Source organism: Zalophus californianus, chromosome 2 (genome assembly GCF_009762305.2).
Source record: "Zalophus californianus isolate mZalCal1 chromosome 2, mZalCal1.pri.v2, whole genome shotgun sequence".
NCBI lineage: Eukaryota > Metazoa > Chordata > Mammalia > Carnivora > Otariidae > Zalophus > Zalophus californianus.
The window spans coordinates 55,812,760-55,884,848 of record NC_045596.1 but is presented as its reverse complement, the minus strand read 5'-3'; the positions used below and the strand labels follow the sequence as shown (position 1 = coordinate 55,884,848).

At 34.8% G+C, this 72,089-nt stretch overlaps 2 protein-coding genes and 1 long non-coding RNA gene across 4 annotated transcripts; all 3 read right to left on the bottom strand.

Annotated features, from left to right (window-relative positions):
* Positions 1-18,451: 18,451 nt before the first annotated feature.
* On the bottom strand, positions 18,452-36,775 carry CSN3 (casein kappa). 2 transcript variants are annotated; one of them, XM_027600186.1, is made up of 5 exons: positions 36,566-36,775; positions 26,229-26,290; positions 22,139-22,174; positions 20,461-20,953; positions 18,452-18,595 (listed from the first exon to the last, which is right to left on the bottom strand). In XM_027600186.1, exons 2-4 carry the CDS (start codon positions 26,283-26,285, stop codon positions 20,492-20,494), a joined length of 555 nt encoding a protein of 184 aa, XP_027455987.1. In that variant the 5' UTR covers positions 26,286-26,290; positions 36,566-36,775; the 3' UTR covers positions 18,452-18,595; positions 20,461-20,491. The 2 variants fall into 2 exon arrangements, with proteins under 2 accessions (XP_027455987.1, XP_027455988.1); XM_027600187.1 differs by having other exon boundaries at positions 22,139-22,171.
* A 1,811-nt stretch (positions 36,776-38,586) lies between these two features.
* On the bottom strand, positions 38,587-44,996 carry LOC113924106. Its single transcript, XR_003520532.1, has 5 exons — positions 44,892-44,996; positions 41,170-41,239; positions 40,728-40,760; positions 39,503-39,710; positions 38,587-38,672 (listed from the first exon to the last, which is right to left on the bottom strand). It is a non-coding gene; the product is annotated as an uncharacterized LOC113924106 (long non-coding RNA).
* Positions 44,997-58,408: 13,412 nt separating this feature from the next.
* On the bottom strand, positions 58,409-67,112 carry ODAM (odontogenic, ameloblast associated). The gene is made up of 11 exons (XM_027600394.1): positions 67,049-67,112; positions 66,921-66,962; positions 66,085-66,132; positions 65,303-65,536; positions 64,384-64,431; positions 62,454-62,558; positions 61,519-61,566; positions 60,653-60,724; positions 60,068-60,229; positions 59,774-59,832; positions 58,409-58,789 (listed from the first exon to the last, which is right to left on the bottom strand). The coding sequence occupies exons 1-10, from the start codon at positions 67,097-67,099 to the stop codon at positions 59,803-59,805; spliced, it is 840 nt and encodes a 279-aa protein (XP_027456195.1). The 5' UTR covers positions 67,100-67,112; the 3' UTR covers positions 58,409-58,789; positions 59,774-59,802.
* Positions 67,113-72,089: the final 4,977 nt, after the last annotated feature.

Sequence of the window (72,089 nt, the reverse complement as noted above, 5' to 3'; positions counted from 1 at the left end):
ACACATAACTATTTGTGAAATGACTCTAGTGATGTTTATCACTGCAGATATGCAGAAACCTTTTTCCGTTTCCTCAAATTTCATTCATCATGCTGAATAATTGAATTTCTTGTGGGTGATCTTTTCAACTACCTCTTCTCTGCTTCTTTCATGGTTTTATATTGCTAACGTTTAAACATGTTGAAAACTTCCCTGTCTCCAACCTACATTCAACCTGTATTTACTATCTTATCTCTCTCTTCTACTTCACTGTCAGTCTCCTTAGAAGACACCAGGCAATCTCAATTTTAACGTCTTCTTCCTTAACTTGCTATATAATCTGCTGTCCCTGAAATTGCTTGTGAGGTTTGAAGTTACTTGTCAAATTTGCTAATAACGTCTTTGTTACCAATACTAATGGATGTTTTTTAGTTTATATTTTAGTTAACCATTTTTCAGTAATTGATACTTTGACCAGATCTCTTCCCCTCTTGTCCTCTGTTGAATTACCCCTTCCTGGCTTTTCTCTTAATCCTCAACTTCCTTCTTTGTTTCATTCCCTTATAGATTGGTGTTGTATGAGATCTCACTGCATTTCTCCTACAGTCTCCTGTAGAATTCCTGCATATAGTCACACATTTCCTTGGTATTAACACCATCTGTATCTGATTCCTTCCAGGTCTTTGTGAAGGATTCAACAGCTTAATGAACTGTTTCTATTATTTTTATCATAGCTCTTCAAACCTACTGTGCACCCTAGTTGACCTCTTAATTTTTCCAGGCCTCTTTTCTTCCCTTGAGGAATTGGTAGAGAAGTTTATAAGGAAATCTGAAACAAGAATGTTCTAAAGCTAGGTTTATCTAACAGGATACCGTGGTAGCTGTGTTTTCCCTGGATCCTGATCAAGAATTGTTCTTTTTCAAACCTAAATAATGTCCCCAAATGTCTTAATGCCTTTAGGTGATTATAGGGGACTGAGTGATTTTTCATTTGATAAAGTAATTCAGATTTTTTCTCATCCCTCTAACTTTTCTGGGGTAGGTGGATCGTACTGTTGAGGATAGAGGACAACAGTTCATGTAGTTGGGATAACTCCAGGTTAATCTTGAAACAACAACAACCATGTAAGTAAATAATTCCTAAAAAGGAGGATTTTCTCTTTGCAATTCTTTCTCAATACCATATGAATCCTTGCATTTGTTTAGCATAGAATGTGATAATTAATGATTTTTCTAAATAGTTTATCTTGGAATTTCTAGGCTATCATTCTTTTTAAAAAAACTTTATCAAAGAAAAACATTTAGTAACTTATTAATTACATAGTAATTAGGATATATTCCTACAGTTTTAGGACTTTAATCAACATTTTTGCATATTTTACTTCCATGTATTTTTAGTAAAGCTGAATAATCAATGTATGAAAGTATTCAAGGAGAAAACTACAATCAAAATTCTTCCAGTTACTTAAAATGTGTTGAAATATTTTCTTAAATAATTTTATTTGGAAAAATATAGAGAACATCTTTCTCATCAATGTGATAGGAAGTGCATATCAGAATTATTTTATTAGTAATTACTTTAGAGCTTTTTGTATATATTTTTAATTATATGAAGTTTACTTTGCCTGGATATTTGTTATTTTATTCTCATTTACCGTTTTTTTCACAGTAAATATATATTAAATCACAAGCCAGGACAGATAGTAAAAAACTCTGTGCCTGAGGAAATGCAGGTGTGAAAATTAATTGGTGTATTTGAAAATTCATTGAAAAAGTAATTATGGTAGTTCTTGGATGGTAAATGAAGTTGTCCTTGGAAGGCGGAGTTCTATATTTAAATCTTGCTGCCACTTAGCAATTTGACCATAGGGAGATCATTTAACCTATCTGTAAAAAAAGGGTAATATTTTCCTAATTTACATTATAAGGTGTTCTTATATTTAAATGAGGATGTTTAGTAATGCATAAAATACATTGTAAAGTTGTTTGTAAATCTGGTTAACAACCCTAACCATTTATATATTGAATTGAATTAACAGCTGTTCACCTTGATTGACTTGAATTTAAAAATATTGATTGTAACTTTAAATCTCATACTTAAAGCATTTTTTATAATAAATCTCATTCATTCATTCAAAAATAGTAAACAGTTTTCTCTTATGCTCTGTGACTGGTACTGAGAATACATCAATAATGATTATGGCACCAATGAAAGATCAAGTGGAAGAGAATAGCCTTCTTCTTTCAAAACGACCACTTTTGGTAGACCCAACATATTTCAACTGGGCAGTTCCTCTACTATTAGAAGAACATGTCTTCTAATTCACCTTTGCTTCAGAAAGCCTCTTGATTTGAATGTCTGCTGGATAATGAGCAATGTAGTAAACGTGTTAGTAACAGAACAATACATAATACTGTCTCTTCATGAGACTTGAGATCATCAGTTCAAACTAGAAAGGTCACATACACTTAAGAGTGTTACACTGATTTGACCCATAATGTGATTTGCTTTCTTTCACTTACTAGTTTTCCATTTGCTTTAGAATACTAGTCACGATATATCCCTTTATGAAATTCGTAATTATAGTTTTGTTATTCAAACATTGTGACATAGCCAAGAGGATTTTTGGGTGAAGAGATTCTTGTCAGACATCAGAAACATAAGTTGTTTTGTTTAATAACTTTCTAAGAGAAAGATCTTGATCTTTGCTTTAGTTCTTCCTTCTGTGTAGCATGCTCTCACTTGGTGTCCACTTGGCTAACAGTATTTGCAGTGGGAAAATATCCCTTGTTAACATTATATGTTTATCTTTGTTTAAATATTTTATTATACCTTCCTTAGTGTTAACACAAGGGATTCAGATATTTAATCAAAGAGAACATATTAAATTTCTTATTAATAAAAACAATTAAAATAATAACTTAGAGTTTATTTAGAAACTCCTTAATATTGAAGTGTCCCAGGGCTTGTTGTTTGACTCTTCCATTTTCTATCTACAGTCACTGCTTTGATGATCTCATCTAGTCTCATGGTTTTAAATGCCATTTCTATGGCATCAACTCCTGACTTCTCTCCTATACTCCAGACTTGAATATCCAACTCTATCCTTGATATCGCTATTTAGATCACTGAGAAACATCTCAAGTTTGATGTTTTCAAAATGGAACTCTTAATCTTCCTTAAACTACAATCAGCACCTGCTATATTTTTAGCCTTCAACATCTTTTCAGCTTTTCAGACCAAAAACTTGGGTCATTGTGACCCTCTCTTTACCTCATACCTCACATCTAGTCAATCAACAAGTCCTTCAAAGAGTATCTAGGATCTTTCTTCTTTTTGACTTCCTCATCCAAGCCACCATCATTGGCTTGGAGAATCTGGCTTATATTAATGGTCTTCTAACTGGGCTTTGCCAGACCAAGGTCTCATAGCAAGGATGTGATAGTTTTAGGTCAAACCATTTCACTGATAACATTTGCCACTGGCCCTTTATGGCTTTCCAAATTCAGCAGTCAGAATATAAAATGTTTGTAAAATCTCTACAGACAAATGTCTGTATATAATGTTGTGTTGCCTTCATTCATTTCATGTCTAGGAATCTATCCCATAGAACTGATTTTGGATCACAGCAATGTGTATCATACAACTGTTTGTAAAAGAAAAAACAAAATATATCTACCTAAAAAGAAAAATTGGTTACATAAATTATGATGCATTAATAATATAAAGGCTTTTATATGATGTTGTTTAATGACATAGAACTTGTCCTTATATGTAGAGAACATATTTTATAGCAGCATGAGATGTACACATTTGGATTAGAAGACCATTTTTCCTCCCTCTGGGTAGAAGGATAATTGTGTTTTGTTTGTTTTTCTATTTCCCCAAATTTCAAAATAAATGATTACTCTTCAAATAATATTTAAAATTAAAATATAAATGACATAAAATACTAATTTTAGTTTCATCCATTTATTTAAAATTCTGGGATGTCTGGGTGGCTGTCAGTTAAGCATCTGCCTTCAGCTCAGGTAGTGATCCCAGGGTCCTGGGGTTGAGTCTCACATCAGGCTCCTTGCTCAGCAGGGACTCTGTTTCTCCCTTTGCCTGCCACTCCCCCTGCTGTGCTCTAGTTCTCCCTCTCTGATAAATAAATAAATAAAATCTTTAAAAAATAGATAAAATTCCTTCACTCAAAGATTAATTTGCTTTCATTAAGTTTTATTGAAGACTAATGAGTACTCTTGAGAAACTTGAAAGTACACTGACAAGATGCAGGGAAAAGTTTTATGGTCCTAAAAATATATCACATTTAAATTGAAGATAGGTGCTACTGAATCTCTGAGAAACATTTATCAAAAACCAAAAGTGCTTGATTGAGTTTGAACAATCACTTGGAAGAAAATATAGAAAGAAATCATTCCTAAATAAACTTAGAACTATTTCTTTATGCCTTTCTATTACGTATGTAGGTTCTTTTAAAGATTGCAATATTGATAATGATATTCTCTTTCTCCCCTCTTGTTATATAATATTAAGATATTTAGATAAAAATGACAAGATCTTTAAATGTGTATATAACTATAGTATGTCTATAAATTAGGAGATACTAATAACTTTTTTTAAAAAGATTTTATTTATTTATCCGACAGAGAGAGACACAGCAAGAGAGGGAACACAAGCATGGGGAGCAGGAGAGGGAGAAGCAGGCTTCCCATGGAGCAGGGAGCCCAATGTGGGGCTCGATCCTAGGACCCCGGGATCATGACCTGAGCCGAAGGCAGATGCTTAATGACTGAGCCACCCAGGCACCCCTCCGACATTAATATAGATTTTTTTACTTCCACTCCTGGAAAACTAAACAATTTAGAGTGTGCATTTCTTTTTATATCTTTTCTTCCTCACTACCATATCTTCTTCTTGTCTGCCTCAAACTAATTTATAGTGTTTTAATATTACCTCAGCAGTTTACAAGTTGAATAACTACAACTTTCTAATGATAATAGATTTTTCTAATGCAGTATCACATCTTTCATTATATTTCCAATATTAGCTACTGTTTTTAATTATTCAGTGTCATTGTTCTTAAAAGCATTCTCTGAGCTCCATGAAAAATCATGGAAAACTCAATGAATTATTTGCCCAGTAAGATAGTTTATGATAAAATTTCACTCAATTAAAAAATACTTACAGATTATAAAATGAAAAGAGTATTGAGAATATCAACTGATACCAGGATATGAATATTTTAAATTGGACATTCAGGTTGAGTGGCTATTCTGGGCAGTGGACAGGCATGGAGCCAGACATACTTGAGTTCCATCCTAGCTGCCCTGCCTGGTAGCAGTGTGATCTTGCACAAACGGCTTACTTCTCCATGCCTTAGTTTTCTCTGTAAAGTGGACATAATGATAATTCTTATTCCATAGGATTGTTGTAAGGATTAAATGAATTAGTGTATGTGAAATATTTACAATAGTGCCTATCCCACAGTAAGCATTGTGGGGATGTTAGCTATTATTATTAGTAATAGTATAACATAGTAGTAACACAAGCAGCAGCAGCTGTATGTTCATGTGTTCTATTAATAGGGGTTTGAAGAACAACAGAACTTTGGAATAATGACTCTCAAAATTGAAAATTATATTGGCAGATGAAGTTGGAGATCAAAGTAGATTTTATTAGGTGCTATAAATCGATACATGCTTCCGTAGAGTCTTCCATGATTATCTCCTCAAGTGATTCATCTGTCACATATCTCTTTTTTTTATTTTTTTATTTTATTTTTTTTAAAGATTTTATTTATTTATTTGAGAGAGAGAGAATGAGAGATAGAGAGCACGAGAGGGAAGAGGGTCAGAGGGAGAAGCAGACTCCCCGCTGAGCAGGGAGCCTGATGCGGGACTTGATCCCGGGACTCCAGGATCATGACCTGAGCCGAAGGCAGTCGCTTAACCAACTGAGCCACCCAGGCGCCCCCACATATCTCTTTTTTTTAATGGGATTGAAGTATTGCTCTGTACAGCAATAGAAAATTACAGTAAATTATTTTGTGTGTCAGTAAATCAATAGAGTTTAAAATGAAAACTTAATTTCTTAATCAACTGCTACAGTGGTTTGGTTCTCTAGCTTTTTTTTTTTAAGATTTTTTAACTTATTTATTTGACAGAGAGAGAGACACAGCGAGAGAGGGAACACAAGCAGGGGGAGTGGGAGAGGGAGAAGCAGGCTTCCCACGGAGCAGGAAGCCCCAGGAAGCCCCAGGAAGCCCCATGCGGGGCTCGATCCCAGGGCCCTGGGATCATGACCTGAGCTGAAGGCAGACGCTTAACGACTGAGACACCCAGGCGCCCCTGGTTCTTGATATATACTCTTGAGCATACCTTTTTACAAACTGTGATTATAGCATTATCCACTGCACATATTATATTAAAATATAATCAACATTGGGATTATCACCATTTGGAGATAGAGCAATTGTTTCTTTTTCGAAAGTGCTGTCAGCTTTGAGGAAAATGTGAAAATCTATATGATCAGCATCACCATTAATGCTGAACTTAATAAAAAATTTTCTTTCAAGTAACCGTTTGAGGTGATGGTTGTGTTAATTAACTTGATTGTGGTAATCATGTCACAATGTAGGAATATATCAAATTAACACTTTGTAAATTTTAAATATATACAATTATGTTTTTCAATTATGCCCCAGTAAAACTGGAAAAAAAGCTCTTTGTCTTTTTATGTTCCCCCTACCCTATTTGGAATTCATTTGCTAATAACTAGGAATATACCTTTTTGATAAATACGATCTTCAAATGGTAATAATGAAACAGCATTTTACCTCTTCATGTAACTTTGATTACATCCCACTAGCTTGATTATTTAGTCTCATTTTTAATGAGACTAAAACTCATTTTAATTCCTTATTGATAATGTTTAGTTAGTTTTTTAAAAATATTTTATTTATTTGACAGAGAGGGACACAGTGAGAGAGGGAACACAAGCAGAGGGAGTGGGAGAGGGAGAAGCAGGCTTCCCACTGAGCAGGGAGCCCGATGCAGGGCTTGATTCCAAGATCCTAGGATCATGACCTGAGCTGAAGGCAGATGCTTAACAACTGAGCCACCCAGGCACCCCTAATTACAGTTTTGTTCCTTTGGAAAAGTAATTGGATATTTTTGGTTAAACTTAAAATTAATTTTTAGTTTTGTTGTGTTCTAGCCAGAGGTCTCCACTTGTAAGATTTCTGTGTTTTTAACATGTGGGGAAGTTATATCTGTGGTCTAACCTATGATCCATTTTTGTAAATGCACCATGGGTACTTGAAATGATGCTATGATCTCAGTTTTTAGGACACAAAGGTTATACAGTCTGGCTCATAGAGCTAGAAGAGAGGGGATAGAGTATCTCAAAGTAAGTTCTTTCTTGCAGATTGACTTTCAGTTTTGGTCTGTGGTATTACCTTCCACCTAGTCATCCAAGCCAGAAAATTATAAGCTGCTTCTTCACCGCTATCTTACCAAAAACACCAAGTATAGTTCTGCTGGTATTTATTACTTAACATCTCTCAAAATTGTTCCTTCAGCTTCCCCATTAGGCCTTTACTAGCTCTCACTAGAGGCCTAAATCACATCTAAGGGAATTCTACTTTACTTTTCAAACATTTTATGTGATTTCATTGTTAAGAGCAAGGATTATAAGTTTAAATGTCTAGAGGACCTAGTTAACAGTGAATCTGTGAAGAAGGCGTGGTGGAGACTGGAGGAAAGCATGCCTCATTGATGAAAGCAAGGAGTAGTCATTTCTTACTTCCAGTTCACTGATACTCAAAGGACAGGTCAGGGGTTAGATGAAGAGCTTGCACCAGAATATATTGCTTTTGTCAGTAAGAAAGTTTTGCTGCTAAATAAATGAATGAAAACATGAATAAATCAATTAATATAAAGGAAGCTGAAAAAAAAAACCTGTGTGCATTAACAACATTGATTTATGTCCTTCACTCTTGACTGGTCTGTAACAGTTTGGGGATTAGCAGCCAGTTTGCACACCACTCTTTGAGTAGCATTGCTGTGGGTGACAGTTGTCATGCAAGACTGCATGGCCACAATACCAGATCTTTCGTGTACTGGAGGAAAATCTGGAGTTTTATGAGTTCTCCTATTTTTTCAAATGTTTTACTTATTGGTAACTAATTCAGTTGTTAAAAGTTTTCTTTAAATCAGAAAAATTGAGAAAGTAAAAATTCAACCTGTTCTTTAACATCCAGTTCAAATAACACCTTTTGCATATACTTTTCCTTTTCTTTTTTTCCCATCATCACTGCCCTGGTCTCTCAGTCCGTAAGAAATCTCTTCCATTTTGGATTGTGCCATCATTAGTTATATAGATATGCTATATGCCTGCCTTTAGTCTCAGCTCCCTTAGAGCATTGTCAATATTCAGGGTCTTTTTGTATTTTCTTATAGTGCTTAGCACAGAGACTTGCTATTTGTAGATGCTCAAAATATGAGGTTGATTGTGTTAATTTAATATATGCAATTATCTGAAATTAAAAGCTGTTTACACAGGAAAGAGCCTTGGACAACATTTTAGATATATAAAAGTTCATAAGTGTCTAAGAATGAGAATATCAGCAGAAATCTTTTAGACATACACATTCACGGAGCTGTGGAACAGATCCAGATTTAAGCCTGTGCTTAGCAAATCCTTACGATATTTCTCACCTACATGTAAACTATCCTCAAAGGCTGTAAAAAGAAGGGACATCTTATCTACTAGTTTGGTTTGCTTTTATAATACCAATCCAGATTATGAAGGTGTTCCCATCCAATATGAGTACGCTGATTTAAAATTTTTCTGTGGGGTAATCTTGAGAAGGAATATGTTAAGATAAAAATTGATAAACCTACAGGGGTGCCTGGGTGGCTCAGATGGTTAAGCATCTGCTTCGGCTCAGGTCATGATCCCAGGATCCTGGGATCAAGTCCCACATCGGGCTCCCTGTTAGGTGGGGAGCCTGCTTCTCCCTCTGCCTCTGCCTCTCTCTCTCTCTCTCTGACTCTCATGAATAAATGAATAAAACTTAAAAAAAATTGATAAACCTAAAATATATCCAGAATGAGGAGAAAAATAACCTTCATTTTTTTTTCAATTCTAAATTACTGTTACATATATGCCATTTGACTCCGCACTGTAGAAAGGAAGAAGGAATTTGTGGTAGGAAATGGAAATAATAAATGTGAGTACAGCCTTTCAGGTGAGCTATAGATTGACAGGCAACTCCTTCCCCCCCATTTCCTTCTCTCTTTCTCTCCTTCTCTCTCACACACACATGCAGGCCCTATAAAAGAAGTTCAAGCCCCTACTTATTTCTCAGAGGATATAGAAGTTTTAATGAAGTGTGACGGTCCTGGAGAAAAAGGACAGTGGCAGGATTTATCAGTTTAGTTCTCCTTGGGTCCCAATCTATGAGTCTATAGTTACAGTGGTGGTGGGGGGAAGAGCTGGTCTCAAAGACGTCAGTGACATTGTCCATGCAAGACAGCATCTTACCGAATCTAAGCTCTTTTTTGGTCTTTCAGTGCTTCATAGCTCAGGAATAATTTAAATAGTCTTTTCTGTATGACGATATATTTACAGACCTCTGGAATCCTCTTGGTATTTAGCAGGGCCAACTTTTCATTTGGGGGAAAAAAGTATGTTTATTTACCAGGTTCTTTGAATAATATCTCTGCTTCCAGTTCTCTAGTATCCTAGAAATCTCATATCCTGCATAAGGGATTCTTATTATTCCATAGGTAACACCTGTAGTGTTCATTTCCTTTCATAAAAGTGAAATTTACCAAGTTAATAAATTATTATTTTGAACTGTAAGAGACAAATTTTAGGGGGATAATATAGTGAAGGTCAGTGAAGGGGAGATTTCATTGCTTAAGAGAGGAATTAAGAGGATTTAGGGATTCTTGTGATGACAGTTCTCAGGGCTCCTGGCTGGCTCAGTGGGTAGAGCATGTGACTCTTGATCTAGGGGTTGTGAGTTGGAGCCCCACGATGGGTGTAGAGATTACTTTAAAAAATATTTTAAAAAAAATGCAATCACAATTCTTAGGGTATTTCAAATATGTGAAATGCTATTGGGCGATAGATGAAGAAAGGCTAAAATGTACAATACAGTATGCTTAAAGAATTGTGGTATTTTCACTGCCCAGGTCTTCAGTATTTCATACCTTTTTTTTTTAAGATTTTATTTATTTATTTGACAGAGAGAGACACAGGGAGAGTGGGAACACAAACAGGAGGAGTGGGGGAGGGAGAAGCAGGCTTCCCGCCGAGCAGGGAGCCCAATGCGGGGCTTGATCCCAAGACCCTGGGATCATGACCTGAGCCGAAGGCAGAGGCTTAACAACTGAGCCACCCAGGCGCCCCTCATACCTTTTTTTAATTTAAATTCAATTAGCCAACATATAGTACATCATTAGTTTTTTTTTAAATTTTTTATTGTTATGTTAATCACCATACATTACATCATTAGTTTTTGATGTCGTGTTCCATGATTCATTAGTTGCATGTAACACCCAGGGCTCATCACATCACGTGCCCTTCTTAATGCTTTGATTATCAGTTGGGCTATTAAGTCAGTCTTCCGGGGCTATGTGCAGTAGCTGTCCCCTGTGAGTTCTTGGTAGTGTTACCAGTTGTAAGTTCTGAAGTCTTTCATTTAGGAGAAGTGGCCGCTGGAGTTGAAGGAGTAATGGGGCCTGTGGCATTCGATTCTGGAATGGCAGTGGGATCTTCGGCAAGCCCAGGGTCATATTCCTAATCTGAGGCTGAATCATAATCTTCAGTGCCATGGGGATACTCTTCAGGGTGGGTGACATCTTCAGGCACAGTGTCAGCAGTTGTCCTGGTAGCAGTGGTGGCATTAGGGGGAGCAGAAGTGATGTTGGTCACAAGCAGAGTGGTGCCAAGGGTGGATGTGTTCGCTCCTGGAGCAGCTGTGGTGGTTTTCGGAACCTCTGCGGTGGCCGCAGTGTCAGTTCCAGTGCCACTGGCACTGTTGGTGCTCACTGTAGTGGCTGTGGGGCTGGTCACGGGAGCAGTCACAGCAGTCTCTTCGGTAGTGGTACTACTACTGGTGGTGGTGGTGTCAACTGCAGAAGTGGTTGCCGTAGCAATAGTGCCAGTTCCATAAGTAGCTGTGTCACCTTCAAGGATAGTGGTCTCTTGTCTCGTGGTGGTGGTATCAGCCAACTGGGTGGTGATTTGAGATGCAGAGCTGGTAGCAGCAGGTGAGAGGGTGGTAGTACGGGCTTTTGCATTAGGTGTAATTTGAGCTATGTTAGTAGTAATATCATTAGGATCTCCAGTGGTGATTGTGGTGATATCTGCAAAGATAGTAGTTGGTGCTGTGTGTGATGCAGGAGCTGCCTCTACAGAATTCTCTGATGGCTGCTTTTTTGGTTGATTTTGAAAAGGCTTATGAGGTTTAGATATAGAGTTTGAAGTTGAGATGGAGGAGATTTTATTAGACAAGATAGTGGTGGATGAGGTTTGTGCACAGGGTGCCTGGGAGCACGTAGGAATGCTGGATCCACTGGAGACTGGTTAACAGAATGCAAAGGTCTCATCTTCCTTGGTTTGTGTTTGGAAGCTAGGCGCTGGCTTTCAGCAGAACTACATCCTTGAGACTTGGCTGTGAACTTAGCAATTCTTTTTGAAACAGACCTGGAGCATGGTAAATTGTTTGGTGGAGACCTCCTGGAAGAAGCTCTCTTTGTTTCACTCTTAGAAACTTCAGAACGTTGGCCATTTAGACTTAGGAACCAGATGGCTCCTCACTGCACCTTGGGAAAATGATGTCTGTTTAAGTGCAAGTGTAGCAGCTGGACCCTTTTGTTTTTCTGTCTTTACAGCTGATTTTCATGTAGTATTGGCACCTGAAGACCTTTTTCCTGTCTGACGGGAAAATGGTGTCTGCTTGAGTAGAGACTTGGTATTTTTGACTTTTTCTGCTTAGGCTTAGTAGTTTTCTTCCTTTTTATAGCAGTTTTGGTGGTAGATGGTTGTTTGGACTCAGACTTGTCAGCTGAAATCAGTTTGTGTGCAGACTTGTGGATTAAGTTCTGTTTTTTTTGAAGTTGATTTTGATTGTGGCTGTTTTTGTGCAATCTTATTAGCTAAGAATTGCTTTTTGGTAAGGGTAGACCTTTTTGCTGCATCTTGGGAAGATAATGAGCTCTTGGATGTAGACTTGGAAGTTGAAGATTTTTCAAATTTAGGTGCCAGGGATTGGTTTGGTAAAACTGATGAAGGTGATTTTGGTTGAGTCTCGTAAGTGAAGCCCGGCTTGATGACTGCTTTGATATCTGGGCTTGGGCCTGTCTTAGTGCAGCCTGGAACATGTGAGAACTTGGGTTTTCTGGTTTTGGAAGGTGATTTGAGCCTCAATAGCTTTTGTCTTGACTGGTCATAAGTTTTAAGACTCTCACTTGTCTGCAAATAAAAAACTATACAAATTTTAAAAAATGTGTGGCACTGGTCACAATCAAGTCACATTGGTTGAATTTAAAAATATTCACTAGTAAAAATAAGAAAGTGACCATTTTTAATTTTTTTCAGGTTTTATTTTTATTTTTTTTTAAGTCTACTTTTTGGAGCAGTTTTAGGCTTATAGGAAAATTGAGTAGAAGTTATTGAGAGTTTCTATATACTCTCTGCCTCAACATATGCAGTCTCCCCTACTTTCAGTATGCCACACCAGGGTGGTATCTTTGTTACAGTCAGTGAACTTACATATGCACATCATTATTCAAAGTCCATAGTTTGCATAGATTTCACTCTTAATGTTGTACATTCTGTGAGTTTTGACAATACATGTAAGGGCATGTATCCACCACTATAGTATCTTATAGAATCGTTCACTACCCTAAAAATTCTTTGTACTTTACCTATTCATTCTTCCTAACTCCTGGTAACCACTGATTTCAGTTTTGCTTTTTTCAGAATGTATTATGGTTGGAACTATACAGTATGAAGAAAGATTGGCTTCCTTCACTTAGTAATTTGCATTTAAATTTTTTCCATGTCTTTTCATGGTTTGATAGCTCTTTTTTTTTTTTTTAGTACCAAATAATATTCCATTATTTAGATGTACCACAGTTTATTCACTCATCACTGAAGGACATCTTGGTTGCTTCCAAGTTCTGGCAATTATGAACAGAACTGCTATAAACATCCATCTGCACATTTTTGTGTGGACACTTTATAATCCCACTACATGAATATATAAAGAGGGATATAATAATCAGAGTTCATGGTAAATTTTTTAAAGCAACAAAACATGCTTTATCCTGGTTACAAACACAATGATATTTTACTCTAAGATTTCTTTTTGGCATATGATTGATACGAATCTCTTTATCTTTTTCTAAATGAGAAAAAAAATTACTTGTTAAAGGTCATTGAAAACTTACCAAGAAGAATGTAGTAAGGTTCAAGATGATCATAGATAAGATGAGGATCTTCATCTTTTCTTCATAGACTAACAAAAAAGGAAAGGAAAAGAAAGGAAAGAAAAGGAAAGGAAAGGAAAGGAAGAAAGGAAGGAAATTAAGAATAAAGACAGTCCATACTTAATTGTGTAAATAGTCTAAATTATTTTAGTAAATCATGATATTAAGACTTCTCAAGGAGCAATGCTATCACTAAATAATTTACTGGTTACCCAAGACCTTTTTGCATCCTTTATAAAGTTCTAATAATATGAGAGTAATTAGAGTAATTGGAGTTAACAGCATAATGCTTCTTTAAATATAAGAAAAAGTCCATTATTTAAGTAAAAATTATTTTTAAAAAGTTTTAGTGAAAAAAATTGTAATTCATACTTTTAGGATGTTTAAGCCAATACTTCCATAGAGAGCTGGAAGTGTTGAAGTAAGCACTGAAGTTGGCACCCACTTTTTCAGCAGTGTCTTAGGCAGAATGAAGCATTCCTACTATAGCAGTTTTTACTTAACAAAGACAAACTTGCTTTGTGATTTTTACTTAAATTGCATTTTATCAAATGTTGCTATTCAGCCATAGAACTTGAGTAATTCATAGGAATAAGCTTTGATTAAACTGCCCAGAAAGTGAAACTCTGTCTTTTGATAGTATGTGAACAGTTTCCATGAAAAGACATGGAGAAAATTTAAATGCAAATTACTAAGTATAATAATGTTAGAAACAAGTTCAGTTTGTCTAAGTCAGCAGAACATTTCAATGATTAATTTAACTATTACATTTGTGTCCAAACTTTGGAAAGCCCAGAGTCTAATGAAAAATCAACGTCCCAAACTCTTATTTGTGTTAGATACCTTAGAAAAGTTTTCTCCTCTGTGTTCTGGTCAGATTTTATCTTCTCTTAACCAAGCTGACTCTTCTCCAGTAGACGTTTTCTCCAAATGAAAACTGGTAAGCACTCTTTGAATAAATAAACCTTTCATCCCTGGATGTCCCTCCTACTTATTTCCTATTGGGGAGAGACTGAGAAAACTTTAATATCATTACTATTGGCAAGGGTTAACACTAATTAAAAGAAAGCCAAATCTGTTGACAACATCCATTGCTTTCATGGATTCTTTTTGTGGAAATATGTTTCACTGATAAATTTTAGAAAAAATAATTTTATTCCTTATAAAGTTTTTATTATTTTTACTATTACTTGACATCATTAGTTTAAAATTTATCATTTCTATGGCATGAAATATTTAAAGGTTTTATTCATTAAAGTTCTGTTTTAACATCCCCATAATGGTTGTGGGTATTTTGTAATGAATAATTCAAGAGAATGATTTTTAAATTTGGAAAATAACTATGCTAATGTCAAACAGTAATTTTAAAGGAATGTATAAGAGTTTAATCTTGCCTTAAAGAGTTTCTGGGATTTTTCAGTATATTCCAATAAAATGTGCACATAAAAGAATACATTTGATCTTTTAAGTCTGTTTTTGTTCATCAGCCTGACTTTATAGTCATGATTTCAATAATATGGGCATCTGGCCACTACTCAAGTGTATCATATTAGGAAGAGAGCATACCATCATCTACTTCTTTTAAATAGTCTGCTAAAGTTAAGATAATACATAATGTTGATATAGCAATTTAGTTATCATTCTGTTGACCTTCAGCTTTCTTTCCTTGAAAATTGAGAGTAAGTTATAAAAACATTTTCTCTTTATACTCTTATATTGCATGATTGGTAATAATGATTTATAGTAATTCTCTTTTGAGTTTAAACTTGGTTTAACAATATATCACTGGCTTTTGTGGTCTGATTCGTGATCACTAATAAACTGCTAAGGTCAACATTTATTTTTTTTTTAGATTTTAGCAAGGAAAGTCTAGGTTATTTAATCCTCTTAAATGGTATTTCAACTTCAGTCATTAACAATCCACTTATTCCTTTATTTACTCATTTGTTTAACAAATACTTATTTAGTTCCTGCACTGTATCAGGCCTTACCTTGGAGACAGTGGTGGGCAGAATATAGTTCCTATGTTCAGAGGGCTCATAGGCCAGCAGGAAAAGTAGACAGGCAGGTGAAACAGAGTTTGATGAGTCCTAAGGGGGAAAGAAATGGCAGGGGCTGGATGGTATGGTAGTGCATTAGTGGATCATTTGATCTTGGAAGTTCAGGAAAGGTTTTCTTAAGAATGTGATATCCAATGGGCACCTGGCTGGCTCAGTTGGTTAAGTGTCCCAACTCTTGATTTCGGCTCAGGACATGGTCTTGGTGTTGTGAGACTGGAACCACGTGTGGGCTCCTCTGCACTCAATGGAAGGTCTACTGAGATTCTCTCTCTCTCTGTCCCTCCCACCCCCCACTCTCCCTAAAATAAATAAATAAATCTTTTAAAAATTGGAATGTGATATCTAAGTCAAGGAGTCAGATTTTGATTATGTGATATGAATTATCAGAAGAACTTGAACAGTTTCAGAGAAGCACTGTTGCTGTTACTGCTAAAGCAGCCGCAGGAGGTTTTGAGTCCCTGGAGTGTATGGTGTGCGGATGTAAAGGAGAGAGATGATGTGGAAAGATAATAGCAAAATCATGAAAGTTGACTTTATCTTGTGGGCAGTGGATGTCCTTGGAAATGTTACTTAGCGAATTTAGGGATAAAGGAATGAACATTGACTAAATGCCCAGTTGATACAGGGTACCTTAATGAATATCTCTGATTAAAGGTTGTATGTCCTAGTAGTAAGATAATGAAGGCTGGTGGATTGAATTGCTAGAGTTCAAAGCTAAGCTCTACCACTTAGTGGTTTACGATCTTGTGTACTTAATTACTTAATTACTTAATCTCTCTGAGCCTCAGTTTCCTCATTTATATATGAGCATAATAATAGTACCTAACAGTACTACGTGTGGAATAAAGTAATACCTCTAAAATCCTTGTTACAGAGCCTGACACATATATCAATAAATAAAAAATATTACTTTCCATTCGATTTATTGCTCAAGGTCACATGGTAAGGATAATTTTGAGCTAAAACTTTGAGGTTTATCCTAATCTAAAGCCCATAAATTTTTTATTATCTTATGTCTGCTTTGAAGTTGTTTTCACATACAGAAAATGAAGAGCAGTAACAAATTATTTCAGGAGGTTGTTGGTGAAGATTAATATATGCAAAAATGCTTTATATATAAGATTTTTTTATTTTAAAGTAGTTTGCTTCGTATTTTATTTCATCTACCAGACTGGAAATGCTTTATAGTAGTGTTCACATGGTTAAGAGCATGGACTTTAAAGCAAAACTATCTGTGGGGCGCCTGGGTGGCTCAGTTGGTTAATCATCCAACTCTTAATTTCAACCCAGGTCATGATCTCAGGGTCGTGAGATTGAGCCCTGTGTTAGACTCTGCACTGGATGTGGAGCCTGCTTAAGGTTCTCTCTCTCCCTCTGCCTTTGCCCCTTCCCCATCCCCCCTTCCCCTTTCTCTTGTTTTCTCTCTCTCTTTAAAAAAAAGAAGAAAAAGCAAAACTATGTGGATTCAAATCCCAGCCCCATTTGGGGAAAATTATTCATTTCTCTCGCATAACAACAGCAGCAGCAGCAACAACAACATGTAGTCCATGGGCACATATGAAATGACTAAATATGTGTAAACAAATAGAAGATTGACTGGCCTATAGTATATATTGTATAACTGTTGATTGCATATTATTATTAAATATCATTATTGTTAAATGCCCCACAATAATTCTTATAGTACTTTGTACCTATTTGGTGATCAATGTTTTTTGTTAAATTAATAAAATAAATTCTACCTCTTCCACATTTTTACTTTGTTTTTTTTTTAAGATTTTATTTATTTATTTGACAAAGAGAAACACGGTGAGAGAGGGAACACAAGCAGGGGGAGTGGGAGGGGGAGAAGCAGTCTTCCGGCTGAGCAGGGAGCCCAATGTGGGGCTCAATCCCAGGACTCTGGGATCATGACCTGAACTGAAAGCAGACGCTTAATGACTAAGCCACCCAGGTGCCCGTTTTACTTTGTTTTTTAAGAAATTAATAGTTATTAATGGTCACGGCAAATAAGGCTCAGCCATACCATGCTCCTGACTATGCCTTTCTTCCAGACTCTAAAATTTGAATGAGAGAGCTGGTGAAAGGCTACAGATCATTCCTAATAATAGCACATCTGTTGAGAATTTCAGCAAAAGATTAGATGGGTGACAGGTAAGCAATTTGTAGGGGTTGAGTGATTTGTATTTTCTCTGGCAGGATGTGTTAAATATGGAGCAAGCACATAAACAACCCATTTATTTACCTTGTATATGTGTTTAAGGGAAAACCCTATTTTTGGACTTTATTCACCAGTGTTTGTAGACTGGAAGACCTTAATTCCAGAAACTTCCTGGTGTGTGTGTGTGTGTGTGTGTGTGTGTACATACATGCGCATGCTCATGTTTATGTTTGGACAGATGTGAGACCATAGCTTCCGGTCTGGAGGAATCTGGTCATGCAGGTCTAGTCTCCATCAATTTCTGTAATTTTGCCATGTATGTGTGTTTGTAATTGTGGTCATCTGTAGCTTGCCTGTGCCCAGAATTTCCTCCCAGGAATGATTTAACATTAGCACTTAAATTTTATGTTAACTCCAGAGTTTCCAGGGCTCTCAAGAGTCACTTTGTGGTCCCTTGGATTGAGACATCATAGCTTAGTTCTTTTCTGGTTCCAATGACTTAGTTGTAAGTTTAGATGTTCAGTGTCATCCTGGAGAAGACGTACTTAATCACTGTTAGACCGAGGACCACTTTGAGAATTGGATAACATTATGAACTTTGCCCCCAGATAAACTTGTTTACTGAAACTCACACTAAATTTGCTTTGAAGTGACAAGGTTTCAGAGATCCTTGAGGTATATCTACAGACTCCTCAATTAAGAGATCCACTTGCATTCAAATGGCTTTATTGTGCAAGAAACAAAAAATTAAATGTGATATGGACGTAAAATGTGAAGGGAGAAGAGAAAGGAGCCAAATCCATCAAAATCACATTCTCTCTTGAATGAATGTAGATGAGTGACCAAAGGAGAGTTTAGAGTAGTCATTTAGCTTCATCAAGACCTATAAAAAATGATGACAGTTTAGGAATTTAGTTCATAGTATGCTAACAGTTCTCATGTACAATTTTATTTAGCTTAAATGATTTGTCTCTTATGTCCGTATCCAAGGATTTTATCAAATTAAATATTTAAATTTAAATATTTAAAATTGGCTTATAGTAACTGAAAATAATTGACTTCATCTAATATTTACACCAAAATAATGTCCTTAACATGCTTCTTTATAAGTAATATTATATACTGGTTTTAACTTAGAAATCTAGGCTCATGAATTTTGAACAATTGTAGCTATTGAGATAATTATTATTTCATTAAAAACATAATCATGTAACATTTTGAATCAATACAATATATAACTGTACTACTTGTTTTCATGTTGTGCCCATTAATTTTCTCATTTTGTTTTCCAAATTTTAATAAGTCCAAAGTTTACCCAGCATCTTATCTTCTTTTTCCTACCATATGTCCTATTAAAGAGCAACTAAATAATACAATTTATAGATACATTGATCTAAGGAAAACATAGTGAATTTTCTGTTTTTCTGTATATTAGACAGTCCATATAGAAATAGATAGCAGAGTAATTACTTTTTACTATCTGAAACCAGACAACCAACCAAACCAGACTGGTTTGGTTCCCAGTTTTGAACTTCTGAGCTGTGGTAATTTACTTAAGATTCATGGGCTTGTTATTTTTCTTTTGTGAATTGAAGATAGTAATATAATCTGTTCCATATGGTTGCTATAGGAATAATCTGAGATAACTATATAAAGTTTTTATCATTTAGTAAGGACAGGGTATTGTTTAAAAGTAAATTTTAGCATTTACTGATTTTATTTTTCTAATATAGTTGGCAGACTGATCAGTTTTTACAATCTTTTCACAATATGCATTATCACTTTATAGAAACCAAAATTATGAGAAAATGAAAGTTCAGAAAGAGTAATGACTTGTCTAAAGTCACAAGGTGGAAGAAATAGCCCTCTGGTCTAACACTGGTCTAATGCTATTCCTCTTGTATCACAGGTCACTGTGTTGTATTTCAGATATATAATATATAGACAGGTTGATGTGCTGAAAATATTTATTGCAAAGAAACTCAAAATTTTCTATTTTATTGATCTTTCCCTTTAATTTCTTTCCATAAGTTTCAAGTTATTTTAGACTCTGCCATTTTTCATTGATCCAAATAATAAATGGAAGTGTTGGCATCACATTTAAGGTTCTGAAAGTATTTTAAAAAAGATTCTGAAAGTATTCTTTTAGTATGTATGTGCTTTTAAAATTAAGAATTACAATTCTTCCATGGGTTCATCTTAGAATACAAGAAATTTTGAGTGCTTAAACTTCACGGATCCTTTCAGAACTGATGTCTGAAATAAAGAAATGCTTGGGAAATATATTTCCTTTTGCTCGATTCAGGGCAAAATTAGAGTGCAAGAACACAGTTAAATGTTTAAAATATATTTAAACTCATATTCTATATAAATGTTCTCAGAACATTTATTTTTGAGATAAGAAAAATCACAAGTTTAACATAGTATTTCACTCTACTTTCTGTGTGTATAAATAGGAATGAAATAAAACTGGTAGATTTGAGGAGTGTTCTGATTGTTGAAATAAGGTTTGATAATAACATCTCCAATTTTTCTGCATTTTGTAAAATAAGATATTTCATTTCTTATTGGAACAGAATCCAGTATATCAATGCTATGGCACTATCAAATTAAAATTATAATGAACCCATTTTGCCTGCTCTTATAACAGGCTTAATTTATCTATTATACTAGTTTAAGTATTATGATTGTACCGATAAATTCATGAATCTTGTCTGTACTATTTATTTTTGTCTTTTGCTCACTTACCTGTGTTGTCTTTGATGTTTCCTCAGAGTTTTTAGACTATAGGTGAAGTAACGGGAACTGTGGTAGTCTCAGGTGTGCTTGTGATGGTGTATTCTGAGAAAGCCTCTGAAGTGACTACAGTGTCCACTCTTGATTCAGTGGTAGGAATAAGTGTAGGCTCAGCAGTAGCAATGGTATTGATGGTAGGGATGCCTGTCTTATCCTGAATTTTCTTTGCAGGGACGGCAATAAATGATGGATGTAGGTGTGGGCGATGTACCACGGTGGGTGGGTAGGCATTTGGCAGGACTTGCCATTGAGGAATTTGGGCATGTGGCCTAAATACAACTAGTTTTGCATAATATGGATAAGGCACATATTGATGATTAATTGGTACAGCTGGTCTATGTGGGTAGTAAGTGTGTTCATAGCGAGGATAGTTATTCAGCACATAATGAAATGGGATATACTTGGCAGTTTTCTGATTGAATGGTCTTTCATCATTTTCACGGCACTGTAAAAAGAATACGTTATGGACATGGTATTATTGTAGGCTAGAATGTAGAGATATCTTAAATCAGAAATTTTTAAAGTATATATTTTAGTGTTTGACATTGAATAACTACAATATTGGAAATAGTGAACTCAGCAACCATATTATTTTATCATACAGATTTGTACACTTCCTTTCTACTTTTTGATTTTCAACAAATATTAAAAATAATATTAGTTTCAGACAAATTAGATGAAGTAATACATAATGTAAAACCACGTTGCCTAGGTCTTGGCATAGATGAAAAGCACTCAGTAAATGTGGGACATTATAATAAGTACAATAGCTAGAAAAATCTCATAGAGAGCTTTCACATACTGTGTACAAACTTAGCACACACACAGGAATATATGTGGGTATATAAATATTTTCATATATTTGTGTATATGTATATATGTATTCTTACCACATATTTGTAAATGTTTACAAATTTTATTTATCTAGAGACTAGGCTGAGGGCACATTTTTTTTTCTAAATTAATTATAGTAGAATAGTAAAATAATGTGATGTGGGAGGATTCCTGGATTTATACTTTGGATTCTTTTCAGCTTCATTTTATTCATTAAAGATCAGTTAGGTAATTTCCCATTTTTATTTGTCTCTGTTGCTTATGTGCATTTATAAAAATATGTCATTAGATCTTTCCATATGAGTAGAACAAAGCAACAAAATTACACTGCAAAGCAAGTATTTCTTATGAAAGGAGACGTATTTAAATGTGTTCATTCAAACATATTTGGGGAACAAAAAGAGGAAGTAAAAGCAAATGTATGAGAAGTATTCAAAGGTGGGTCAGAGAGCAACCTTTCCCCAAGTCTTCAGTGGGGAGAGATACTAGACCTTACATTTGTTTTCCTTTATTCTCAATATTAAACTCTGAGACAGTTTTCTCATGCTGCAAAATATACCTGAAAACCCAAAACACATGACTTGGGTTATAAAAAGAATCCAAGATTTTCAGATGAATATTGAGGTTGATTCGTATGATTGGCTGCTAAAGTGGTTTTTTTTCAAAGATTATTAGATTATTTTATGGGGTTTATTTATTAATTTTTAGACAGAAGGCATTTAAATATCATTGAACTTTGCATAATATTATACTTTAGAGTTCATGTCTCTACTAGAAATAATGAAAATAAACTTACAGGTGGCTGTTCCTGGTTTTGCACCTCTGCACCCTGCTGAGGTTCACAGAAATAAGAAATAAGTTAAAAAAAAAAGCATTGGGTAGAGTCCAGATTTTTTTTGTGGTTTTAAAAATATTTTGTACTAAAGACAAAACATGGTTTCTTTGTTTTTATTTTAATATTGTAAAATATTGTAAAGCATTCTCCATGGTTATTTAATCTATAAGGCCTGTGAACCACTCAAGAAGTGACAGCAGTAAACTATTTAAAATCTTTAAAATCACCACTGGGGAGAAGAAGAATTTAAGGTTGAAAATAATATGATCATCTGACTCCTATGCCAACAAGTATACATGATATTTGCTTCAATGAAAAATATGAATAACCTATATTCAGTTTGTATTGAATGTACATCGGGTTTTTTGTTTGTTTTTTGAATGTACATTGTTAAAAATAAGAGGAGCATTGAGTATATTTTTTTTCTGCTCTCCTACCAGGATGATATATGAGGTTTATCTAGATTTTAAAAAATTGCCTTTCACATAACATTTGTATATAAATATTATATGATAATAGTGTTTTTTTTAATCAACTTTCATTTGTTTTTACAATACTTTTCTTAATTCTGGATTACAACATGTATAGGGAATCAGAAGTGAGAAAACAATTTCCATAAGCATATATATATAAAGCTTTAAAAACTCACAAAGGTTTTATAAAGTTTTGAGATGAGGTCATAATGATGTGGAAAACAAAAGGAAAAGAAAAATTATTAAATTTCCTTACTACTTACAGCCCATTGACAAGTCCTTGAAACAAGCAGAGTGACATTCTTCTAGGGACTCAACTGCCTCAGTGTTGACACTTTGCTAAGGGCAAAAGGCAATCTTAGCCTGACCCTCAGGATCCTATATGTCTACTTTAACATATAAAAATTCCTTTGGAAACTGCCTTTATCTTTACCCCCCAAGATACATGTTGGCAATCATCCCCCAAGCATATGACCCACTGATATACATCTGAAGGGTCTCATGACTAAGGTTTTATTAGACAGTAATGACCTTTTCCCAACAATAGCTAGCCCCCTCAAGATCCTGGAAACCTTGCTTCCAAAATTCCTTATAAACTTACACTATCTCTAACCCCCTCCCAACTTGGAAGTATATAATGGGCCACTCCTCATGACCCCAGTGCAGTTCTTTCTGCCCACGGGTCCTGCCCCTGTGCTTTAATAAAACCATCTTTTTGCACTAAAGACATCTCAAGAATTCTCTCTTGGCCGTAGGGTTCGAACCCTAATGTCTTTACTACATCAATAACAAGTGATATTTTTTAAGTGATAGATCTAGTTCAGGACTTTTCACACATACCCTTTGGGTATAAAAAGACTCTAGAAACCTTTTGGAAGATGTAGGTAGAGAAAATCAGAAATTTGATAAAATAATAAAATTCAGGATATGTTAAGAGAATTCTTTGCTCTAAATGCATTATATTACTAATTTAAAATTTAAAAAGTCATAGAAATATTATAGAAAGTTTGCCTACACTCAAAAATTCTTCTAGACATCTTCATATAATATCAATTTGTACATATGTTTCTGGTATATGTTCATTTTAGTGCATTTCTTATACCTTGCTTTTTTTCAAGAAGCATGATCTCATATTAATTTTCAATTTATCTCATAGTTTTTATACATGGATATTTATAATTGAAAAATGAATGCTTAATGATTATGTCATGAACTGTTTATTCTTTATTGCTAACCATTAAGCTTCTTTCAAAAAAACTGTTTTATTATAAATAGATAGATGAATAACAACTGTATACCAGTGTCCTTTTTAGTAGTTTTCATAGATTCCTTAAGATAGTTCTTAAAAAATGTAACTTTTGGGGGGACAAAAATTATTTGATAGGAATTATTGGATTGCTGTACAGAAAAGTTGTGCCAACTTATAATGCCACCAATAGGCTATAAGAGTGTGCAATTCATCACATAATTGTTAGTAGTAAATATTATCCTGACTATATTTAGAGAGAAGGGATAAATTAACACATAAAAAATACAATCACAATATATGTATAATTTTGACATAAGATTGAATGGTAAATCTATAAACTTTTATTCTTCTTTTGAATTATTTGTTCATGTCCCTGGAACTTGAAGCCTTTGTGAAAATGGGAAGGAGTGTTTGGGATCTAGTTGCTTAAGTTGCTCAGGAAGAGGTTGCCATAGAGCAGGCAGTTGTGGATCATGTGATATTGCGATTTATAATAAGAAATTCATATTTGGTCTTCATTCTAGTTTCTGGCACAGTTCTCCTAAAACCCTTATAATTTCCTAGGTTAAATGTTAAAATTATCTTTTATTATGTTATTTGGACCCCACCTAAGGATGGGGGCTGGTTGCCAGAGAAACCAACCACTTGATTTGAAGGTTGGGACTTTCAGTCCTACCCCCTGATCCTCCAGGGACAGGAAAGGGACTGAAGGTTGAATTGGTTACCAGTGGTCGGTAAGTCATCCCTATGTAATGAAGCCTCCATAAAAGCCCAAAAGGATGAGCTGGGAGAACTTCTGGTTTGGTGAACACATGGACATTTGGGGAGAGAGACATTCCTGGAGAGGGCATGGGAGCTATGCCCCTCTTCCCACATACCTTACCCTATGCATCTCTTCCATCTGACTGTTTCTGAGTTATATCAATTTATGATAAACTGGTAATCTAGTAAGTAAAACATTTCCTGAGTTCTGTAAGCTACTCTAGCTAATTAACCAAACCCAAGGAAGAGGTTGTGGGAACTTCCCATCTATAGCCAGTCTTCAGAACTACAGGTAACAGCCTGGGCTTGCAACTAGTGTCTGAAGTGGGAGGTATTGTAGGTCTGAACCCTTAACCTGTGGAATTTGACCCTATCTCTGGCAAGATAATGTCAGAATTGAGTTGAATTTTTCAACACTCTGGTGGTGTCCAAAAATTACTTGGTGGTGTGTGAGGAACCCCCCCACCCCCGCCGCCCAACACATATTGGAATTCTGTCCAGGAACTAAAATAAGAATTTTCTTATTTAAATTTTAATCCCTGCCCCTCAAAGAGACAATCCAAGTTTGGAATGTTCTGGTGGCCACAATAAAATGGAATTTCAAAGAATAAATGAAAGAAAATAAATGTAAAGTCATAATAATGCAAATTTTTAAAGAGTTTGACTCTAAGAATTTACCTAATAGAATTACTTAATAGATATAAACTTAAAAGCAAGTTTAGTAACAAATGAATTATGAAACAAGGACTAGTGTCTTCTAAAATTTATAACTTAAGAGATGATCATATAACATCTTCTGTTTGTCTTCTTGCTCTTGCTATTGGCAAGGGATCCCTGAATGAACATGAAAATGAAACAGAGCAAAAGCCAAAACAACAATGAAAGCAAGTAAAAAAAAATCAAAAGAAAAAAGCCAAACCTTTTTCCTTGGTCCTATAGCTTTAACATACAGCATGCAATTCAAGAAAATTCCTGAAAACCATAGAATTGAATACTATTCCTGGGGAGGAGTCAGTTGACATTAATGGGAAGAGTATAACAAAAGACACAATGATGTTTGAATATTAAATGTAGATGTGTCAAGGTTTTTGATACTGGTAGAAAATCTTTAACCAAACTCCTAAAGTTTTAAGGATTTAGTCCCTAAAGAAAATGGATCTGTGTAAGATAGGAATTTAATTAAAGGGATTTCTGATCCTGAACTATGATTTATGTATTTATTCTTTAGGAATTATTTTTAGAGCATTTTATAATCCAAAAATATTTCTACTATTGTTTTTTCCCCCCAGAATGTATTTTCTGTATAGTATGAGAATTTTAAGGGTTTTTCATAAATAATAAAGTGTGATTTCTTAATTCCTGAGAGCTAAAAGCATATACAGAAGAACATGACTTTAATTTTGTAATATAAAATAAATAAAAAATAAGTTGCTTTAAAAATTATAGCTAGTATGCAGTTATTTTGTCCTATGAAGTGTAACTGCACTTAGAAATTTGCATAATTAGAACTTTTAAATAAAATTTTCTTAAAATCTTACTACAAATTGATTAGATGAAATTAACTCACCAAAAATGGCAAGGCTAATGCAACGATATTCACAACTAGGAAAAAACTCTTCATCATTGCACCTAAAAAAAAAAAAAATTAAAAGGCTCTTTTATAATTTAGAAGTGATTTGGGACAATTTCTGTTTGTTTGTTTGTTTTTGCTTTAAGGGAAAAAAGAGCTAGATTTATGGGTAGATTTAGCCAATGTGGAAAATCTATTTCATCTTAAGGTTTAGAAAAACCAAATTTGAGATTTTCAGGGATACCAGCTTTACCAACACTAGCATCAGTTTTAGGAAGAGAGTTACAACATACACAAATCAGTGTAAGAGGAAAGTGGAAAATGCCACAAGTGGTTTTTTTGCAGATAGAAGGTTTCAGTTAAGAGAATCATCAAATTCTTTGTGAAGGAGATGGTGTATAGATGGGATTTGTCCATGGAGAGATAAATAGGGACAAAAACTTCCCAAACAGAGGAGAGGAGAGAGGAGAGAGGAGAGAGAGGAGAGAGGTGAGAGAGGAGAGAGAGGCGAGCAAAGTGAGGAGAGAGAGGAGAGGAGGGAGAGGTGAGAGAGGAGAGAGGAGAGGAGGGAGAGGAGAGGAGAGGAGAGGAGAGGAGAGAAGAGGAGAGGAGAGAAGAGGAGAGGAGAGGAGAGGAGAGGAGAGGAGAGGAGAGGAGAGGAGAGGAGAGGAGAGAGGAGAGGAGAGGAGAGGAGAGGAGAGGAGGGAGAGGAGAGGAGAGAGGAGAGGAGAGGAGAGGAGAGGAGGGAGAGGAGAGGAGAGGAGAGGAGAGAGGAGAGGAGAGGAGAGGAGGGAGAGGAGAGGAGAGGAGAGGAGAGGAGGGAGAGGAGAGAAGAGAGGAGAGGAGAGGAGAGGAGAGGAGAGAGGAGAGAGGAGAGGAGAGGGAGAAGAGAGGAGAGGAGAGGGGAGAGAGAGGAGAGGAGAGAGAGGAGAGGAGAGAGGAAGAGGGAGGAGAGGAGAGAGAGGGAGAGGAGAGAAGAGGAGAGGAGAGGAGAGGAGGAAGAGGAGAGGAGAGGAGGAAGAGGAGAGGAGAGGAGAGAGGAGAGGAGAGAAGAGGAGAGGAGAGGAGGAAGAGGAGAGGAGAGGAGAGGAGGGAGAGGAGAGGAGAGGAGAGGAGAGGAGAGGAGAGGAGAGGAGAGGAGGGAGAGGAGAGGAGAAAGCCTTGGGGATATCCATGGACATTTTGAATGGAGTAGTGTTTTATAAGAAGGGAAAGATAAAGTTGAAAAGGAAGTTTAGGGCAGAAAAAGGAGAGGCCTTGAATGCCAGGTGAAAGAGTTGGGCCTGGTTTTGTAAAGAACAGAAACTAGTTGAATGGTTTTAGGTTGGAGAGTGTTGTGACTATACATTCCTTTGGAGGACTGCGTTCTAGCCCAGTCCCTATCTCTGCTTGTTTAGCTTTGGCCAAGTAATTTCCCTTGCCTGGACTTTCTCTTTCTAAACTATAAAATGAAGGTTTAACTAAGTGATTTCTAAAATTCTGTAATTTCATGATCGATCTAATGGGAACATGTAAGATGGAGGGAAGGGGGTGGATCCTGAAACTGCATTCTTTATAACATACTTCTGTAGTAATCATAAATGATATTATCGATTGTTTTCATAAGAAATACAGATATGGCAATTACAGTTTTGGTTTTGGTTTTGAATATATAAAAAAATAAATTAGCCTTATCCTTATAAAGGAATATGGGTTGTCACATCTGCTTATTTGACTCTTTTTTATTTATTTTTTTTGAAGATTTTATTTACTTATTTGACAGAGAGAGACCCAGCGAGAGAGGGAACACAAGCAGGGGGAGTGGCAGAGGGAGAAGCAGGCTCCCCGCCGAGCAGGGAGCCCGATGCGGGGCTCGATCCCAGGACCCTGGGATCATGACCTGAGCCGAAGGCAGACACTTAACAACTGAGTCACCCAGGCGCCCCTGACTCTTTTTTAAATAAATTATCTTTTTAGAAAGATTCATGTAACACTTCAAACTTTTAATATTTTAACATATATTGTATTTGTGAAGCAAGTACTAACTACATCTTGTTACAGCTCCTGTTATTGCCATACTTGTAATAGACTTGAGTCCTACAAACAGTTTTACAAAAGAGGGTCACAGAGTTAAAGCCCAGGCTTTGACAGGGGAAGCACATCAGATTCTATTTGCCTCCATTCCCAGGTAATAATGATTAAGAAGGCTGTCTACTAAACTGACTTCAAAGCTGTTGATGGGATATCAGTGGATAGAAAAGAATTCTTATGGAATCAAATCTGTACAACTTACAGCAAACTCAAATTTCATTGAGAGGGATGGGGTTCCTTATTATTTCTTTACTTGCCAGTTCTTTATTGAAATATATGTGACATATAACACTATAAATTTAAGGTATACAACATGTTGATTTGATACATTTATATATTGTAATATGATTGCCATTGTAATGATAATTAATACCTCTACCATGTCCTATAGTTACTATTTCTTTTTTGGGGGGAGGGGTTGGAATGATTAAGATCTAGTCTTGGCAAGTATCATGAATATAGACAACAATACTGTATTATAATCAGATTATAAGATTAAAAGTTTTTAAAATTATAAACTGAAAAATAAATTTCTCTGGTGAATAGGACTCCTGTTTAATTCTCACAAAATTATAACACACACACAGGCACATGCACAAATACAAAACATTCTGTAAAATGATAATAATTCCTTCCTTTTTAGCATAAACAGAAACCAGAGAGATAAGACCATACGTTACTTATCATCTACTTAAACTAATTAGTACTTGAAGTTGCCTTCATCACTTGGTAAGATAGAAATGATTTGTGAAATAGTAGAACTATTCAGCTTTCATGAGGATACAAAAGGCATGTTTTAAAACAATAGTTATAAACAAATAAAATTGTGACCTTTACATAGAATTATATTTGAAATTAATTAAGGGATCGATCTGGATTATTATTATAAGTCATTTGCTGAAAAGTTATCTTTCCATGTTTGTCTGTAGAAATAGGTCCTTTGTCTTAAATACCTTCTTTTTTATTTTTTTATTATTTTTTTAGTTTCTATGATTTTTTTAAGTTTTTATTTAAATTCCGATTAACATACAGTGTAATACTAGTTTCAGGTGTACAATATTTTGACTCAACACTTCTATACAACACCCCATGCTCATCACAAGTGCTCTCCTTAATCCCCATCACCTATTTCACCCATCCCCGCCCCCCACCTCCACTCTGGTGACCATCAGTTTTGTTCTCCATAGTTAAGAGTCTGTTTCTTGGTTTGCCTCTGTACCTTTTTCTTTAGAATTTACATTGTCTTTAGTAGTTTATCAGTATCAAAACTTGACCTTTACCCCAAAGTGAAGTTAAAGGTAAATTTGATCCTAACATCATTCAGAATCTAAGGTTTAGGTTAGAAACTAATGTCAAAATCAAGTAAGACATATTCAAGCTTAATAATAAAAGGAAGAAAATGTGCTTCTAAAATAACTTTGGTGGTATTATTACTAACTATTGTGAAAAGGAATCATTCTGTCTGAATGTCTCAATATAATTACCTTTCCTTGTGCCTATCAGGTCTTGCTTAGCAGTAAGTTGAGTTGGCCTCTCAATTGTAGGGAAGACCCAAGGTAAATAACCGAAGACTTATTAAAGGGTATTAGTGCCTTGCATCACGTGGTTTTTTTCCTCCTACATTTTACCGAATAGGAAGATGACAAAAAAGAAAGATTTGATGACAGCAGGGTCATCTTTGGGTCAATCTTAGTTAATGAAATGCAGAGGGGGAAATAGAGTTGTCATTCATAAAGCTTGAAAAGAAACTAGTCACACTTTAAAGAATGAATTTTTATGTTTCTTAAAGAGATACAGGAGAGTTCTAAAAAATCAATTGCATTCTTAATTAACTAATCCTACCTATTTGAATTAAAACTGTTGTAAAAATGAAAAATAGCTAACCACAACACTCTCATATTTTAAGGATTTTTTTCATTTAAGAACCTGGATATCAAGTGATACTACATATATTATGAACTCTAGTTGGTCTTCTTTATGGAATTACAACTACTGATTTTTAAAAATTAGAAAAATTACCATTTCTTATACACCCAAGAACAATTTCTTACAAGTTAAATCTACGTGTGAACTATTTTAATCAATATAACATAGCCATTTGCATTTCAGCTGCAACATATAGTTTTCAGTCAGCTTATGATATAAACATTCAATACACATTTGTTCATTGATTAAGCTCTTACGAAACAAGTTTTATTTTAGATTTTTAGATTTTAGTAATAGAGGTAACACTCCAGATATACAAAATTAAATTATTGAGTTGAGGATAATTGTTCTGTTTCAGGGATAGCTCATTCTAAAATATGTAGTAAGTATCATAAAACCACCAATATGGGGGATGTTTTGGTAAAATACAGCTAACCAAATAATTTGCCTAGCTAATTCAGAAAAGGATATTTTCTTTTGTTTACATTTCTCTGGGGAAAAAATTGTTAATTGTGCTGTGAGGTCTTGGCAAGACTGAAGTATTTTCGGGAATCAATGTAAGACTGCCAGAATACAAGAAATAATATCGGCATTGTAGCTCTGCCTATATTCTTGTCTTTTTCTTAGAACTATTTCATGTCTTAGAAAGTTAGGAACAGTATTCAGAATCATTGAATGATTGCTTATTGAGTTTGTACAGAGTGAGTTGAGATTTTCTGTTTCTCAGAATATTTGGCTTTTGCTGTTTGAAGAAAGATGGCAGAGATTCAAAACTGCTAAAACAAGCTGCTAGAATAATAAGACCAGCCATTCCAAATGGACTGTTTAATCATACCTTTTTTCTTTGCTTGTCAGGGTCAAGTGATAGTTAAAGATTTTGGACGGGTCAATCTCCAAATCATGAAGGTGTTCCTTTCTACGTGATAATTTCTCAGTCATTGATTTAGAGCCATAGAATGATACTGATTCTCAGTTGAGTCTTTAATTCATGATTACCATAACTTTATTTAAATTTATTATTATTACTACTATTATTATTATTCACAAGTATCAGAGGCTCAGAACACCTTTAATAACATTGTTTTAGTGGGAAAATGTATTTCAGTAATTATATTTCACCTGGGAATGCTAGGAATCCTTACCCATACCAAGAGAAAACCATTTCTACAGTGGGGTCACCCATCCACCTCAAACACTAATCTGACCTTTTTGAAAAACAGGATATTATTTGTTGAGCACTTATATTAGATCAGGTACTGTTTCAGCCATTAGGGATAAATTAGTAACCAAAGCAGGCAAAGATCCTTGCCCTTGTGAAGCTCATAGTCTAGCATTTACTTGAGTACTAGTGACACTGAACATTCTCCATACATATATTGACCTAAGGCAGTCTAGGAGAGCTAAAGAGTTTCGAATGACTTATCTAGATGAACTAGGTGAACTCTTCGTTGGAGCTATTCAGATACCCTGGTGTTTTCCAAAGAAAAACAAAGGGAAGATCAGAACTACCATGATGCGAAATCTCTCAGGAAGTTGGGATAGTGGTAAACAAGATCTTCAAACTTCGAGTGTTTGCAATTTGAAACTAGCCTTGACCTAGTCATATGTTCAATTCAGGGGTCAAGTCTACTCCTGAAACATTCCTGGAGTGTGGGAGGGGGACCAGGAGGACTTCTTTCTGTTTAGGTCTTAAAGCAGTGTCTATTTATGTAACTACATATTGGAGCTGAGTAAGAGTTGATAGTGGGTTCATAAATTCACATTTCAAGCACTATGAAATAATCATTTTGTGATAAGTAAAATGGTGATTATTGACACCTATGCATTCTTTTATCCATGACAACTTTTTGTTCTGTTAGCATTTTTCACATTTGATAAATACTTTATCTCTCTTTTCTTTTCCTTTTTTTTTTAGTGTTTTAGGAAATGCTTTTATTTATTTATTTATTTATTTATTTATTTATTTTTCAGTATGTGCCCTCTTTAATACCCATCACCAGGCTAACCCATCCCCCCACCCCCTCCCCTCTAGAACCCTGTTTGTTTCTCAGAGTCCATAGTCTCTCGTGGTTTGTCTCCCACTCCGATTCTCCCCCTTCATTTTTCCCTTCCTGCTACGTCTCTGGTGGTCTAGTGATTAGGATTCGGTGCTCTCCCTCTCTTTTCTTTTCTTTTGGTGGTATTCACAGCATGTGGTTTTATTTTTTTCTGTCTCATTTTATTTCTCAGCTCCTTCATTAGTACCAGGCTGATGTCAATATTCTATCACATGCTTGGAGTGTAACGATGTTTGTGACAATAGTTGCAATGTAAATAGCTAACACAACTTTCTATATGATTAATTCTTAAGGCATCAGAAAATTAATATTTTAATGCAGAAATCTGTATGCTTTGGAAACCTTTGCTGTATGTGAAAATTCTGGGAAAGTGGTGTAAAATGCTTTTAAATTTTTTCAACACTAGCAAAATGGAATATTGCAATTTTGCTTTTCTAAAGACAATGCATTTAAATGAACAGTACACACATACACAGTTCTTATTAAAAACAAGGCACTTTGAGAATGTAGTAGACAGTCACAGTCTCTGCTTGAAGAGAGCATGTACAGAGATAATATGTTCTGTTGGACATAGGTAGGGAGACCCTTTTCAGGCTCTGAGAAGACATTTGATATCATCTGGAGCCCAGAATGAGTGTTGTTATGACTTTAGCATTAGTGCACATATAAATGCTTTTGTAACTTTTAGCATCCCAGAGTTTCTGGGTTCACCATTATCATATAGTGAACACAGATCAAAAAATAAAAGGTAATCAAGAAAGCTTTCAATTTTGTAAAACATTATATATCCAATATGATCCTAGGACTCTCTGTAACTCTGTGCTTTATTTACTCCAATAGGTCTTTTATTCCTCTCATACCATTCAAAATATATAGCCAGGTCAACTATGACCTCTATGTAGCCAAATCCAGTGCAAATGGATTTGAAAAAAAAAAATCCAGTGTACCTTCTCTTAATCAACCTCTGGAGCCTTTGGCATGGTGATTGGTCTTTCTGACTTGTGATGATATATTCTTTTGTTTTTACCTCTCAAATTACGGGCTGCTTTTAATTTCTTTTTTGGTTCCTCTTATGTTTCTCAAACTCTTAAATTTGGGAAAACTTTTATGGATTCTTCCAAAGTTTACCACCCTTCTACCATTTTCCCCTCTTTTTAGTATCATTATGGTTAACCTACTCATTCCTATAGTTTTAAATACAATATGCATTCTCTTAACTTCATTGAACTACAGATTCAGGTATCCGGCAGTTGCTTTAACATCTCCATTCGCATGTGAAATGGACATCCCACATTTATCATGAACAAAACAGTGTTTGATTTCCAAACACATCTTTTTTTCTCAACTAAGTCCTCTACTAGTTTTTTCCTTTTTAGTAAATGACACCATGATACTCTCTGTGGCTGAAGACAAAATCCTATGAGTTATCTTTTGCCCCTCCTCAACAATCCATTAGAAGAGTTATAAGCCCTGTTTTTACAATATACCTGGACTCTGCCAGCATTTTCTAGTCTTATTGCCCTAATCAGTCCCAGCTACTGACATCTCATACTTGACCATCTCAGTATTTTCTGGTGTCCCTACTTTTACTTTTGTCACCTTACAAACATTCTTCACACAGTTAAAAGTGTTATTTTTTGAACATATGCCTGATATGATTATTCTCCTGCTTAAAGCCATTCAGTGGCTTCTTCTAGCACTTACAATAAATTCCAAGCATTTTATCAGTGCCTGTTAGTTTCTATATGATTTATTACCTCTCTGTTCCTCTTAAGTTATCTTCCACCATTTTTTCTCTCGCTCTGTGTCAGCCTAAATAACCTTTCTGTTCCTAGAAGATGCCATTCTCTTTCCCAAATCAGGAACCTTTTCCTTGTGTTCATAGTCTCTGAAACTTACCCTAATTCTTCTCAAATAGTGTCTCCTTTATATTATTTAAGTTTCAGCTCAAATGTCTTCTCAGAGATGTTTCTTGGCACATTTTCTAAATAGTTCTTTGCTTCCCTTCATCACTCTATTAGTTTATCTTCTTATTTTTTTCATAATATATTACAACATGAAATTATTTTCAAAATTTATGTGTGTTCATTTACTATTCTCTGTCATCTTTCATTAGAACCTAAGCTCCCCACTGCATAGCGTTATGTCTGGCACACTTTTAGACACTCAAATATTTGTTGCACAAATTATTGATTATCTGAATATTTGTTTAAGTTGCAAATTTTTATGTCACCACACACTACTGAGTCAGAATTTTTAGAGGAGGAGCATCACTGGAAATCTGTATAGTAAATAAGCACCTAAATAGCTTTTAAAACTCTTGATAGTTTGGGATTCACTACTTTATTCTGGATGATGTCCGAACCTGGTCATGAAGAACTCCGGATGTAAGCAGGTGTATTATCTGTTTTCCGTGGAATTATGATTTACTTCATTGTGGAGCCAGTGTATGTGGATAAGAGATGGGTTTTCTGGGAGTGGCTTTCCTGAGAGCATTAGAACTGACTTCCCTCTGACTGTGGAGCTGAGCTCTTGCTGGGCTTTCACTTGGAGAAATACTACCTCCTGCATGTCTTTGCCATTTACTAAGGAAATAACTCATCAGGTGATATCTGTTTTCTATGTCCATATGAAAAATTAGCAGAAATGTGATGTACTGAACAAGAATATAATAAGGTATTTATTGCCTTCTCTTTGTTTCTCAGGTCAGAGGGTATTCCTAAGGTTAGGGGAACTTGATATTAATTTTTTATTCATTAGAAACAGGTTCTAAATTATTTTATTCTCCATCTTTTGTTCTCTTTTACTTTGACTAACAAAGACAAATGTCATTAAAAATACTAATTTAAGGGGCACCTGGGTGGCTCTGTTGGTTAAGCATCCACCTCTTGATTTTGGCTTGGGTTATGATCTTAGGGTCCTGGGATCGAGGCCTGCATTGGATTGGTTCTGTGCTCAATGGGAACCCTGCTTGAGATTCTGTCCCTCTCCCTCTGCCCCTCCCTCTGCACATATGCATGCTCTCTCTCTCTCTAAAATAAATGAATAAATAAAATCTTTAAAAAAATACTAATCTGAGTAGAGTTTATCCATTCAGTAGACATCTGTTGAACATTTAATTTGTGCTTATATACTTGTCAATTACCTTTTTATCCATTAAGGTTCAGCTCAAAGTCATCTGTGGGACCTTTCCTAATTTGTGTAGGCAGAGCTAGTTGCCCTTCTGCTTTAAAAACAAACAATCCCCCTGCAAAAAACCCCCCCAAACCAAAAAAACAAAACAACTCTGTGAATACTTTATTGGAGCACTTATTACATTTATTGTATTATATACATGTTAATCTCTTTAAGATCCTTAAAGGTGAAAAAAAAATCCTTTTTTCCAAATCCCTAGCATTTAGCACAATGATTGACACAAAATGAATATTTAGTTTTTTAGTGAATGAATGAAATCTGAAAGATTATATGGGAAAATGTAAGTCTTCTCTTCAAAGAACTAACAGAATAGTGGCGATGAATTTAGCTTTTGCTTACTTTTCCATAAAGCCTTTTTCAATAATTAGTATATAGTCTCCATGTGAATGTGGTACTTAGTGTCTCCAGAGCTGATTACATTTTAAAATAACATAGGTGTTCAGGGGCACACTAATATTATCAGCTGTTTTAGATGAGATGGGGGTCATTCTATGGTCAGTTTAGTTTGGGAAGCATAGTTAAACAAATGATGTTTTAAAGAATCTTCAAGAAACACACTTTGGGAAACAGTGTTCTTGTGGGTCCTATCCCATAAACCAACATTAGATTACAAAAGAAAATGGAGGCTTGACTGATACTCTCATTGAGAAAGTCCCTTCTTAGTCACAGTAGTCAAAGTATCAGGACCAGGAATGATGTTGCCCACACTCACTGGGGGAATAATTGATTAATTTTAATAGAATGTATTTGCTTCACAAATATAGTGGTTAAAAGTAAATGACAGTTTCTTCTTTTTTTCCCCCAGGAAATTACAGTGATATAATTTGAGGTGAATAAAATCTGAGAGTTAAGGACATACATCAAAGACTTAAGCAAACAAAATGGGAGAAAGACAGTAAATTAGAGAGTTGTCCTTCCCAAACTTTAGAGCAGCCAAGCTTTGCTTTTGGCCCCTCTTCAGGGCTTTGATTTCCTACTTTCATTTTCCTCCATCTTGGTTTCCCTTGACTGCCTTTCCTCGGTATTGCAGTCGCCTCCAATCTGTCGCTGTAAGGTTGGGAAATAATCGTTATAAAATTCACTTACCAAATTATACTGAGGACAGTTTGGTCCTCTTGCTCTCCCTCTCATAGTTTTAACTGGGATCACTGGCTTTAATACCAAAGAATGAATATTTAATGTTTGAGGAACTTCTGATCCCTGAAAATGACCAAGGGAGACAGCAGTGTCCCTACTCAAGTCATGCCAAGAGGCCCATTAGGCTGCCTTGATTTGTAGCCAAGTTATGGGTCATGGCAGATTTTCCCTCATTGATGTTAGGGGTGTTAGCTATGAACAATTTTAACTTGGAGTAGAGAAATGTAGTCATTGTTCAAAGAGAATTTTTCTAATTTCCTGACCTGTGGGGACAAAGATTGTCATTGTGACATAATAAAAGACTCATTGTGCAAGTAGAATCTTGTTGGATGCTTTTTGTCATTTACTGTAAGAAAGTCTATTTTCATCACCACCTGCTACCTTTTCTTCCTTTAGGGGTTTGCTTCTAGAGTTTCATCATGCGATTTATGGAAACTGATGATCAGGACAAGTTGTTCTTCAATAAAGTTTGCAAAATCTCTGCTGTGTGCATTTACTTTATATGAAAGGGAATATATATTTGGTTAACTAAAATCTGAACTTGGTTTTTCCATAGCTGACACAAATGTTAAATCCTGTGAGGTGTGTGTGTGTGTGTGTGTGTGTGTGTGTGTGTGTAATCTCAAATTGTATGTATAATTATATATATATACACATATATATAATGATTTTGCATTGTCTTGTGACAAGTAATTTTATTCATGACTTCAAATTTTATGGGCCCTACAATTTCTGTAGCAGAGTATGGATAGACACAGTTACCCAATTTGTTTTGCTAATGCTATAATTGAGTAAGAGAGAAATGTTACCATTGATATATTGATTTTAAGAAGTTTTTTTATCACAAAGGAATAATCTGCTAATTTACGTGTTGATGTAGGTCAGAGATATGAAAAAGCTCTTTTGTTTAACATTAGGAATTTGAAAGTTTTCTTAATCTATTTTATGTATCAAACATTCACGGAGTACCCTACAGTCAGCTTAAGTACTGGGGAAGAGTTATATTATTGTGTTACTGCAGGAACTTACAGTCTTCTTGAGAAGGATGCAGAAATGTAAATGGATGATTTTATTAGAAATTAAAGCATAGTAAGATATATTAAAAAAAGAGGAAATAAAGCATAGTGGAAGAAGGTCAAAGTGGTGAGTTATTCATTCTGTTTGGAGAGATAGGAGAAAGTTTTTCATGGAGGGCATGATATTGGATTGGGTCTTGAAAGATAAACCGGATTTAAATAGTGAAACAGAGGAATGGACATTGCATGAAGAGAGAGTACCATAAGCAAAAGCACAGCAGTGTGAGAATGAAAGCCAGTAGTGTGGTGGAACATCTGGGGCCATAAGAGAGGCTGGCTGATGGCGTGGGAATTCAAAAGGAAGCTCAAGGTTAGTCTGTAAAAGGCCTTGAATGCCATGTGGGGGGAGATGGATTTAAGCTGCAGATGAGAAGAAGCCTTCCAAGGCATTTGAGTGAGTCAGAAATATAAGTCAATTCCTACAGTATATAATTACAGACTCAATTCAGTAATTGAAGCACAATTACTCAAAATTTTTTTTTGAATTAAATCAATCTCTGGCTCTTGGTGCAACTATATAGCACATGCTGCTGTATAGGCGTTTTTATTCAAGGTGCTTCCAGGACTGGTTAATTTTGGTCACCTCAATCCCCATATTTTCATAGACTGGTTAGTTATCAAGAAGTGTATATTAAGGGGCCCCTGAGTGGCTCAGTTGGTTAAGAATCCAACTCTTGATTTCAGCTCAGGTCATGATCTCAGGGTCATGAGACTGAGCCTGTGCTTAAGATTCTCTCCCTCTCCCCCCTCCACCCTACCCAGCTCACACACACTCTCTCTCTCACAAAAAGAAATGTGTATAAAAATCTGTTAAAATTTATTTTGCATTCCTTCCAGCAAAGCACGTTATTTACTGCAGAAGCCCACTAAAGATATCAATGACAGAATACTGTATGCTATTTCAGTTACATTTATTTTTATCTTATTAGCAGGAATATTGATTCTTCAAGGAAGTGGCTCACATTCCATTTTACAGTGACCTGAAATAAATGATAAGCGTTCAGTTATTAATCCAAATGGGTAATTTGCTTGTGAATTTGCTACTTTTTTTTTTTTTTTGCTTTTTAATTATGAAGATTACTTCAAAAGTAAATCTGGTTCAAGGACTGGGAAATTTTCTGCCTAAGAAGCCTGAGTAGGTGCAGCAAAGATGGCAGAGGCCTTTAGTGGTAGATATTAGCTGAAAGTTTTTTGTTTCCTAAAACAGCCCTCTTGGTCCTAATGTAATATGTAGTCTACATTCCTTCAATTCATCCAGTAACTTTCTTGATATGAGATGATAGGGGTTTCTATTATACATGGGATATTTAGCCTTTAGGATTTTATTATAATATGACCATCAGAAGCTAGGTTTGAGGTTTTAATATTAATTAGAAAAATACATGATTTTCAAAGGAATAGGCTGAAGTCTGCCTTAGACCCTAGATCCATAAGTCTATCTATTGTGATATCCACTTTGGTTGAAATTTTGCCTCCTTTATTTCAGTATTTTTCTCTGGTAGACATTGTTAGGTCTCCACTCAGAGGTACACACTTGAGTTTTTCCATGATCAAGGGAGCAGAGCAGTTTAAAAACCTCATTTGCTATGAAATAAACCCTTTCCTTTCTTACTAAAACATTTCTAACTTTTTTTTTAACATTTTCTACTATCATAAACATTGGGGCATATTTGGGCTAAGTCAGAGGTCGAAATAAATTGTAACTTAAAGGGGTAAGTGGGAAGATTGAAACATATTTTTTTCATAGAACAATATATTATAATTAATAGACAACAACTTAAAAAACATGCTTTGTATTGGATATACTTACCACCTATTTCATCTTAAATTGTAGTGGAACTTTACTTTCTTGTTTACTGTCCATTAAGAGGAGGAGTTGCAGGGCCAGACAGAGGTATTGGAAAAGGAAGATAATAATACCTAAACCATGGATATCTTGGATACAGGAATGGTGGATATGGGCCAAATGGATATTGGTAAGGGGTGAACTGTGAAGTTGATTCATTGCTCCCATTGCCCTGTTGAAAGAAAGAAATTAGAAAGCCTTGTTTTACTCTTTATGCCTGAAAGAGGTAAAATAGCCTTTTAACATGGGTCTTCACTTTTAAGTAGAGGTTTTAGAAATTCTAGGATCATTTACCTTTTCTATGTGCACTACGAACAGAGATTTAATTAATTTGCATCATTTTAGAAAATTTTAGGAAATTACTTAGAGATACCCATATCTTTGTACCTTTCTACTCATAGCCAAATTTTCCTGATAATTGCTTTTAACTGTAAGGTTGAGAGGGAGGTGCGTTGATGAGATGACATCAGATTTCTCCCTTTGCTTTTATATAAGATCTTTACCCAAAACTTGTGTTAGATACAATCTCCTCTTTATCTCTTTTCATTTTTTCCTCTTTCCCTCTCTATCTTCTGTCTATAGCCCTATCAATTTCTGTATCTTTAACACTGTTTATAGTTTTGACCCCAAACCCATGCTTCCTTTCAGATAATAAGATTTCTAGGAGTATAAATGAATCCCTAAACAAGACCCTCCCTCTTCAAATTTTATTTTCTTTTTCTTAAAAATTTTTGATTAACTGTTTAGACCAGAATAATCCTTTAGTGAATCTGTCACTGGTGGGATCATCAAAGCTGGTCCACAGCTCCCAATTCTTAAGTTTTAATTATTATTGTTATATTTTTACCTTTTCTGGAATGAGTTTTGTAGAGTGAAGCAGAGTGGAGGCATTAACAATTATGAGCCTCCATTAGGTTAGATAATTTTAACAAAAATATTATAACCCAGTTTATCACAGAGTGATTCAAGTTTCAGTTTGGGTCCCACTGTTACATGAGATGCTGATACAATTCCCTTTTTACAAACAAAAGATCAAATTCTTGAAGTCTGTTCTGTGGAGTGCTAATAATACCTAAACTCTTTAAGGTTTTCTCTAGAGTTTGAGAAGTTTGGATACAGGAATTTAAACCTCAGTTATGGATATTTTACACGGAAATCTTACATGTTAAAAAGAGAAAATTTAACTTACGCTGTGTTCTTCTCTTTTCTGGTCTTCAGAGACCTAAAACTCAAACAGTAAAATTAGCTCAACTCATGCTGATAAAACACACAAACTGAGAATTAATACATTATGTTTGAAGGAAATAATTTATCTACTACCTAATATTATTTTATACTATCCATTTTTTAAAATCTAGGATTTGAGCGTCCAGAAAACCATTTTTCTGCAAAGTGTCAATATGTTTTCTAAATGATTAAAATTCACCACTGTACCAAGCTATATGGAATTGAACTAAGCACTGAACAATATATGATTTACAGTATTTTCTAGAATATCATGTTAAAGGCGCAGACATCAGGCATGTTTATAAAGTAGAAATACAGTGTGTGGAGGAAAAAAATCCCTAAGGTTCATGAATTAGAACAAAAAACATTCATAAATACTCTGGAATATAGAAATGGATACTTACTGGGAAACCAGCAGTTACTGCCAAGATGGCAGTGATCAGAAGGAGAACTTTCATCTTACTCAGAAATACCCTAGAAGTCAGGAGAAAGACCAATTGTTAGCATAAATTTGGAAGATCCAGTTGTCGTACCGATTATGTCACTAACAACTCTTTGACTTTAGACAAGTTACTTAATCTTAGGGTATTAATCTATTTATTAATGGAGCACATTGTTGTTGGGATAAAATCAAAGGTACTTTGCAACTACATCAATTCTTTTAAAAATAAACTTTCACATATCATTACAGAATAATCTCTGTATATGGTAATAGTTTCTGGAATGAAATACAGCCTCAGTTTATACAGAGAATGGTAGTGTGGGGGTAAGCAGTTATTTACTAAGCTCAGGAAGTTCAAAACAACATAATAATGACTATGAAATTAATTTAGGTGACAGAAATTTGATTTGGTTCTCAGGTAACCCAAAAAATTCTATGCTGTTTAGAGGGACCTATTTTTAACATTTGGGAAAGGACATTTCCAAAGCATTTCATTTTATATTTTAATTTTGATTGTAGCCTCTTTATCTTATGATACAAATTGTCATAATGTATTAGTTATAATTGCTAATAAATTTTTGAGAAAAATGAGCTAAATTAAGTATTTAATTATACAATTATAGGTCAACACATTACAAAGTTTTCTGAAGGTTATTTAATTTAAACTTTTACATTCAGGAAAATGTCAATTGCCCATATTATTAATTATTTTGTGGTGTTTCAAGGTGATTAATGGAGACTCTAGGGGGATTTCATCACCTCTTGATGCTTCCTAAATATCTATGATACGGAAAAATAAAATGTAAAAGAAAATTTATAATCAAGTTTTGAACTCTGTCTTTATTTTAGATCATATTGATCAAAAGTCAAATTGAGATTTAAAAAAATACCAGATGAATGTTATGATTATAATAAGATAGAGAATTAAAATTCCAGGGAATTTCAGAATTCTATAGGAAGACTGGCAGAATAGGCAATTTTACACACACACACACACACACACACACACACACACACTCCTCATGGACATAAATGAACACACACAGAGCATAACTTCTCAGAGTGAAGCATTGTACTAGGTGATGTCAGGGGTAAAATGATAAAGCATAATACCCAAAATGATTATTTAATTACTAAGTTTACAAATTCAAGCAACCATTGCGTTACACTCTCTGTAATTTTAATTTTGACATTTTATAGGCTATGTCTATTATCTGTCTATCTATATCTATCATCTATCTCTCTATCATCTATCTATCATCTATCATCTATCCTAGTTTACAATATTTAAGACCTCTCTTACCCCAGACTTTGCAACCAGTTCCTTCTCTTGGATGCTCTTGTAAGAAATGAGAAGTGACTGGCCCACGAATAGTACAGCTATTTTATAGTCTCAGAAGTGAATGGAATGGAGAAGTTTGTGGCTTAAAGGCCTCTCCCTGGGATCAGTTATTACTCAGTTGAATCATCAGCTATCACAATGTGTTGAAATTGGGGAATAAGCAACATTTACAGTTTCACTGAAACTTTAGATGAGTGACTACCAGGTATATCTATTTGTGGTTTCTTTACAAATTTTGTGTCTTGTATATTCAGAGCTTTTTGTTTCACATAATGTTGCCCCATGCTCTTTTTTTAAAAAACTTACTTTTATTTCCATAATTAAAAATATTTTGTAAACATCCTATTGGTATTGATTACAACCTATTGGAAAGCATGTTTGGTAGTGCTGTGATTTTAAGAAAATAAAGAATATTAAGGAGCACCTGGGTGGCTCAGTTAAACATCTGACTCTTGATTTAAGCTCAGGTCATGATCTCAGGGTCATGGGATTGAGCCCCACATCGCCTATGCTGAGTATGGAGGCTGCTCAAGATTTTTTCTCTCCTTCTCCTTCTGCCCCTCCCCCTGCTCTCTCTCTCTCTCTCTCAAATAAATCTTTTAAAAAATAAAGTGAATATAAAAATAATTACCTCTGGAAGTGGTAATGAAGTGAAATGAAATGTATAAAGCAGTCATCATGGTGTCTGACTTCATAAATGATCGTTTTATGAGCTTCAGAGCTGAAGCTTTGAGTAAGTGAGACCTTTTCCTGCCACACATCTTCAGGGTTCCTTAGATAATTAGGTTCCTCAGCTAATGTAAAGGTATATGAAAGCACATTACATAGTATTTGGAGCCAGATTAGGGGCTTAATATGTTAGTTAAATATGAATGTAAGTAGTGGAATTTTGAAACCGAACAGTACAGGAGGGAATAATTGCTCTTTCTGGTTGGTGATCTAATTTCACCTTCCACACCAATCACCAAGCTCTAACAAGCTGTAATTCTGGATGAATTCAGGCCAAAGAAGCTGCTCTTACTTTCATGTGCTGAATCTTAGTTCAAATGACTAGAATCTAATAAACAGAAAACACCTTTCCCTAAAAGAACAAAAATTATATATACAAAAATTCCCTCTGCACTGTCTTCAGCATGTGGTTGTCTTTCAAAGGGCAAGAGTAACCCAAGGAAGAGCAACTAGGATGTTTTGCCCAGAAAGAGGTTGTGAGTGGCTTTCAGAAGCTGGACCTATCATATGAAAGAGAGCTTAGGTTTTTTTTGGGGGGGGGAGGGTACTCAGATGAGAGAATAAAATTAATATATCAAGATATTATTATGAAAACAACCAAAATATCCATTGATGGATGAAAGCATTCAGAAGATGTGATATGTGTGTGTGTGTGTGTGTGTGTACACATGTACACACACACACACACATACACACACACACACAGGATGGAAACTACTTGGCCTTTAATGAAATCTTGTATGGATGGACCTTGAGGGTATCATGCTGACGCAAGTCAGGCAGAGAAAGACAAATACTGTGTGATTTCACGTATATGTGGAATCCAAAGAACAAATCAAGCCAACAAACAAAACAAAATAAAATTAAAGTAACAGAAGCAGAGAACAGCTTGGTGGTTGCCGGAGAGGAGGGGGATTGGAGGGTGGACAAAATGGGAAAAGGGGATCAAGACGCACAAACCTCTGGTCATAAATAAGTAATGGGAATGGAATGTACAGCATAGTGAGCACAGTCAATAATACTGCACAGTGTATTATATAACTTAATATGGTGATGGGGAAACTAGACTTACTCTGGTGATTAGTTTGCAGTATATACAAATATTGAATCATTAGATTTACACCTAAAACTAATATGTCAATTATACTTCAAAAAAGATATTAAAAATAATCTGTAAGGAAAAACTTCTTAAAAGTTAAAAAGACCTATCTCCAGATATTCAAGGAGATGTTGAGTGACTACAGACTGTGGTGCAGGTAGCAGAGGGGATTTTAGAATGGTTAGATGACCTCTCTGTACCTTTTCAATTATAATATTCAGATTGGGTGGTAAGTGGAGATGAGAATACCTATGGGAACAGGGTTAGCAGTTAATGCAGTAAAAAAAGCCCCTAGGCTTATTCTCATTAAAGGATTAGAATTAGTGGTTGGGAAATGCACATTTTAAGCCACACTATGGGAAGCCTTATCAGTGGATTAACTCAATAAGAAGCAGAAATACCTTGTTTCACATCTTGTGGCTGACAAAGTTTGTAGAAATTCAATACATACACATTCTTTAGGTATTTCTACTCTTTTTTTTTTGTCATTGAAAACTATGAGAAATGATCTAACCTTCAATAGACTTGAATACATGTTCAGTACTCAGGAGGAATTTTTTATTTAAAAAAGTCTGTGACATCTTCCTTCTAAGAGAATGGATGCAGATAAATCTCTGAGTTATCTTCAAAGCGCTTGTGTTATATATTCAACTAGAAGTATCCTTAGTGACTGTGGATTCCTTCAAAAGAATTAGAATCCTATGTGTCAATGTTGTAGAATCTCACTGTTTGTCAATTCCACAATCTCCATGGTACACTTAACTTCCAATTTTTTTTAATGTTTTATTTATTTATTCATGAGAGTCAGAGAGAGAGAGAGAGAGAGAGAGAGAGAGAGAGAGAAGCAGAGGGAGAAACAGGCTCCCCACCTAGCAGGAAGCCCGACGCGGGACTTGATCCCAGGACCCTGGGATCATGACCTGAGCCAAAGGCAGACACTTAACCATCTGAGCCACCCAGGCGCCCTTAATTTCTAGTTGTTAAAAAGGAAGGTGGTCATAGAGTTCTCATGCCTGGAGTCAGCAAGTGCCAGAGTCATGGCCAGACAGCCTCATGACCACCCTACTGTTCTTTGGAAGGGGGCCACCATACAGTTCCTTGGAAGGGGCCTGGCTTACCATGGCACTAATTATGTGCTTAAGAAATACTTACTGAGTGAACAAATTAGGCTCATCAGAAGTTGCTTTGGATACTTCTTTGTGCTCTTTATCAGTCATAACATAGCTTGAAACCCAAAGACCAATAGCTGAAAAGCTCCATTTATTAACTGTCCCCAAACTAATGAGACATGGTTTTATCAGCATAATTTGAATTTTATACCAAATTCTGTTAATACTTTCATATTTTTCACATGGCTCAAATGATGGAAATTGCCATATTTGAAATATGTTACAAAAAGCTTACATAGCCCATTCCAAAAACTTCCCTTTCTGTCTGCAAAATATATAACTTATTTTCTCAAAAATCAAACTAATATTGGTTAAATACAAAATTTAAAAATTAATGACCTCCTTCTATGCACTATTACATTTTTTCCAAAATGTTTGACTAGAACCTAAATATTTTGATACAAAACATGGTTTACAGTGCTGCTACCCTGTATGTGTTACATAGAGCTCTGTAGATACTGCCTGTGGTTCCTCCTAATAGACATTTCCCCCTGACATGTGCTCTTCACACAGAGATTAAGAAAGTGGCCTGTAGAGTCAAGAATCCAGGATCTGAATCATGCCCCTTCACTTACTTAACTTGGACAAATCAGTTAACCTTTTATAACCACCCATTTATTCAGCATTAAAAAAACAATAACATTTTTACTGTTGGCCTCCTAACTTAAAAAATTTAAATAAAAGTGATGTTTTCCATATGGCAGTGTATTGAAATAAAAAGTTTTGAATTTGAACTGCTAGTCTCTTTCAGGTACATATCTGATCACCATGTTCATGGTCCAGAATTTCAAGTTTTTTTCCCTTTATTTTTATCTCTGAATTATTAAAATATGAGAAGCTTTTTGCATTTAATAGAGGTTCTAATTATACTAAATCCTAGAGGATATAGTATAATTAGAAAATGCTGTATTAGTTTACATTATTTAAGATAACATTGTCAAAAAATGCTGATGTGTTAGAAGCTGACAAATGCTTTACATGAAATACGTTATATTCACAATAGCCCTATGGGATAAGCTATGTAATTACCCCCATTTTACAGATGAGGAAAGTGCAGCTTGGAAAGTTAGATTTCAAGAAAAGAGAAAGAAAACAAAAAAAAAAGAAAGAAAGAAAGAAAGAAAGGTACCTAAGAACACAAATCTAGTGAACTGTGTAACTGGAATGAAGAATTAGTTCCTAACCGTAACACAAGTAACATGAAATGAATTAGGTGGCTGTAGAGATTTTAAATAGTCATATAATCTGTAATTTTAAAAACGGTTTTTATATCAGAAGAGGTTACATTCCAACCCCTTTGGACATTAGGCTACAACATATAACAAAGATAGTCTTTTAATTTTATATACTTAAAATTATAACTGTATGTTCAAAAAGATAATACATCTTGATTTGGGCAAGGTAAGTTTTGGATCAGCCACAAAAATAATTTTTATAATTGGACACCTTTGAAGGCAAATGTTAAAAACTGTTTTTAAGATATATCAAATATACATAATTCTTAATGGAAATTGATATGATAATCAAAGTGCATTGGTGGCATTTTCATGTCTTATTTTTTGAGAAAATAAGTAAACAAGGCTGCTCAGCTGTTTGCTCTTGCCATTTAAGTTATGAAATTATCAATGGAGAGAACCAGGTTGTGTTCAAACTAAGTTATAGTCATTAATTTACTAATTTATTAAGCATTTATTTTGCTGTAAGTACAAGTCAGGCACTATGGACGTCACTGTATAGTACTCAGTAGCAAAGACACTGTTCATGGCTTACTAGAGCTTATAGCTTATTAGACAAAATACAAGTAAACAGAATTTATAAATGAAATGACTAAGGGAAAGTGGGTACTGTAGAACTACAGAACAGGCACCCCAGGCTAATATAAGTGATTTATGGAAGAATATACCAAAAGAAGTAAAGACCTAAGAAGTGGTATAATATTAGCCAAATGAAGAGAAGGAGGAGTAATGTTCCCGGGAGAGGAAACAGAGTATGAAATAGCAGGTATCAGAGGTTCATGGCATATTTTATGAAATGTAAAGGAGTTTATTTTGGTTGGAATGTAATGATCAAAGGGTTTATGACTGATGTATTAGTAGGACCAAGTAATATGAACCTTTAAGCCAATTAAATTTTGGTGTTTAAACAGAGACCAATGGGAAGGTTTTAAGCAAAGGCGTAACATGATGGAGGTTCCATTTTTGAATGAACACTGTTTTAGGGGGAACAAATATGGAGGTGGTAATATATTAATCCTCATAAGAGATGAGCATGGCCTTCAAGAGGGTAGAGACAGTAAAGAATAAGATATTCAAAAGATAGTTCTGAGGGAAAATCTGAAGAATATAGACTTCCACTTTATCTAAGTAACAGAAGAGTTTGTATTGAACTAAACCTGCTAATACAATTATATAAACTCTTGACATAATATGAAAAACAGCAGTGCAGAAACTTAAGGAAATTAGACTCTTGTAAGAAAGATTGAATCTACATTTCTGTCACTTTTCCCTCATAGGCACTCTTTGTCTGCAGGGTATGGGGTTGGGAGCCTCCTCAGTAAGGAAGTGATGGTCTCTGAGATGTCAGAGAAGGGAGTTTGGGGATGCCAGAATGGGGAAGCCCCATAATGGAGGGAATGTCTGAGGTGGAAAGTTGAAGAACAGAGTAGAGATTTCAGCCACTTCCTATTGCTGTGGAGACTGAGTTAGGAATTAGAGTTCCAATTACTTAGAGGAGCTTGATAAATATCATAAATTTTCTATTCAAGAACCAGAAGGGCAACCCATAGGTGTAAAGACCATGTTGATAGGACTTGGTTTTGTCCTAGCACTGAAGATAAAAGTGAAATGAATATATGAATAATTTAAAAAAAGAAGCTTCCACAAAACCAGTGTGGATCCTCCACTATATTAACTATATTAGCACAAAATACAACATTCTTCAGAAGAATATAACAGAATGTAGAGCCTCTACTATACATCATTTGCAGAGTCAGCATATAATGAAAAAATTACTAAGTATGTAAAAAAAAATCCAAAATGTATTAGTTAGGGTTTTCCAGAGAAATTGAACCAGTATACTATATCTCTTTTCTGTATCTATAGTAGATCCTCAATCAATATGGGTTTGAACTGTGTGGGTCCACTAAATGTGGATATTTTTTACAGTAAAGTACTGTAAATGTATTTTCTCTTCCTTATGGTTTTCTTAATAAAATTTTCTTTTCTGTTGTTTAGTGTACGAATACAATAAATAATACATATAACATACAAAATATGCCTTACTTATGTTATCAGTAAAGCTTCTGGTCAACAGTAGGCTATTAGTAGTTAAGTTTTGGGGAAGCCAAAATCATTTATGGATTTTTGACTGTGTGGGGGGTTAGTACCCCAACACTCATGTTGCTCAAGGGTCAACTCTGTATCTATATCCATATATCTTCATTGAGAATTATTATGAGGAATTGAATCATGATATGGGGGCTGAGAAGTCCCACAATCTGCCATCTGCAAGCTGGAGACCCAGGATTGCTAATGGTGTAATTCACCTTCAGTCCAAAGGTCTGAGAACCATGAGAACCTATGGTAGAAGTCCCAGGTCAAAGAAATAAAAGATGAAATGAGATGTCCCTGTTCAAGGAGTGAGGCAGGAAAAAGGGGCAAATTCCTTCTTCTTCTGCCTTTTGTTCTATTCAGGCCCTCAATGACTTGGATGCTGCCCACCTACAATTGGGCAGGGCAATCTATTTCACTGAGTCTACCAATTTAAATGCTAATCTCATCCAAAAACACCCTCACAGACATACCCAGAAATGTTTAATCTTAGTGCTCTATGGCGAGTCAAAATGACACATAAATTAACCACGTACAAGGAAATGTTACTCATACTCAAAAGTAAAATCAATCAATAGAAACAGAGCTACAGCCAATCTAGGAATTGAAGTAAGCTGATAAGGATTTAAAAATAACTAGGATTGAACATGTTAGAGGATTTATGGGAATATGATTAAAATATTGTCTGAAAGTTTTGGTAACTTCTGGAGAGATAATATTATTGTTAAAAAATCAAATAGCAATCCAAGAACTTAAATTTTAAAAACTTAAAATAAAAATTCACTGGATGATATTAATAGCAGAAGCAGATTATCTATAATAGAAAAAAGGATCAATGAATTTGAAGATCAATGGAAAATTTCCAAACTGAACAACTGAGAAAACTAAAATTAGCAAAGGCTCACTGATCTGAGGGATAGTATCAAGTATTGTAATACGTATGTTACTGAAGTTCTAGAATGAGAGAAGAAAGAAAATGGAACAGAAAAATAGTCAAAGAAATATTGAGAAGATTTTTCCAAATTTTATCAAAAACCAGTGCACAGATCCAAGAAACTCAGGGCACAGCAAGTTGGATTAATACAAAGATAACTACATTTTAAGTCTGTTGCAGTCAACTGCTAATACCAAAGATACAAAGAGAGTCTTTTAAACAGCTTAAGGAAAGAAAGACACATTGCATATTAGGGAAGCATCAATATTAATGATAGCTGATTTTTCACCTGAACCAATGGAAGCTAAAAGATAATGTAATGGGCACCTGGGTGGCTCAGTCAGTTAAGTGTCTGCCTTCGACTCAGGTCATGATCCCAGGGTCCTGGGATTGAGTCCCATATCAGGCTCCCTACTCACAGGGGAGTCTGCTTCTCCCTCTACCCCTCACCCCTGCTCATGATCTCTCTCTCTCTCAGATAAATAAATAAAATCTTTTGGGAAAAAAAGATAATGTAATAATATCTTTAAAATGAGACATTCAAGGGAAAAATCTCAATTTAGGATTCTACACCCAGAAAAGATAATCTATAAAAATGTAGACATGATGAAGGAATTTTTAGGTAATAAAAACTGAGGGAATTCACAGTTATCAGACACAAACTGAATAAACTTTAAGGAAAGTTGAGGTTAAAGTGAGATTACACCAGGTGAAAATTCAGACCTATGGAAAGGAAGGAAGAGCACTGAAATTGCTAACTGTGTAAGTAAATATAGGACTTTTATTCTTTTTAAAATCTTTTAAGAGTGGAGGCAAAATATATGAAAGTATTAGCACAAAGGACAGTAGAATACAAATAGTATTATAGATTGTACTATAATTTTGTTACAGAAAAAGAGGTAGGATATTAATTCTACATAGCCCATGATGAGTTAAGGATGTATAATATAATCCTCAAAGAAAACACTAAATGATATGAAATTTTTAGCTAAAAAGCCAATAAGGGAGATAGGAAGGAAAAATAATAATACAGGTTTAATTCAAAAAAGAGAGGGGAAACACCACAGGAGAGAACAGAAAGCTAGTGAGTAGACTTAATCCCAATCATATCAACAAATGCACTAAATTTGAATGGACTAAATATTCCAATTAAAAGACAAATTTTGAGGCTGGATAAAAAAGCAAGAGCCAACTAACTATATTTTGTTTATAAGACACATACTTTAACTATAAAGACATAGCTAAAAGTAAAAGGATGGTAGAAGATGTATCATGTAAACACTAAGCATAAGAAGCTGGTATGTCTTCATTAATATTAGGCAAAGTAAGGTTCAAAACATGGTGTATTATTGGAGATAATTAGGGTCATGTCATAATTAAAAGATCAATTCCTCAAGAAAATATGAGTCCCAGATGTGTACGCCCCTACAATCAGAGCTTCAAAATACATGAAGCAAAAATTGACAGAAGCAGGGAAGAATAAACAAATCAGCAATCACAGTTGGAGATTTTCACGTCTGTTTAACTGTCAAAATATAGGAAATTTTGAATGAAACAATCAAGCAAATCGATCTACTGGTATTTGTAGAACGTGGGACTCAGCAACTGCATTATATGCATTATTTTTAAGTGCACAGAAAATATTCACCAAGACAGACCATAGTTTGAGGTGGTGACTAGTAACAATGAATTTTATAGGAGTAAAATGATATAAAATATCTGGTAGATATGGAACAGCCACCGGGTGTTCTGATGTATTCTGAGGAGCAGATAGCAGCATGATAGAACAGGCCAGGAACCGCTTATACCTGAGGTAGACTGTGGAACAGAGGGGGAAGTTCAAGTCAAACAGAAGGACATCCTTACTGAGCAACCAGGAATGTGAGCTGTACCCAAGATGATCTCAGTAGCAGCAAGTACCTGTGGTAGATTTCCAGGTGGAACTGAGACAGGCATTCTTGGCTGAGACACCAAGAGATGGTTAAAGCAGTATTGGAACATCCGGGTAGCTGATTTCTGAGTGAAAAACCATGTTAGAGCTGATGCAGTCATGGTCAGGAATAAATAAATAAAGGACGGGTGTTTAAAGGCCATTTAATTATTTGGGATATGTTAAAAGAATTTTTTTCCTTAAAAATTTCACATGATAAACACATTGCAGAAAATTTTTAAAAAGTAAAAGAACAGGACCTTGATGTTCTTACCCTGACACTTTTGTCTGTATTATTTTGATGTCATTGTTGTGCATGCTTTTTAGGTAGTTTTATGAATACTTAATTTCTGTTGAGTTTCAAATTAACATTATGTGAACATACTTCATTATAAATAATGCTAAATATCCTGCTAATGAATGTTTTGTAGTTCCCTTTTGTGAGGAGACTTTTCTTTGTTTTATTTTTGTTGTTGTTGTATTGTTTTATGTTTTTTCTGGTAGTTTGATAAAAGCTTCAGTGAATTTCTATGCATAACAGATAGGATCATTTCCTTAGATATGCAGATATGAAATAAATTGAATCAAGGAATATAAACTTAAGGTACATTTTACAAAATTGTATTACAAAGTATGTATTATCGTCTGTTGCCTTGAGAAAGTGGACTGCTAGTTACAATACACTTTCACCTGCCCTGGTTATTTTAATTATGTATCATTTGTGCCTACTGAGTTATAAATATACATCACATTCATTATCAAATAAGATGTGAAATACTTTTCCATGTTTATTTACTAATTATTCCTTTTTTGTTTTGTCTTTTTCTCACATTTTTTTGTTTTCAACAATGTATTTGAATCAGCTGGCAACATAATAAAAATATTATCTCTAAAAAGAATATATTTTCTGATTTCAATGGTATATCTTAAAAGTAATAATAATAACATGTTGAAAATACTCAAACATTTAGATATTTAAAATCCATTTTTCAGTAATGCATGAGTTAAAAAAGAATGATTAGAATTTTATATCTTTAACATGTTTATATAAGAAAAAAAGAAACGTTTAGAATCAGTGATCTAAGTTAGGGGTTGGCAAATTATAGCCTGAGGGTCATATGTAGCCCATGCTTGCTTTTGTAAATGAGGTTTTATTGAAACACAGCTAGACCCATTCATTGACATTACATCTAAATCCAATGTAAGAAGAAATAAAAAATTGAGGCAACCTTGTATTTAATAAAGTATAATTAAAAATATTCCCCTGAAGAAAGCTCTGGGCCCAAGTGGGTTTACTGGTGAGTTCTATCAAACATTTAAAGAAGAAATAATACCAATATCACACAGACATACTTAAGAGGAACAGAACATTTCCAGCTCATGTTATGAAACCAGCAAAACCCCAATATAAAAACTGCCAAGGATATTATAAGAAAAGGAAATTGCCAACTAATAACATTCATGGACACAAATGTAAAAATCATTCATAGAATATTAATGAGTTGAACCCAGTGACGAGAGAAAAAGCTTCTAAAGGCCTGGGATATAAGGGAATCTATTTTAGATTTCTTTCTATGTCAGCGTGATTGTCTATAAACTTTGTTTAAACCAAAAGCCTGATTTATGGCTCACCAAACGTACAATGTACCCCCACTTTGTAAATGAGTGGCCTAAAGGAAAACCATCGCGTCCTTAAGGTATTGATCAGTGTTCCTACTCCCTGCATTCCCTAACAGTAACAAGTTATTCCTACCTATGTGTTAATCTATAATCTTTTGAGCTTTTACAAGATGTAAAAAGGCATATAACCTTGTAAAACTGTTCATTCTCTGGAGCACTTTCATCCCTGTGAAGAGCATGTGTCCTGGGCAGCGGTCCTAACTTAGGCTCAAATAAAACTCTCTTTCCTACTTTTAGAGATTCTAAAAAGTTTGTTCATTTTGTGTTGACACCAGCAATATTTTAAAAATATATTGCATTACAACAAATTGGTGTTTTTTTTTTTTTCGGGAGGTTAAGGTTGATTCAACATTAAAAAATTAAACAACATAATTCACCACATAACCAGACCAAAGGGAAAATTAATATTATTATTTCAGTAAATGCAGAGAAATCATTTGACAAAAGTTTCAGCTAAACATTCATAATAAAAATTCTCACCAATATAGAAATAAAAGGATTTCCACAATCTGATAATTTATGGGAAATGCATAGCTGACTTAATTGTGAAATAATAATTGCTTTCTCCCTAATACAAGGGACACTGGAAACATGCCCACTTTTATTCCTCTAATCACCACTACAATGGATACTGTAGTCAGTGTAACAAGTTAAGAAGAATAATTGCAAACAAATAAATAGAAACAAGTGAAATTATTTTTATTTCCAGAAAAATATTATTTTTTGGTAGAAAATGATATGGAATTCACAATATACTTATGGAAACTAATAAATGTATTTAGCACGATCATATCATACAAGTGCAATGTATAAAAATCAACTGCCTTTCTATATACTGAAAATGGAAAATGAAATTTTAGAACATAATTTAAGAACATAAAATATTCAGAAATAAATTTAACAAATACTACAAAACCTGTACATTGAGAGCCACAATACACTTCAGAGATACACTTAGAAAAGACCTAAATAAATAAATATATGCCATGTTCATGAATTGAAACACTCAATATTGTTAAGAAATCAAGTCTTTACTAATTGATTTGGAAATTCAGCACAATTCTATTAAAACTCTGGCAGGGTAGAAATTAGTAAAATGATCCTAAAATTTATATGGAAATGCAAAAGATGTAAAGTTATAGTAATGAAGACCATGTAGTATTGATGCAAAAAGAGAAAAGCAATTAAATGGAATAGAGTCCAAAAACAGATGCAGATGAAGTCAATTGATTTGCAGTATGGGTTCCAAGGCAACTCAATTAGAAAATGGTATTCTTTTAAACAAATAATTCTGTATAACATCAACTAGGTCTCTGTGTGAAAAAAAATTATTCTTGACTCTATATTCATGCTATAGACAAAAAATAATAGCTAGAGACTTAATAATATAAAAGCTATACCATTAAAAATTCTGTAAGAAAACATAGGAACATATATTCATTCATATATTGGAGTAGGTGAAGATTTCTTTAATAGGACACAAGAGACACTTATCTTCGAAAAATTGACAAATTTAACTGCATCAACATAAAAAATGTATTTTTTTAAAAACCTCATTAAGAAATGAAAAGACAAGCTACACAATGGGAAAAGTATTCAAAATGCATTTATTTGACAAGGTACTTTCATCCATAATATATTAAAAACTCTTAAAATTCAATCATAAGAAAGTCAACAAAAGACTTGAATATAATTTTTGGAAATGAAGATACACAAATAGCCAGTAAGCATAAAAAAGCTATATTGGTCATCAGGCAAATGCAAATTAAAACCATGAGATGCTTCTTCGTACTTGTTAAAATAGCTAACATTAAAAAGACAGACAATTTTGAACTATTTACTATATTAGACTAGCTGTAAACTTCACTATTTAATAGATTAGACTGAGATGTAGATGTAGGAGTCAGTGGTTATTTATAAATACTTTTTAAAGTCAAAACAATAATCATGACAATGTTCATGCAGCAACTTTTGAGAGAGAGGAAGTGATGGAGGTCAGACTCCATGAAAGTTAACCTTTGAAGGGATGTGTGGCCAAAGAGCAATTCATGAAAATGATTTTTTTAAAAAGATGATTGTAAATGTTGGCCAGAAGGTGGAGAAACTGGAATTCTGACACACTGCTGATCGGAGTATAAAATGGTTATTTATAACATATACATATGATTTTGCTCTCCTTGGTATTTACTCGAGAAATGAAAATATATGTTCATGAAAGGATTTGTATAAGAACATTCATAGCAGCTTTATTTGTAATGTTCAGTAATTAGAAACAATGCAAATGTTCTTCCATAGGAGAATGAAGAAAGAAACTGGTACTTTCATGTAATGTAATATACAACTGAAACAGTAACATGGCTGAATCACAAAAGCATTCTATTGAGTAACAGGCTCCAGATACAAAAGAATATATAATGTATGATTTAATTTACATAAAGTTCCAGAACAGGCAAAATTAGTATATACTGACAGAAAAAATTTTAAAGTAGTAGCCTGGCATGACAGTGGGAGATGAGATTGACTGGAAAAGAGCAAGAAGGACTTTCCAGGGGTGATAGAAATGTTCTGTATCTTGATGGGGTGGTGGCTACAAGGTATATACATTTGTGTGTGTGTATGTGTGTGTGTGTGAATAAAACTCATCAAACCACATACCTAAAATCTGTGTAGTACAAGTGATACTAGACCATGATGATAGATTAGATATGGATATAATGTTGAAGGTGAAGTCATGCGTGGATTCTATATTTTAGTCTTTAACTAAAGCTATTTTAGTACATTCAGTTAGGAAGCAACCATTGGAGAAAGTTTTGAGGAGCATTGGAACCCATTCCCCATGAATTTGTGGCATGGTAAGTATAAAAAATATAAAAGACCTCAAGACTGTAAAAATGTTTCTCTTAATTGAGTAAAAGTGTGATGTCCCCTCCCCCAAAGAAACATTTAAAGCAAAACAAAACAAAACATTGTGGATTATAAAATCTACGCAGAGCTGATTTTAGAGAAATTATTCTATGTAGATTTTTTTTCTGTTCAAATCAGTACAAAATGAGTTGGTTGAGCTGCTTTTTTCTGCTTCATCTTTTTTTTATTGGCCTGGGATGGGGCAATTGGGATGTTAGGATTAAAACAAACAAAAGATAGTTTTTTGCTTGTATTCTGCTGATATTTCCATTAAGTGTACATTTTTGTCTTCCTAACTTTGCTAACAAAAATGGTAGAGTTTAAAGTTCTTTTATAAAGTACTTTGAAATGTAATATATTTCATTGATAGCAATTATAGTATTCAGGTTTTCAAACATAGTTGTTGCTCATGAATACCTTAACATGATTTAACATCTTCCTGAAACAGATTGGATCCTGAACAGTCAGAGATTAGAGAATTTATTTTTTAAGCTAAGTCGCTAAATTGGATCTGTTAAAGCTATCCAGAGTAATAAGGTCCTGGTAATATTGCCTAGAATAAATAATTTCAGCATACTTAGCTTAATATGAATGTTTTTATCAAAATATTTCTCAGAGTAACAATGTTTAACATTGCATTATTTTATGTAATACTTCTCCATTTTATGCTTTTACCTGTTACTGTTGTATTTATGTAATCCTCATATTTTTCACAGTATTTATTATTGTAACCCCTGATATTGCCAAACTTTTTTTTTTAAGATTTTATTTATTTATTTGACAGAGAGAGACACAGCGAGAGAGGGAACACAAGCAGGGGGAGTGGGAGAGGGAGAAGCAGGCTTCCCGCCGAGCAGGGAGCCCGACACAGGGCTCGAACCCAGGACCCTGGGATCATGACCTGAACCAAAGGCAGAAGCTTAATGACTGAGACACCCAGGTGCCCCTGATATTGCCAAACTCTTGACGTGATTTTAGTTTGATGCTTAGAGTTTTGCAGTTTTCCCTGAGTTCTGCTTCTCTTCACCGTCCCTTGAACAGAGTAGCTACGTTGTGCTCATCTCTCCTCTTTCGTCTCTGACCATCCTCTTTCTCCTCCTTGAAGAGAAGTTAGTGTGTGCCTGTTTTCTAAACACTCAGCATGAATTACCTCATGTGATTTTTTTCAGTGACCTTGTGAACTCTTGGAATTTGGGGACACAATGTTCTCAAGTGCTGAATAACTGCTTTCATCAGACATCTTGACCTATGAATCTCGATATCATGTCCAATAGTAAGAGGTCAGTCAGTTACCCAGAATTACAGTCATTCAATTCACCAACTTAGGGGAAAAGGAGAAAATATAAGATGAAAATAGAATATGTGATTATTGGGTTGCTCTTCCACAGGGTATGTAGCAGTTTTTGGAGTCATAATGTTACTAAATTCTGGAAAAGGTATGATTCTAGGAATTTTGATCAACTTTAAAGCCCAGAATACTAACCAAATTTGTTTGAAACCACTTAACACATTCATGTATTCACTCATTTATACATTCAGCTTTCTTTCTGTGTGCATGCACACACACACAACTCACATTTACATACAAATATATAAAGCATATTAAATGTCAGTTTTCCTGTTTTCTCAGAATTTCAGCTGTAGCTCCAAAGCTAAGAAAATAAGTACGAAGTTTCCATGGTAACAAGTGAAGGGGGGGGAATTGACATTTTTTGAGTACTTTGTATGGCCAGGTATCTTATATGTTACTTCATGTAGTCCCTTCAGACGTTCTAAAAGGTATTGTTATCTCTGTTTTACACCCGAGACTCAGGTTAAGTGACCTGCTGAAGGCTCAAAACCAGATATGATGAAATCCTAAATCTATGCCCTTTTCTGTACAGGATGCTGCCTCCTCAAACCAGCATACATCTTCCTAGGCATCTAACCTTTTCGGTGAGGACAGCCATCTCTCTGTGTAGCTGTGTCCTACTGGGAGCATGCACTTCTTGATGCCTGCCACCAAATGTTTTGATTCTGAGGGGAAGTGCATCAGAAGGAGTCTAGCTGAATGGGCCTGGGGGTAATAATGAGATGATATGTCAAAGGTACATACTTTAGTTCATTAGTCACAATCACCACACTCATAAATCCAATGACAGTGTATCTTTATTCTCATTTTCCAAAGCTATCCTTAATAAACAATAAATGCAATGATCTAGTTGATCCAGTGATATTAGCTTTATTCTCGTTGTTACTTTCTAGATTATGCAAGGTAGGATATTTGAAAAGAAACATAATTTTGTAAAGACAGGACTTATTATACAATTGTATTATTTTCTATGACTTATTTAAAGAGTATAATATTATTTATAAGTAAAAAGAAATTCAAGAGAAGAGTATTTTGTGTATTTCAAAGAACTGATATTAGCATTGAGGAAGCAAAGAGCCTAAAATGATATCCGGGGCACTGCCATAGCTTTTTCTCTGAAAAATAAGATAGGAGTGCATTTTAATACCATTAGACTGTTTTGTGGAACATTTCCTAGATATTTTCCAAAATGCCTAATAAAAACTAGAAAACTTTACTTCTGGCACTGTTGTCACATAGAAGGAAGGTCATACTACACTGAAATCCTTTAGTATTTCTCATTAAATAACCTGAATTGATTTGCATCGTACAAAATGTCATATTATAAAAGAGACTTTTCTAAAGAGGTGCTAAACTATTCACTCTGGTTATATTTTATAGACTTTTTTTTTTTTAACTGAAGAATGCTGAGGATTCATTTTCACAGATGTAGGAATCAGAAAAGACTCATAGGCAGCAGGGAGGAGATTTCAAAAAACCCTTGCCTTTTATTTTTCCCTTCAGGCCAAATTGTTTGCTTTTTAGTGTGTGTTTTTTACTTCTTGGTGCCATCCCAGCCTGCCCTTCTATCAAACACCCACGAGCCTCACAGCCAACCAATCCCATTAGGACAGGTAATTAATTAAGGTTATGTTTGATAGGAAGGTCATGGAATTTTAAATTTCCATGTGATTTTTGCATTTTTTAAAAATCACTTTAAGACTTTATTTCATTCCAGTCTAATACAGATGTATTGACATTGTTAAAACTTCTAGCTTGCAAAGTGAAGTGATTCTTTAGGAGAACTGACTCTATATTGTGTTTGTAAAATATCTTTTACATGGATCTAGTATATTTACTACTTGTGTTTTCAGAGTTTATACCAAATTTATGGCATAGGCAGACATGACTCTGAAAAATTTACTTTTATTTTTAAAAAGTTGTTGAAGTCCCACGATTACTATTATCTTTATAGAACTATATAAGCACTAACTTTTTTTGTTTGTTTGTTTGATTTTGGTAAGACCACTTCATGAGTTCCCCTGACAGTTTTTGTTTTTTTCTTTTTTAATTTAGGATGTATCATGGTACTTAATGCATGCCTTTTGGCAAATACCTACCAAAAACTCGGAATGATTAGGACAACATCTTATGGTTCCTTTAAGTAATCAATCTTGGCCTAGTGAGAAAAGGACGTTCATAAGAAGTGCTTATTAAATCAAAATTAAATTATATTCTAATTAATTGATTATTAGTAATCAATTATTGGCCTCCCTATTTAAGGTAAAGGCCATGTATTTTACTATATCATTAACTTATTATTTCTATGACTGAGTCTTACAAATTAAGCATTAACTTTATATTTTCCATTAGGTAACAATTTCTTACATAAAATAAATCTTTGATTACTCTACCTTCTTTTCCATCAACTCTGGGGTAATAGTTGGGTCGATAGCAGGAGCAAAAGAATTTGTAGTACTGGGTTTTTGTGAAGTTGAAGGAATGAAAATTCCTCCACTGGCATGTTTAAAGTTTATTACTTCTTTTTGTAGATATGGTATCACTCCTCCTGCTGACTATAGAGAATTAGAAAGAACACAAAGCAGTTACAGGTTCAAATACAAGGTCAAAATTGGGAAGAATATAAAGCAACAGGATTGATATGCAAGGTAAAGAATTTATTTAAGAAGTAAAGGACTTTATTAGTTTTTTAGATTATAATCTATCATAGAATGGCTATAAATATATGCCGGCAAATGTGGATGTCTCATAATACCTGATTTTAAATGAGTGTCCCTAGGAGTGTATCTGTTATAGAGAAGTAAATATTTGATGAACTGAGTAAATTGAATCTTGACTGGCAAAAGATTATAGGTGGAAGGAATAATAATTGTTGATGGAAAAATAATAGTTAAGTCCATTAAAATGAACACTAGTGCAGGAACCTGTCAGCTCCCAGTTGCTGACCTCTGGGAGCACAATGTGGTAAGGGATCTTACCATCACAGCAGTTTCAAGAGCTGTGCCTAGGAGGGGATCTAAGGCTAGTTGCTGCTGTCCTCCCGGCATAACCTGTAACATTGGAAAGTTGAAAAAAATGTCTAAATTTTTCATCTATAAAATATGTGGTTTTGCATCCAAGGCAGCTACACACTTCCCAAATTCTTCAATTTTAGTTTCTTAAAAACAAAGATAATCGTTTAGATTTGAGAAAGAGAAAAGCAGCTCCTGACCCAGGACACACAACTCTGCTTGTGTTGTCAGGAGCTTACCGGACATTTGCTGCTAGGCCCTGGTGTTCTGTTGAACATTAACAATCCTACAGAATACCGACATCAGACACGGTCAAGTCTGAACACGATGAAATAAGACGAAAAAACAGAACAAAACAAAACTGTGTAATCTTGTCTAAAGAAGATTACCATGCAAGCCACAAAAATTCCAGGCATCCTCATATCCTGGATAATCTGAATAACTCTTCCTTCTTTACCAAATCAGAGCCTTTGCCTCACTCTTCTTTGCCTTTATCTTCTAGGTAAGAATTGTTTAATTACCAGTCATAGAATTACCCATCACTTCTTGAGAACACCCAATTCAGAGTGGACCATTATTTCTTTAACTCTCCTCAAAATCACCTGACAGAAACCCAGACCCTTTGAACAGTCATCTTCCTATTAAGATACCCACAGTTCCCCATGTGGGTCTTCCCTCATTGCAATGAGTAGATAAATCTAATTTTGTTCAACTATGGGTGTGTTCCTAATGGTTTTTGGCTGAAGAGTGCTGATAGATTTAATACATTCTGAAGCAAGTCGTTTCAAAAGTTATGTGTTTTTTTTTTTCAATGAAATGTATGCATTACTTACAGGTTCTGCTTGTATTGGAATATATCCAAATTGAGTGTAGAATGGCATCTGTCAGATTTTTGGAAAATGGGTTAGATTTGCTGTGATGATTTTGTCATAATTTTGTAATAAATTATTACTTAAAATTATATATATATTTATATTGTATTAAATGCTTTTTTGAAAGTTCATATGATCTAGGTGGTAAAAATTATTGTTAAATTACCAAGCATCTTTTTAATACCATATGATTTCTAGGTTGAAATTCTTTTCTCTTTAAACTAACACAACTTAATTAGAATTACTACTACCAGTCACTTAAAGTATAATTTTCAGTTTTCTCTAATTTAGTTTTAGAGCAGTGATAAACTATTAAAATTTTTCCCCATTCTAACTAAAAGAAATCTAGTTATATATGGCCCACCTGAAATTACATTAGAATTCTAAAAATATACTGTAGGTACACAAAATCCACAAAACTCAATATTAATTATTAGTTATCTAATTGTATTTAGTGATCATAGGTGCCTTCCATCATGGAAGCTATTTTTTTTTCTTAATAATAACCACATGTAAACATGACAAGAAGGATGCTTGTAGCTTTTTAAAAGTCAGAAAAAAAGTTTTCCAAGATGATTCATCTTTTGGCCTCTGATTTTATTGAAGTTCACTCACTGACTTCATTCTTTTAAAACCCAGCCTTTGGGCATTTCCAAATTAGTGATATGTTAGGAGAATTCACTGTATCTTTTTTTTTAATTTTATTTTATTATGTTAGTTTTTGATGTAGTGTTCCATGATTCATTGTTTGGAACGCACTGTATCTTTTTGTGACCACCAGTTCAGGCTTTTGAGCTTTTGCAGTAAATATACTCAGATATTCTCTCCTCTGAAAACTGACAGTATCTCCTCTAGTCTCAGATGGAACTAGTCGGACTAAAATCAAACAGTAGTACCTGCTCCTCAAATTGCTGCTGTCCCATTTGTGGAGGTGACTGTGTGGCTGTTTGTTGAGATCGTTCCCAGGGTAGGAGCATGTAGACCGGATAGTACTGAAGCATCTATTTGTAAACAGAGAAGTATGTAAGAGCTTCCTTTACATCAGTAGAGGCCTTTTTAAAAAGGTCTGTGGTTTATATCTAGTAACTTTATGAACAAAATAATGTGTGAAGCAGCCCTTCTCAAACTTTAGAAATAACTCATATTGCACATGATACTGGACTTTGTTTCAAGGTTGCTTGACCAAACACGTGAAAGAAGTAGTGAAATAATAGGCTTTTAAGAAAGGGCACTGCGGACTTTTTATACAAACTGTATACTTTATATACAAACTTTATGTACAGTTTACTTTGCGAATACTTAAGAAGTCATGTCTGACTTACCGGACATTTTCCCTATATTTTTTAAGAATCATTATACTGCAGGAATGGTATTAGAAGTTCTATGATAATGAATGAATTCTCAAGAATGTGTTCCTTTAATAATTGCCATTTTTTAAAGATAATCCATAAGCCTTTTTAGAGTATTTGGAAAATCCAGAAATAGACAAGGAACAAATAAAATCACCTGCAACTTTACCACCCACATTATCATGTATTGGCTTCCATTTATGCCTGTGTGTGTCTATACATGCATATGTGTTTATAGAAAATGGGGATCCTAGTACCTAGAGTTTAGTATGTTTTGTGTCTTTGCATAATTAAATAAGAGACTATATTAAACATAAGGGTTAAAAAAACAACTATAGTTTGAGAAATACATTTTATGCAATGGTTCTTATTTCTGGTTAAGAATTAAAAATCACCTTTTGAGCATTTTAGTAGATAATCTTATTTGGGATCTACTCATCAGGTCTTGATTCATTAGGTGTGAGTAGGGTTCAGGCATTTGTAATTTTCCAAATTACCACCAGAGATTCTAATGCAAAGCTAGGGTGGAGAACCACTGGTTTAGTGGTTAAGGAAAGATGAAGAGTTATATCCCAACTCAGCTATTTACTTTCATTAAGGTTGGGAATTTAATCTCATTAAGACTTAGTTCCCTGATCCTTAAAATGAAGTAATCCCACTTACCATGTATCTACTCTCTAAAGGCTCTGGCGTAGAATGAGGTAATGTCTAGAACTTTTATTTTATAATGAGCGTGGGACAAAAATTACATAATTATGATCACATGAGAGCCAAGTGGTGTAACTTTTTATGAAATGGTCAGTACTCTGCTAGTGAATAATTTATCCATGTCCCTATTTCTTTGAACCTAGTCTATTAAAAGTTAATTAGGTGAAACTAATCTTGAGAGGGTTTTCCATATTACTCTAATGATAATACTAGTTGGCATTCATTTTTTTAAGGTTTAATGGAAATCACCACCATTTGATTGTAATAGGTAATTAAATTGAAAATATACAAGAACCTGGTAATAATTTGAGCAGAATGCCCTGACTGCCAAATAACGTGGCAAGTGTTTCTTATCTGTACATCATATCATATTTTATCTGTTTAATGATCTCCCTCTGAGACAAAATTTAGGGTTAGGCAAAGTCAGCCCATGGTATTTCTCTTGAGTTTCCAAATGCCAGTACAAACATCATGCAGAGGGACCAAGACCTACAGCTTATCGAGCTCTTTTATTCCCAATACAGTAATGCCCTGGAAACTCAGGGGTTCTGGGGACTCTCCTTAGCTGTCCTTTCTTCAGGTATTATTAAGTGAGCCTAACATTAACAAACTGATGCCAGCCCAGCAATAGTGGCACTAGACAATGATAATTCTATCAGTTTTCATAGCCCTGCTATAGGACTCAGCGCTACAAGTATAAAAGAAAGCATTAGATAGAGATTATGGTTAGCCATCTCTCTCTAGGAGTGATAGTATTCTACTCATTTACCTGAGCTTGCTCTTGAGGCATTTTGAAGGAGAACACATAGGGCATAACCTGCCAAAAAAGATATAAAAAAATTATACTTGACTTTTTTTTTTTTTAGAGAGCGAGAGATAGAGAGAGAGAGAGAGGAGAGAGTTAGTGCAGGCAGGGGGAGGGGCAGAGGAAGAGGAGGAGAGAGAATCTTAAGCTGGCTCCATGCCCAGCACAGAGCCCCACATGGGGCTGGATCTCACGACTCTGAGATCATGACCTGAGCTAAAATCAGGAGTTGGATGCTTAACCGGCTGAGCCACCCAGACACCCCAGTTATACTTGACTTTTTAACATAAAATTCCAGAGCTGTTTTTCCTAGACCTAGCCATATGCATTTTTTTTTAAAGATTTTATTTATTTATTTGAGAGAGAGAGAATAAGAGACAGAGAGCACGAGAGGGAAGAGGGTCAGAGGGAGAAACAGACTCCCTGCCGGGGAGGGAGCCCGATGTGGGACTCGATCCCGGAACTCCAGGATCATGACCTGAGCTGAAGGCAGTCGCTTAACCAACTGAGCCACCCAGGCACCCTAGCCATATGCATTTATAAATTGTATTAAAGACGTCTATGACAACAAAGGTCATGTATTATATGTATATCATTAATGCAAATTGTTTCTTCTTTGAAGATGAAATTTCCCTGATTATTTTTTCTTGGACATGTTTTTAACACTCTTGACTTGTGGCTATGATAGAAGAGCTGATTTAAATGGTATTTTTCATGTTAGAAATCAGAAAAGGAAGAATTTCCAGTGATGGTAGAGCAAATTATGAGAAAGAAGTCTTTCTCAGTAACTTCTGTCTTCTTTTAAAGCTGATTCTTACTCATTTTCACATTCAGCGTGTGTTCTCTCTCCTCAGAACAACAGGATGGGAGAGGCCCGACTTACATGATTAGGGCCCTGCTGGGTCTGCGGTGGTGGTTGAGGCTGTGAGGGGTCCAGCTGTCCCACCTGGGTTCCTTGGGCAAAACTGACCCATCCTGGGAAAGGTATCTGATTTGGGAACAGTCCAGCAAACCAGTCAAGAGCTGGTAAAGAGAACTGAGAGAGCCCCGGAATTTGAGCTTGCTGCTGCTGTTGCAGGATCCCAGAGAAAGGAGGGATCCATGAATTAAATGGGCCCTGGAAGGACACAAAAGGAAGAAAGGAAGCATTTCTTTCATTTTGAAAAGAATTTAAAATCAGTCCTAAGCAAGAAAAAGGCAAAATGTAGACAATTTCTGTAATTCCAATGCTGCATTATAAAAAAGGATGGTATCTTGGCACATTATGAGCTGTGCAAATATAATGAAGAATGCCAACTTCCCAATGGCCATAAAAAATATGGGGCAGAATAAGATGGATAAAGAGTATGGTTTCTGCAGTTGCCAGACTGGTTTTAAGTCCTTTCTTTTTTTAACAGTTGAGTATGACTTTGTGTAAGTAGTTAATTTATCTCATAGTTGTGAGAATTTGTGCCTGGCACTTACCAAGTTTTCAATAAATAAGTGTTAATCGGATTGCAATGTTTACTTTTGTCTTCAAACAAATGGTCATTAGAATATGTGGGACAAATTCATAACCTTAAAAATTGAGATTTCAGAAATGAAATCAGTAAACATTTTGTTCTCTACAAAATACTCTAAGAACTAAGCAGTCAAAAAATATTCTTAAAATAATTATTGAGGTACCTGAATCTGTAGTGGCCGAAGTTGAGGATTATTAAGACTCAGAAGTAACTAGAAAAGGAAAGATAATATGAAAACAAGGTGATTACACATGCTAAAACTATCAAGAACAAGATGTACTACAAATATAGAACAAGCCAGGGCTGACCAATCAGTTTCCTGCTAGGGGTGTTTTCTCACTAAGCTTGTACTAAATTACAGTGATTAGAGATTGGGATTTAATGACCTCTCCCCTGCTGGGTCTGAGATTGCGCAACTTCCCCCCATTCCAGTGGTTTAGTCAGTCATTTTTATGCTCTTAAACACCTGTATACACCCATATTGGGTGCTGTTAAAATAAAAAGATATATGAGATATTGTCTCTGCCTTTAAAGAATTTACAGTCACACAGGGGAGCAAAATAATATTCTAGAAAAAACCTGGTATACCAAATAAACATGAACATTGAAAATGCATTCAGATATAAGAGCTAGTAGATAGGAATGCAGGATAAACTAAGGCTTTTTTTAAAAAAGATTTATTTATTTATTTTAGAGAAAGAGTGAGAGAGCATGGTGGCCGGGGGGAGAGAGAGGGAGAGAGAATCTCAAGCCGACTTTCTGCTGATTGCGGAGCCCAAGGAGGGGCGCTGGATCTCAAGACCCTGAGATCTTGACCTGAGCCAAAATCAAGAGTAGGAGGCTTTATTGACTGAGCCACCCAGGTACCTTTACCCACTCCTTTTTAAGATTTGTTTTTTTGAGAAAGCATGAGCTAGAGAATGAAGGTTTTTATCTCTTCTGCCCTGGGTTTCCTTAAAAAAAAAAAATGGAGAGCTTGTTGTATGTGTTTAAACTAACCTCATTGCTGTTGCTTGCAGACATCAGGTGCTGTGGGATGAGCTAAAAAATAAAAACCAGAAATGGTCAAAGAAGGATTTGTTACAGGTTTCACAGGTTGATTTTACATGTACCATGAAATCACTTACTGGGGCTGACATTGTGGCTCCCAGTAGCCCAAGAAGAATTATGGTTCTCATTTTCAGATGAAATATCTAGAAAATAAGGTGTGAAATTGAGCTTTAAATAGACCCTCTATCATAAAAATCATAACAATAAGTGGTTGGTATTGTTCAATCAGAAGAGTAATTGGGTGAATTCTATAGTATTTACTTATATATTAGGATTTAAAATAAAAAAGGTAGATTTATAAATATTTATAGCAGAACTTATTCTTTTTCTCAGAGCAGCTGTTTACAAAAACCAGAATTGTTTGCTTGCCCTTTTAGCTTGACCAAATGATTCATTTGGTGGCATGAGATGTAGTTGAATGAGTTAATGAACAAGATGGCCTCATCACTTGGCGTTGTTCTGTACATCAGGGAATGGGTCCTTCTGATCATGGGTGGCCCATGACTGGGGTCAATGAACTAGGTCTTTATTATGAAAACAGTTTTAATGTCTATTTAACGTAGTAGTAAAAATACTACAATAAAGATCTGACAATTAGTTCAATAACAGATACAAGTCCATTTAAAAGTTTAATAACATAAAATATATTAAAACTGAGCAACTGAGTCAATATTTTTCTAATTTAAGGAAAGAGATTATAAAATGAAACTGTAATATTGATTTATAATGCAACCTGAGGAAGCATATTAGCTCTTGTCCTCCAGGTGTAAAAACTCCTGCCCTAATTCAAATTACTGATCTATATAAGCATTGAGAGGACCCTGGTAGTTTATCCTTCCGAGTTGACTGATTTGGGTTCTTAAAATTATGAAAGCAAAGATTTTGATATCTTACCTCAATCCTTTGCCTAAGAAGAGAAATCTAAACCCATGCAAGATCTGTGTTCTTTTTATCTTTCAGCTCTGCTGCTTGAAGCTTCTCTTAAATTTAAAAACCCATCTTTAGAAAAGAATGACCAATCATTTTTCAAAGGGACCAGTGACTCAGTGGGTTTCAGACAATGGCTTAGCTAATAACCCCTTTCCTAATCATCTAGGTGGTGTAGGGATTCCCACTCTTTTAGTAATGTCATTAAATTATCCTGTTTCCCTGTGATCATTCCTGGCTTCTGCTTTGGTTATGACTAAACCTTCTAGAATAATTTCATTCTGCTCCTTTTATCGTCCTCGATATGAATACAGTAGTAGAGTAACTTTTAAGCCTTTATTCAAGGACCGATAACTGATTATTTTTTATTTCAAGAGTGAAATACAGAATTTTTAGATGTAAGACATAGGTCTAAAAGATAAAAATTCAAAATCTAGTTCTGGGCAGTTAAGATTCTTTTGTTCATCAATCCTGGACTGAGTAAATGTGAACTACTTTCATTTAAGTTCAACCTAGAAAATATCATTATATGTCCATCTACCTGTGGAATGGAATCCTAAAAATAAATTGCTAAATTTCTATGTATCTGTGACAAATGTGTCTCCATGTGATCATGTTGCTTGGAATAACTAATTTTATAAGTATGAAGCATGATGGCCTACATTTTAAAAAAGAGTGGTGAATGTTTTGTTTTTAAAAGTCCCTTTTGCTAAATATGATTTTAGCATTCAAAATATAACTGTTATGATCTGCACTTCATTGTTACTTAAATTTTCTTCATAGCGTGTTTTACATTTGTCTTGTTTTTCTTTGCTATTATTATTGACCCCATTCTAGTAGATAGTCCAAGATCATAAGTGGTGCCATAATGTATTATAAGTTAATTTCCATTGGAAGAGTTCTTTGGCTAATTTAATCTTGAACAACTAATGGTAGTTATCATGCAGGAAAACAACATTATTGCTTTTCAGTGAATTTGTCTTTCCTAGTAGGATGAGACACTTCTTGAACTTGCATAGCTCATTAATACGAAAATGAATATACCATTTGTTATATAAACAAACAAACAAAAAAAGGCCACAAGGGAAAGATATAGTAAAGATAACAGGACCCCTTTCTTTACTAAATTCTAGTAGCCACTAGGATTTTATATCTGTTAGAAAGGAACTTTCCCAAGATTTATGAGAGTTTCTTTTTAAATTAGCCAAATAGACTGCCTCAGATGTGGATGCAGATTTAACTAGAGCTGGATGGTTAATGTAACCAATTTTTGCTTGGAAAATCCAGTAGATTGTTTGAATAGGTGAACTAGATAGATGGCTCTAAATTGCCTAATGGCATGTATTTCCAATTAATGACCTTGGTCTCTTCTGGATGTCAAATTAAATTTAATACACCATTAAGGTCTCAGTTTTGGAGATTTTCTGTTGCATTGTGTGGGGTCTTAGGCAGCTAATTCCACTACCAAGCTGGAAAATTGTCAGGGCCAAGCACTGAAGTTAGGAACTGTACTATAGAGCCAAAATATAGTCAGTGTAAAAATTATCTTGATGATAAGTAGTTTCACCTAGCTACATTCCTCAAATCTGAAGGTAATTGGAAGGAGATTTCTGTTATTGTTTTCTTTTTGTTTTCTTTTTATTATTTTTTTCATTACTTGTGTATTCTAAAAAAAGCGGTCGAAACTCTCCAGTTATACAACATATTGAAATGGAAAAGAGCAGGCTATGCTTTCCTGCCTGATAGCTCCCTATGTCATTGGCAGCAAAGTTATCTCTGGGTAAGAGGGGAAGTAACAAGGAGCTCTCATTTAATTCTTACTACTTCCTAGTGTAGATGTTGTCTGTGTCTCTTTATCCCATTCTGCTATGTTGACTTATTAATTTTTTGTTCAATGTCATTCACCCAGTAAGTGTTCCATTGGCTTTTGTGAAATAAATAGGTTTCTTTATTCAGAGGAGAAAAAGGTGATACACATCCAGAGCAATGTCAGTCTGTATGGATTACGGTGCAGAGACCTTAAACTGAGGAACCTTACCATGAGGAAATCCTGAATGAGATATTGTGACTGTGACATCATTACTTTGTTTTAGTTCGATTACCAGAACACCAGACCCCCCTTTATTCAAATAAAAGTACAAAAACACACATCAATGCCAAGTACATACGACTGTTGGTTTATGTACCATTAAAATTATCCTTAACTTTGCTGTTCCAATAAGACAGATGATGAAGCACAAATAACAATGGCTTATATATTAGTCCTTTCAAAATGTTATCTCTGCTTTTTTTCCCCCTTCAACTAACCTGAAAAATCAGTTAAGAAGCTTACAGAGAGCCATTGTGAAGTAGATTAATATTCTGCAGATCAAAAGAATAGAGTTTGAATTTTAGCACTGCTTATAATAAAAATAATTTTCTTATGTATGAGTTATAATTTTCCAGGAACATCCAATGACATGTCAAGATAGGTAGGATACTTATATCATTGCCACATTTCTATGAGAAAGCTGAGGTACAGAAGGCTCAACAACTTCATTCATTCATATATTCATACAACAAATACTGTATAACTTCTTTATCCATGTCCTTATTGGGTTTTGAGAACTTAGTATTAATAAAACAGATATGATTTCTGCTTCATGGAAATTGCTGTTTGTTTTTTTTCCCCACAGTTTGGTATCAGAATTGTGGCTAGTATGCAGGTCTTTTGATTATTAATCAAGTAGTCTTTCCAAAGCGCCAAGCTGCCTAACCAGAGAGAAGAGAGACATAGCACAATTCCAAAGATGATTAACAGATAAAAATAATAAGTGATAAAAGTGAGTATTTTCATATACTGCCAGAGTTGAATAATGAATCTCAGCTCGATCAAGGTAATAGGTGACTCTACCAATTACTTCATTATTAACTTATGCAATAAATATGGAAGCTAAGCAAGCTCTCAATCATATCTTTTCTATCACAGAGTGCTTACTTTTAACTTCTATGAGACTTTATTAAAATGCCCCCTTCTGTTTAATAGTGTACGTTACTGGGTATTAATCATACCTGTCCACTATGACAATACATTCTAGCTTAATGGCTCAGGCTTGATTATAGAAGTCTAACTTCATTATATTTGAGATTTGTAGGTACATGCTTGTGAATTATGACCAGAAAGTATAATTTCCAGGAGGAGCCTGGTTGGCTGAGTCCGTTAAGCTTCCGACTCTTGGTTTCGGCTCAGGTTGTGATCTCAGGGGTGTAAAATAGAGCCCTGAGTTGGGCTCCGCACTCAGGGTGGAATCGGCTTGAGGGTCTCTCTCTCCCTCTACCCCTCCTGCTCATGGTCTCTCTCTCTCAAATAAATAAATAAATCTTTAAAAATAAATAAATAAAGTATAATTCCCAGGAGTAACTTGTTCAGGAATAGAGATATTAAGAAAAATAAGGTAATATATACTTCCTCTTTTCACAAAAGGACCCACGAGTTTCAGAGTAATTGAGAGCCCAGACACAACTAAGGTTGGGCTATAAAACTGTGCCTGTGATTCTATACAGTGTGACCTGTAGAACATTCAGTGGGAGGCACATTCTCTCAAACACAACCCATCCTGGTTTGGGCATAATCAACACTCACCTTCTCTAAGAAGCCCTTCTTTTGTCCTCTGACCTAAAATAGTTTCTTTTTCTACTGAACCTCTATCGTATTGATTTGTGTCCTTCGCTCTTTGTAAATTTCAGACCACTACTTTCATGACCCCTGTATCTGTTTCTTCTTTTTGGGCCTGTAATCAGAGTTTGGCACTAACCTGGTTTCTGTACTATATAATCTCCCAGAAACAAACTCCATTTTAATAAAAATTTTGTAGTTCTAACAACTTGATTTAAGATTAGTGTCTTTCGATGATTTCTGGCTTTCTCCCCCTGACATCTAGCCAAGCCCATGCTGGGCATTCACATCTTGTGAATGTCTCAGTCAAGGGCAGTATTACCCCAGCCCGGTCTGATTTAATTCTCCCTCAGAATTCTGTTGATTGTCTTTTTTTTTTCTACGTTTTTACATTCAGAATTTATCTCCTTCACAAGATTTTGTGCTTTCTGATAGCAGTGGTATTTTATGGCTCCAAGAAGTTTGCTGTCTTGTCTTCCTTTTTTCTTCCCCTCCTCCTTTCTCCTTGACTTCTTCCATTTATTTACTCTTTTTCT

Coding starts and splice junctions, on each gene's coding strand:
- CSN3 (XM_027600186.1), bottom strand. CDS start 26,285: ATGATGAAGAGTTTTTTCCTAGTTGTGAATATCGTTGCATTAGCCTTG. Junction 22,175..26,228: donor CATTAGCCTTGCCATTTTTG/GTGAGTTAATTT, acceptor TGTGAACCTCAG/CAGGGTGCAGAGGTGCAAAA. Junction 20,954..22,138: donor AAAACCAGGAACAGCCACCT/GTAAGTTTATTT, acceptor TTCTTTTTACAG/TGCCGTGAAAATGATGAAAG.
- ODAM (XM_027600394.1), bottom strand. CDS start 67,099: ATGAGAACCATAATTCTTCTTGGGCTACTGGGAGCCACAATGTCAGCC. Junction 61,567..62,453: donor AGCAGCAATTTGAGGAGCAG/GTACTACTGTTT, acceptor AAAATCTGACAG/ATGCCATTCTACACTCAATT. Junction 60,725..61,518: donor TTCCAATACAAGCAGAACCT/GTAAGTAATGCA, acceptor CCAATGTTACAG/GTTATGCCGGGAGGACAGCA.